A 72,089-nucleotide genomic window follows, 5' to 3' on the forward strand; every position below is an offset into this window, starting at 1 on the left:
CGAAAGGAGGGTTACATACCTTGGCAAGTACCATACCATTATAATATTTGGCTTTTATCCACTTTATAATTTTAAAAATTAATGTTATAGTTGATAGAAAACGGTGTGTCAGTATATCGGTGCGTGTCTCAATTCTGTAGGATATCGAATATAAAAATTTTGTTTTGCAATTGGTTCTTTTTTTTCATTTTGTTGGAATGTTTATTTGCTATGTGTAGGGGTAATAGGGGTAGTCTTATTATGAAGTGTGGTTGAATTGTTAGAATTTTTGAAGTTAAAGAACTGTGTGTGTAGATTTGGCTGAGGTTGTTGATATCTGTTCTATTGTTTATAGTGTTTGGTTGATTTTTTAATATATATATATATATATATATATATATATATATATATATATATATATATATATATATATATATATATTTCATTTCTTTTATAGTTTTTTTATCATGGTTGTGTTCAACGCTAAAATTTTGGTGCCATTAAAATTTGGGTTATGGTTATCAGTAACAATATGCTTGTTTAGAGCAGTACTAGAATTTTTCATATGTTTGTGCCCATTTAGTCGGTTATTTAATAATTGTGACGTCATCCCAAACTTTATCGCAGTCAAAACATGGAATACTATAAATCAAGTTGGATTGTTTCATTACAGGAACTTTGCTTTTCAGTGACGTGAACAAAGTACTCACTTTTTTCACGGGGCAAAAAGTTATTTCATAAGAAATGATATTTTGTTACCTTTCCTCAGAGATAAAATGTCAAACTTTTTTCCCATCACAGAAAAAAAGAATTTCATATAAGCTAAAGGACGCGGGATGGTTGAGTATGTATATCAGACGCAAATTACACAATCTCACTTTCCACTGTTGAATACTAAAATTCCAAGATCCCGAATATTCACATAAAAATGTTATATATAGGACAGATGTGCCAGACGTCCATCTTCGGAGAAAAAATATGATCCATATTCCTGCACACAATAAAGACATTTATAAAAGGTCCTTTATCTACCAAATATCTCTTCACGGCAATCTCATGGATATTCCCGATGTTTCTTTATCAAAATACACTTTCAAAAAAATGCCAAAAAACATTTGTGTGAGAGGCAATGAAACATGATATATTTTTTTAGAATATTTCTTAATTATATTTGAGTTCTATTTATATCCTGGTGTCACTACATCCAGAAGGGTTATGTTTTTTGTTATGTTTTATGTGGAAGAATTGGTTTTTAGACCCAGCATAATCAATTTAATTACCGCATTATGTGATCTACTGAAAATATTTTATGTTATGGTTAATAATAAATCATTATTATAATCATTGTATTGCCTTCGAAAACTACTATTTTGAATAATAAAATCAAATTTAATCAAAACACTTTTCCACGAACTTTTCAGCTCTACTGTTACATATGTCAATACACACGAATATTTTTTTGTTTTAATAATTAATTTCTAATTCACTAAGAGAGTATGTATATCACGCCTACAATTTTATTTTTTTATTTTTTTCAATGAATAGAGTATCTCAAAGATTTCTGGGTGCACTTCCTCATCCTATTATACCATACATCAGTCTAGATTCTACTAATAATTTTGGTCTAGAAACTTCGAAAGACATTTAAATATTTAAATGATATTCCTCAGGGTATTACAAAGATTCCGAATGTGTGTATTCCATCTTAGGTGTTTATCAACAGTTACTTTTAAGTATTTTATTTAATATTTTTCATTAATTTGAGAGTTTGCATCAATTTTCAGGACTGTTGAGTATTTCCATAACAAGAAAAAGGTAAGTAGAATGTTTTTAAAAATAAATAGCAAAAGCTTCGTTCTGAATCCACTTTTGTATTGCCCCCGTATCATCATGTCGTCATCATGTCTCGTAGTTCTTTCTCTCTCTCATATCAGTGGACGCTGCTTCCCATTCAGGAGCTGCCACCCATTGTATGTCGATCTTTTCTATCATTAAAAAAATTGATTTTTTATCAAGTCGCCTTCTGCTCGGGAGGCCTTTCAATATTTTCAGTCCCATATACAGTCCCCTTTACGTCGTTATCCGAACCAGCCTGGCCTGGATACCGTCCTGAATAACACACAAAGACTCACGATAGCAGACTTTCTTTGTGCACAGACGTTATCAATACGTCCATCCACTAACACGCTCACCACGGAACTCCGTCTCGTAGTTTTTCCAGATGTCAGATTCGAATATTATAGTGGTTTCATCCGCGAACCTTATCATATCTCCAGGAGCATATATGATTATTTTCTATTGATATACACAGTTAACAATATTGACCCCGAGAAAGTTACTGTTCTGGACTGTTACAATTATTAACTCACATTTACTGTCTACGATCCATCTCATGAGTTTCTACTAATTGCCTTGTAATTCCTCCGAAGCCCAAATTCTCAGACGTTTAGTAATTGAGAGTGACTGCAGAATCTAAGAACACATAAATGTTTTTCTCGCCTTGGTCCAGTTTTTTTGTTATATGATACGTTAAATAAACTATGACATCCTGAGTGGACTTATTTTGCTCAACTTCGTATTGTTTTTTATTTGTAAGATCATTTTTCATAATATAAGGTTATATTCTTGTTTCAAATGCTTCTTCGAATAATTTAGCGAGGTTGAATATAATAGAAGTTGGTCTAATGAATCCAATGAGTATTTATCCACATTTTCCAAAGTTCGAAAATAAACGTGAACCAATATTTCTAATTGAAATGAAATATATGGATTTGCTGAAACACATTTTTCATCCAAATTTTCAAATAAGAAGTAGTTAAAATAATCTATTCTATTGACTGCATATGTTGAATAAATTGAGATGGATACTGGATTCAAAAAATAAACCATTTAAGGAATTGATACACATGTATCCCCAGCTATATTTGATAGTTATAGATAAAAGTAATAGATAATAGTTTAAAGTGTTTGAATAATTTATTCAGTCTTGAATATATACATTTTTTTTATGAATTATGCGGCAGAGGGCAGATGAGCACCTTGAGCCCTGAACCCATCTTTGTCGGCAATGTAGACTACTTCATAAAGGACACCGTCAGGTCCTGGGTAGCTGTATTTTCCTTGGACTACGCTGGACAGTTCATCAGTTCCTGCACCGACTAGTTCACCCCTTTCTTCTTTCACAAGACCATCACTAGTTTCCACACTACAAACATAATAACGTCAATTACAGAATACTTTTTTTAAGATATGAGACAGTGTTCATTTTTAATGTGTTTTTTTTCAGTCTTCAGGCAGCATTAGCAAGAGTGACTAAGTCAAGAAATAACGCAGGAAGTAAAATTGGGTGTAGTAGTCAGAGGCAGAAAGATTGTGAAACCCTTTTTTTCTGTTCAAGCTTTCGAGGCTTTCATTGTCTCTTCATTATTAAGTCTACAATAATTATTGAATAAACAAGGGCATGGACAACGTTCATACTTACGAAAGTGAGGTTAAGATGAACTTTGCAAAAAAGTAACAAAGGTGATCCTCATATTTGTATGTCAAGATTAAACTGGTTAAAAACATGTAACATCATGTTCCATTTTTATGATAAAATTAGATGATTGCACAGATAATATGTAATAAAGTATCAGAAAGAGAACTCAACAGCTTGTCGGACATAATTGACGAGACACATGAAATTTGACAGAAAGTTTTTGACAGAATTTCTTGTTCTCACCATCACAGTGATGCCAATGGGAACTCACCGAACTATAAAATGATACATAACAGAGAGTGAAGATAAAGTGTTTCCTTTACGGATTCTTGATTGTTATTAAATTTATTACCTCCATTTGAACAAAAGAGATGAATTAAATCATGCTTAGACTTTCAATATCTGTCCTGGAATTAAAAATATGACACAATTCTAAGAGAGTTCTTTTTTGACTATTATTTTCTGAATCTAAAATTTTAACGTTATCAAAAAAAGCCACAATGAATGGTGTATTTGGAAAGGGTGCAGAATGGTTTATTGCATCTTACGTCACTCTTGTGTGAAGTAATTCTGCCTTTCAATTTTCTATTCGTTTGTCCAATATAAATCTATTCACAACTGGAACAAGGGATGAAAAAAACCACATTAGATGGGTTAATGATGGTGAAATATGTTACTGAAGCGTATTGTTTTTTGATAACTTATTGTTGAATACAATCTCACCTAGAGAAATGAAATGAGAATATTCTTATTATTCATGATAATTCAAAGAGAAAGTTAATAATTTTGTGATTGATTCGGCCGTTACTTGATGAAGATCCATAGTAATTTCAAAAACTACACCTTACGATTTGATCCCCACTAACTTTATTTGAAAAATATATCACAACATGTTTCGCTAGCACATTAACTTTCTCAAGTGATTTGATTCAAATCACTGGCGAAATATGTTATGATGTATTTTTCAAATGAAGTTTGTGATATCTAATTGTGTGGTGTAGTTTTTGAAACAGCTGATAATGGTCGATGTTCAATACCATCCCAAAAATATATCTACACGCCATCGTTAAATTATAAAAAAAAAACAAATTTTTTCAGAACATGTGCTAGAAATCACACGCTACAAGTTAAGACCTTGGTAATTCTCAGTTTTAGAAGCTTCAACTTTTGAAAAGTTTCCGTTTGTATAGGAGCTGATTAGAGGAAACCTTTTTAATAATTCATTCGAATACTTGGAAACAACTTCCTTTTCCCAAGAGTGACTAGTTACTTACGCAAAAGCATATGGTCCGACCCCAATGTTGTCACTATCATAACGAAGGATCACAGCATCTTTTGAAGGACCACCTGCTACCCTAACAGCTTTTTGGGGAGCAGCCGCCGTAACCGTTATGACGAAGAAGAAAAGGGCGACCTGTAAAAATGGTCCTGAATTGAATCCTGATTATATTTTATGGTAAGAGTCATTGAGATTGATTATCAGTAGTACATTTCATTGGTTTCGAATTCACATTGATCAATCCGTTAAGTAATAATATTTCTATAGCAAATATTTCCAAAACTGAAGAATATTACTTGAGTTTTTTCCCAACATCAAACCGTTATTTCAACACCTCGACTCAGCAAGTGATCATCTTCAAGAGGAATATTAAACTCAATTTTCAATCTTGAATCTTGAAGATTAAGTTTCCAGTAATATTCATTACTAGACCAAAAGTTCCAAACATTGCATCACATTTCCAAAAGTGATTGCATTTTTCCAAATCATGAGTGGAATAATACCTACTACATTAAAAAGGCTTTTATTTTTCATTCATTTTTGACCGAACATTTTGATAATGACATATTATAAATAGCTTTGAAATCCAAATTGATATCTCAAGGAACTAGTTATATTCTAGAAATGTTTATTTTGCGAAAAAGTTGGAGTTTTTTCCTTTATTTTATGAATGATTGAATAGTTTGTATTATAGCTTATATTGATACTAAAAAAACATATGTTTTTATTCAATTGATTTATTACATATTCAATTCAATTTCAGAAAACTCTTGAATTCGAGTGTGACATTAATAACAAAGTCACACATAATTAAGAGATTATTAGATAGATGCAAATTTTTCAATATTGTATCTGTATTACTAAACCTACTCACCACTTTCATTTTGTTATTGATGCTTCTTAGCTAACGATGTGAAGAAGAATATGTTTCTTTCAATTTATACGATTCATTATATCTGCAAATCTAGGTCCCCTCTTAATTTTGACATACAAAACAGGTGGATAGATGTATTTGAAACCTCCAAACTGGTTGGTGCATGGGTTGTAAAAATTCATGGATTGTTTCAAAAGAAAATTGTACATTTCAATATTATTTTGGTACGTGGTTGATTGAATAATTTTTTCCATCTCACCATCGATTCTTTCAAATGGCAACTTTGGCGTTTCGATATTAACTTGTGAATATTATAATTTCTGAAATTCACATTATCCTTTGTTTCTTGTGAAAATAATCTCAACATACAGTATAGTAGATGAATCATTTGGTATCTAGCCTATGAAAAAATGGTAAAAACGTCAATTATAGTTTACAGGGATCACATTTCTACATAAAAATCAACCTCTTGTCATTCACACCCTCCACATTACAAACCATAATATGTCACAAAACACAAATGAGACTAATAGTTAAACGTATTTCAATTCAGTTTTCAACCCTGAAACACTTTCCACATATCATAAAAAATAAAATACTGTTTCAGTTTACATTCAATTTCGAACTATAAACTGAAACAATACAGAAAAATTTACTTTATCAACTATTGAGTTCCATTTAATGGCTTCTGTTCTTTCCTCACATTCTGGAGACTATCAAATATTAGTAATATACAGAACCTGTCAATGTTTTCTCGTAAATCATCAAACGTATTTGGCTGCATCTCCTAGACTGTTGAAATGAATCGAGGGATCTGGTCCATCGACCCGGAAAGTTATAATCGAGGAATTTTCACAGTGGTATTACGCAATGAGGAGAATCATCATCTTGTTGGGAAAAACTTGCCTATTCCGTAACACAGGATCTAACATAATGGTATTCTTTATAATAGGCATAACTTGATAATTGAGAAAATTGAACTATTCTTCACCATTAGGGTGTGCTTCCAAAATGGTTATATAGTATGATTACCCAAAATTACTACCCAGATATTTAGTTTTTGGGATATTGTTGAATTTGGCGTGTCACTTGAATGAAACCATTGGATATTTTGACGGTTCACTACATTTATATAAAAAATTACAGTCATCCGAGAAACATGTGGTGCAGACGAAAACTGGATTAGGGTTGTCACGTTTAGAGAGGTTTTCACAAAATTCAGTTCTTCTATCGAAATCATCTTCGTTCATTTTGTTAATTATTTTCAATTTGTAATAAGTGTAATTTCTGTCGATAAAGAATTCTGAAAAGGTTTGTACGACTCATTCCTAATGCTTAGTCGACATATTTTTCATGAAGGCAGCGTGACCTAAAACTGCAACATTCGTTATTGACTACCTATTCCTGAAAGATCATGTTGTCTGGTATGAATGCTACAAGTTTTCATTAATTTATGTAACAATTTCAGTACATATTTTTGTTCAACGAGTACCTTTCCGTCATGATTCTCATTGAAAACACGAACAGGTGCCCATGCAGATTTTCGATATTCGTACAAACTCACTATTTCAATTGGCTCTTGAACTGTAAACACCATTTTCATAAACAAACGTAATAAACGGAATAATTACCATCGTAAGTAAATATTTATGTCTTTTGTATATTTCTAATAGTGAAATTATGTGTTTGGAAATGAATAAAAAATCAGAAGAGTATTTTGCTTTTTTCAGACATTGCTTTCCGTTGTAATGTGAAAATGTTACATAATTAGATACGAAATTGAATGACCCTCCAATTACATATTTTTGACATGAGAATTGTTGTGGAAAGGGGATGGCTAACGAAGGGATTGATTTTTTAGTAGAAATGTGTCCCCCTAGCACCACCTACCAAGGTTGACAGGAGCTTCGTTGGGGATCGTAGCTGTCTTGCTCGAAGCAAGTCGCCTTCTGCTCGGGAGGCCTTTCAATTTTTTCAGTCCCACATATAGTCCCCTTTACGTCGTTATCCGAACCAGCCTGGCCTGGATACCGGCGTGAATAACACAACACAAAGACTCACGATAGCACATGGCATCCGCAGACCTTTTTTGTGCACAGACGTTATCAGTACGTCCATTATAGTCATCTTCATTTTCATTAGGTTGGATTTTTTTTCCTTACCCTTTCAACTGAGATTTGTCAGGAGGACGAATGGTTCATGACGTGAGGTGTTTTGGTGGAGACATAAAGGTCAATGACCTCTATTCCGCTCTGGCCTTGTGTACCCCTTCCTGACTAGGGAATTTGATGAACAAACTGTTCATTTTAACAGACGTCGTGGGGCCTTCACTCAACCGAGCGACGGGACCTTCTGAATCGAGTGGGGTCGTCTATAGTGTGCTTCCCTAACTAATGGGTTATCATGAGTTTCCACTGACTCGAAAACTCTGATTCCTCGACTGAATGGACTGCCGTATACTTAACAGTTTCAAATCTTTGCGGATGGCTTCATTCCGCACGAACCATGGAGCATTCACCAGCATCCTGAGAAGTTTTTTTTTGGCAACCTTTCCTAAATGGAGAGGTTTGACGGGGTGGTTTGTCCCCAAGCACCTGAAGCATACATGATGACAGGCTTGAACATCGTGTTTTTTTTCAAGTTTATTCAAGTATTGCATGTAGAAAAAAAATATTACAATTTTTTTCACAAAATGGGTTAGATTTGCTCTCTGAGTAAAGGGCAAAGATTTACAAGATGAAAAAATAAGAAAGGTAATTGACTCTTATGTAAAGCATAACTTCAAAACACCTGTATATTTAACGTGTGCACGTATTTTTACCAAAATTCTGAAAGATATTCGACGATTTGTAGAGGACAGGGATAGCAGCAAATGGTGGGTGTATTCACTATCGTTGTATTTTATAGAATATTTCCTTGTTTTTCAAGATATTGTTCTTTATTTCAGTTTTAAAATTTTTTAGTTTGTCAATTTTTTTTAATGTACTGGTATTTCATTGTAAAATTTTAGACCGAAAAATAGAAATGTTCTCTGGGTTATAGCTTTTCTAAATGTATGTATAGTATAGTGTGTTGTATAGTATAGTGTGTTGTATAGTATAGTGTGTTGTATAGTAAAATCTTAATTTTAAGATTGAGTTTTGAATTTCTATTGACCAGAAGATAGAGTTTAGCTATCCTCATCTGCACTTTACTCTTGATATAATCAATGTGATTTGCCCAGGTGAGTCGGCGGTCTACCCAAAGACCTAGGTACTTGACTCACGTTTGCCATCCGATCTTCCCGCCTGAAATCGTGACCCTTGTGTCTGGAGAAACTTTACGTCTCCCCAAGTCTATCGCCTGAGTTTTTTCTGGATTGAGAATAACATAGATGTGGCTCTAGTCCTAGAGACACATCTAAGGAACGAATCTATAGTCATTCCAAACTACAGATTCTTTCACAGAGAACGTGTTGGACGTGCTGGAGGGGGAGTTGGCATTTTTGTCAAGCGATCCCTGCAGTTTGTCCAATACGGTATTGACAGTGCTCGATTGCACGGTACTGAGACCATGGGGGTCGAAATTCAACTGAGAAGGGGTTGTCACAGAATAATCTCGGTCTACAACCCTCCGAACATTCGTCTACTCCCAGAATCTCTGGATGAACTGCTGATGGGAAGCAACATTCCGACAATTGCTGTTGGCGACTTCAATGCCAAGCACAGACCTTGGAGCAGAGCCACAAATCGAAACGGCCAAGCGCTCCATGCGCATGTTGACAGATATGAATATCTTGTGCTGGGACCAGATGAGCCTACGTACTATCGCGGGCAGTCTAGGTCTGATGTACTAGACATCGCGCTTCTCAGAAACGTCTCTCTGACTAGCGAAATTTACGTTCTGTCGGAACTGGATTCCGATCATAATCCAGTAATCCTGGTATTGGGCGATGATCTTCCTCCCCCTGATTATCGCATGAGATCCAAGACAGACTGGGATGTCTTCACAGCCCAGCTCGAAGAGATGCGCGCCCCTCCTGAGGTACTCGTTTCTCCCGACGAACTCGACGCGGCAGTTGAGCGTTTCGAGCTTTCTGTGAATGATGCGTTTCGAGCGACCACCTCCAGGGAGGAGTGTCCGCTGAAGAGCTACAACGAGTTTCCCCCTTGTATCAAAGCCTTGATACGATAGAGAAATCACCTGAGAAGGCTCTATCAGCGAGCCCTTTTCCCAGGGGACAAAACAGCGGCGAACAGGATGGCCAATCAAGTCAAACAGGCCATCATTGAGCATCGAAACGAAAGGTGGGAAGAGCTCTTGGAATCCTTCGAACCTGCTCTCTCACCCATTCACGGAGAGCGCGGAGTGTGCTACTCCCCCGTCGACAAGGCGTTAGCCTTTGCAGACACGATGGAACGTCAGTTTCAACTTAACGTTGACGACAATGACGACATCGATCGCGATATGCTGCTGGAAGACCGGGTTCACCGACTCCTCAGGGAGGATGACGACGACGACATCTGTCCGGCTTCTATGGAAGAGCTGAAGGGTCATATCAAGGCTGCAAAAGCCAAGAAAGCTCCGGGGGCCGACTCAATAACCAACAAGTTGTTGAAGAGACTCCCGGAAAACTGCGTCGAATTTCTTCTAAATCTAATTAACAGTTCGTTGGCCCTCAGACACTTCCCTAGAAGGTGAAAGCATGCGATCGTCGTCATGCTCCCAAAACAGGGTCAGAACCAGCTGTTCCCGCAGAACTATCGCCCGATCAGTCTACTCTCGTCGGCGGCTAAGCTGGCTGAGAGAGTTGTTCTGCAAAGACTCAACGAAGAAGTTGAGGACCGAAATGTTCTGCCTAACAAACAATTCGGCTTCAGGAGAGATCACTCCACTGAGTTACAGGCTCTAAGGTTGGTCGAAAACACCATCAGCGAGCTAAACACTAACAAAAAAGTGCATATTGTGCTGTTAGACATTTCGAAGGCCTCCGACCGAGTATGGCACGAAGGTGTTCTGCACAAGCTAAACGCGTTCGACCTACCTCGGGGCCTGATCCGGTGGATCGGGTCTTTCCTGAAAGACAGAACTTTTCAGGTCAGAGTAGAGGGCTCTCTGTCTGACAGCAGAGAGATCCTCGCTGGAGTGCCACAGGGGGCCGTGCTCTCTCCGACGCTGTATTCACTCTATACCAGCGACCTGCCTAGGTCCGAACGAGTGAAGATATCCCTGTACGCCGATGACACGGCTCTTCTCTCATCTTCCATGGGTCGAGAGCTCGGCGTCGTCTACATGCAACGTGCATTGGACGACCTCGAGCGCTGGTACCTCGATTGGAAGATCCGAGTAAACCCGGAAAAGACTCAAGCGATAACCATGGGAAGATTACTATCTTCTCCGGCCAGAAAAGTGAGAATCTCTAGAAGGGAGATTGACTGGCAAGCGCGGGTAAAGAACCTCGGCCTTTTGATAGACCGTAGGCTCACTTGGAACCCGCACATTATGTACGTCAAATCTAAGATTGAGGGTTGGATATCCAGTCTGTACCCTCTGATCAATAGAAAATCAAAGATGAGTTTGAAAAACAGAATCACGATCTATAACACGATGTTCAAGCCTGTCATCATGTACGCTTCAGGCGTCTGGGGACAACGGCTCCGTCCAACATTTCCATTTTGGAAAGGTTGCAAAATAAGATAATTAGGATGATTGTGAATGCTCCTTGGTTCGTGCGGAATGAATCCATCCGCAGAGATTTGCAGCTGCCTTCCATTCGGCAGTCCATTCAGTCGAGGAATGAGAGAGTTTTCGTTTAGTTTCGTTTAGTTAGGAAAGTCACAGATTATGCTGTAGACGACCCCTCCCGATATAGAAGGCCCCGACACTCTGTCGAATGAGGCCCTCATGTCCCCCTTTAACGGATCAATAACTTTTTCATCCATCCCACCCCAGCCAGGTAGGGGTATCCCGTGAAGGGCGACACTGATGTCTAAGGACTTCATGCCGTCACCAATTCAGTCATGAACCCGTTGGTCCCTCTCAAGACCAACAATCAGCCAAAAGGGTAGGGGAGCTGGTCTCCAAACTTGGATGAAATGACGATGACATTCTGTTTCTGGATTCACTCGAATCTTCCAGTCAAGGTACCAGCGTTCGAAGTCGTCCAATGCGCGTTGCATGCAGACGACCGCCAACGCCCGACCCATGGCAGAAGCGAGGAGAGCCATATCATCGGCATAAAGGGAAACCTTCACGTGATCGAACCTCGGAATGTTGCTCACGTATAGGCTGTACAGAATTGGAGACAGCACATCTCCCTGAGACATTCCAGCTTCGATTTCCCTGACGGGAGACAGAGTTCCTTCAACTCGGACCTGAAATGATGTGCCTTTCAGAAAAGACCTAATCCACCGTACCAGACCCCAGAACGAAATCGAGCATTTTGTGTAGCAGGCCTTCGTGCCAGACTCAGTCAAAGGCTTTCGAAATATCCAGGAGGACAAGATGGACTGTCTTCATGCAGCTCGGTGGAGTGTGCCCTCCTGAAGCCGAATTGTTCGTCAGGCAGAACATTTCGTCTTTAACTTCTTCTGTTAGCCTTTGCAGCACAACAAGTTCAACCAACTTAGCAGTTGAGCAGAGCAGACTAATCGAACGATGATTCTGGAATCATGACAACTATGGCATGCTTCCATCTTCAAGGGAAGTATCTAAGAGTGAATTAGCTGTTGATAATGTCCAGCAAGTATCTGACGAAATTCTCCGGAAGCTGCTTCAACAACCTGTTGTTTATTGAATCAATTCCCGGAGCCTTCTTGGGTTTGGAGGCCCTAATGTACCCCCTCAATTCTTTCTCCGAAGTTGGACGGATCACGTCGTCATCATTTTCCCTAAGGATGCGCCGAACTCAGTTTCCAGCCGGATATCATGGTCAATATCATCATCCGGATCCTCGTTAAGTCGAAACTGACGCTCCATTGTGTCTGCTAAAGCCAACGCCTTCTTGGCGGGGGAGTAGCAGATGCCGTGCTGTCCGTAAAGAGGGGAGGGAGCGGTTTTTCTCTTCTCAAGCCTGCGGATGACTCGCCAGAGCTCGTCATCCCCAGGTTCGAGCGATTCCAAACAATCGCTCCACCTCTCGTTTCTATAGTCAGTGATGGCCTGTTCAACATGGTTGGCCATCCTGCTAGTCACAGCTTTGTCTCCAGGGTAGAAAGTCCGCTGATAAACACGTCTGAGTCGATTTCTCTCCCGGATAAGTTTCTTTATCCTGGGAGGAAACTCATTGTAGCTCCGCAGAGGATACTCTGTCCTAGTTGTGGCGCGCGGATAGCGTTGTTCATAGACAATTCAAAATCTGCCACTGCCCCGTCGAGACCGTTGCGAGTTTGAAGCGCCTCACGGTCTGTACGTGTCTCCACTAGGTGAGCCTGGAAGGCTTCCCAATCCGTGGATGATCTCATGCGATAATCCTGGGGAAGGGGATCAGCATCAGGATGACTGGATTATGATCTGAGTCAAGTTCCGACAAAGTGTACACTTCGTAGGACTTGGAGACGTTCCTGAGCAGTGCGATATCAAGCACGTCAGGCCTTAAATCTCCACGGTAGAACGTGGGCTCATCGATACTCATACCTATCAGCATGCAGATGGAGCGCTCGACCGTTCGCATTGGTAAGTCTGCTCCACAGATTGTGCTTGGCATTGAAGTCACCAGCAGCAATTATGGGGGTATTTGTCGACATCAGCAGTTCATCCAGTGATTCTGGGAGTAGACGATTCCACGGAGGGTTGTAATCTAAGATTAGTTTATGACGACCTCTTCTCAGTTGGAGCTCAACGCCCACGGCTTCCGTGCCATGTAACTGATCCGAGTCAATGCCGAATTGTACGTGAGGAAGATAACGTTTGAGAAAAATGCCAACTCTTCCTCCAGCACGTCCAACGCGTTCTCTGTGGTAAAAACGGTAGTTTGGAATACCAAAAGGTTCATTGTGCAGGTGGGTTTCCTGCACCAGTGCAACATCGATGTTTTGTTGTATTAGAAAATTCTCAAAATCTAATTTCTTGTTTGAAATACTGTTGGCATTCCAAAATACAACCTTAAGAGAATTAGGCAATGTTGGTTATCTAGCCATCAACAGGTTCCAGTTAGCACTTTGGTGTTCACCGTAAACATCTTTTCGAGTACGGGGAACTGAATGAAGAGTTTCTTCATCTGGTCCAGAGCGGAACAGATGTCACTAACCTTCGACGGGCGAGGACTACTGGGCGCCTCGGTCGGCCTGGCTGCTTCTGCGTAGCTCATTCCCGGGCGTGTGCCAGATGCTCCGGCAGGATGCTTTCCAGGTGTGGGTGCATTTCGGGGGGCATTTGCAGCTACTTCGGTTCTCCTACAAACCCTGAGGAACTCAGGACCACCACAGTAGTTTGCAGAATGCACACCCTTGCAATTATTGCACTTGGGCGGATCTGCTCGTGGGTTCTTGCACTCACCTGAAAGGTGTCTGCCGGCGCATTTGGAATAGCTAGGCAGTTCCATTGGCTATGCCCGAACCGCTGACATCGGTGACACTGCCCTACCAGCGTTGTTTGGTGTTGGGGCTCAACCTTAACTTTAACGTTAAGGAGATCCCGGATGTCATAAAGATGTTGGTTCATTTGAACCAAAACCAGGGATAGCGGTCGATTTCCTCGCATCATCCTGGTGACGGATGATGGTTGGAAACCTTTTCCAACCAAAGCGTCTTCGATGTCAGCGGTCCCTAGATGTTCCGGAACTCCTCTGACGACGGTTCTGATTTGCCTGTCTTCAGGTAAGGTATACGTGCGGTAAGGATTTTTTTCCTCACCAATAATTTGGACATACTACTGTAGTCCTCGACCGAAGAAGGCTGAACCTTGATGCCGTCAGCCATGTTTACTGCCTTGGTAAAGTTCACCTTATGGAAGGCAGCCAGCTTTGTGAATTGAACCCACTTGTCCTTCTGGCGAACGACAATTGGAGGAACGCGTGTTTTTCTGGTACTTTAGGGCACCTCAAGACGCGGTGGAAGAAGAGAGCCAGTTCCCTGATCTTTGGGGTTTTCAACCTGATTTAGATTTTGGGATGGCAGTTTTGGGCCACCCTGTATAGTCAAAATCATTTTTCAGACCGATTGTCGTCAACCAACATTTTATGTTCACCTTCGGGAAGACTCTGTTGTTGAGAGTTCTGACTCTGAAGTGTTGTTCTTGGCTTCGTCCCAGAGCTTTGGCATCTTTTTAGCCACTTTTTTGAACTTGTTGCCGGTATTTTTGTTTACTGGAGAGACTGGTTTAGATGGAAGAGAAGGAAACTCTTCTTGAAGGCGACGCTTTTCGTTGGCCGGTTCTTGAGGCTTGATCGTATTGTCGTCGTTGTTTGTCTCAGACTGAGCAGAGAGGGTGGTGCCGACAGGAGTATCTCTGTCGAAAAACTCACACCCTTTGATATTCCAAGAGTAGGCGATGAACAGTTCCGTGAAAGTGATAGTTTGAACGCACTCACCATAAGTCTGGAGGGTCCTTGCGCACTACAACCAACGCACTCACTAATAGGAGATATGTAACTACTGGTGAATGGCTTGATCATCCACCAGAAATAGTCGTATTCGTGGAAATATCGAAATTATCGCAGTGAAAAATATTCTGTATGTCAGTTGGACAGCTAACGTCAGAAATCATTACGTCCGTCCACTACCACGCTCACCACGGAACTCCGTCTCGTAGTTTTTTCCAGCTGTCATATTCGAATATGATAGTTGTTTCATCCGCGAACCTTATCATATCTCCAGGAGCATCTATGATTAATTTGCCATTGATATACATAGTGAACAATATTGACCCCGAGACAGTTCCCTGAGGGACTCCGAAAGGTACTGTTCTGGAATGTTACAATTATTAACTCACAGTTGCTGTCTACGATCCATCACATGAGTTTCTACTAATTGCCTTGTAATTCCTCTAAAGCCCAAATTCTAAGACGTTTAGTAATTGAGAGTAACTGCAGAAATTAAGAACACTTAAATGTTTTTCAGCCTTGGTCCAGTTTTTTCGTTATATGATACGTTAAATAAACTATGACATCCTGAATGGACTTATTTTGTTCAATCCCGTATTGTTTTTTATTTGTAAGATTATTTTTCATAATATAAGGTAATATTCTTGTTTCAAATGCTTCTTCGAATAATTTAGCGAGGTTGACTATAATGGAAGTTGGTCTAATGAATCCGCAATGAATAGGTATTTATTCACATTTTCCAAAGTTCAAAAATAAACGTGAACCAATAATTCTAATTGAAATGAAACATATGAATTTACTGAAACACATTATTCTTCCAAGTTTTCAAATAAGAAGTAGTTAAAATAATAATCTATTCTATTGACTGCATATGTTGAGTGAATTGAGATGGATACAGAATTCAAAAACCGAACCATTGAAGGAATTGATACAGTCGTATCCCCAGCTAGATTTGATAGTAATAGATAAAAGTAATAGATGATAATTAAAAGTGTTTGAATAATTTATTCAGTCTTGAGTATATACAGTTTTTTTATGAATTATGCAGCAGAGGGCAGATGAGCACCTTGAGCCCTGAACCCATCTTTGTCGGCAATGTAGACTACTTCATAAAGGACACCGTCAGGCCCTGGGTAGCTGTATTTTCCTTGGACTACGCTGGATGGTTCATTAGTTCCTGCATCGACTAGTTCACCCCTTTCTTCTTTCACTAGACCATCACTAGTTTCCACACTACAAACATAATAAAATTGATTGCAGAATACTTTTTGAGATATAAGACAATGTTCAGTTTTAATGTGTTTTTTTTTCAGTTTTCAGGCAGGATTAGCAAGAGTGGCTAAGTCAAGGAATAACGCAGGAAGTAAATAAACAAGGGCATGGACAACGTTCCTACTTACGAAAGTGAGTTAAGATGAAGTTTGCAAAAAAGTAACAAAGAGGATTCTCATATTTGTATCTCAAGATCAAAATTGGTTGAAAAAATATAACTTAATGTACTATTTTTATGATAAAATGTAATGATTGCACAGATACTATGTAATTGAGTTTCAGAAAGGGAACTCAACAGTTTGTCGGATATAATTGACGAGAAACATTAAATTTGACAGAAAGTTTTTGATAGAATTTCTTGTTCTGGCCATCACAGTGATGCCAACGAGATCTCACAGAACTATAAAATGATACATAAGAGAAAGTGAAGGTAAAGTATTTCTTTTACGGATTCTTGATTGTTGTCAAATTAATTACCTTCATTTAAACAAAGGAGATAAGTATAAATCAGGCTTCGACTTTCAATATATGTCCTGAAATTGATACCATTCAAATTTTTGAAAATATGACACATTTCTAAGCAATTTCTTTCTTTACTGTTATTTTCTGATCCTAGAATTTGAATATTATCAGAAGAAAAGTTACAATCAATGGTGTGTTTACAAAGGTTGCAGGATGGTTTATTGCATAATATGTCACTCTTGTGTAAAGTAATTCTGTCTTTCAATTTTCTATTCGTTTGTCCAATTTAAATCTTCTCACAACTGACAAAAGAGATAGGAAATACCACATTAGATAAGTTGATAATGATGAAATATGTTACTGAAGCGTATTGTTTTTTGATAGCTAATAATTATCGATATTCAATACCATCCCAAAAATATATCTACAGACCAACGTTGAATTATAAAAAAAAACACAGTTTTTTAGCGTAGTTTCAGAACATATGCTAGAAATTACACGTAATAAGTTAAGACCTTGGTAATTCTCAGTTTTAGAAGTTTCAATTTTTGAAGGTTTCCGTTTTCATAGAATCTGATTGGAGAAAACCTTTTTTATTAATTCATTCGAACAGTTGGAAACAACCTTCTTTTCTCAAGAGTAACTTGTTACTTACGCAAAAGCATATGGTCCGACTCCAATGTTGTCACTATCATAACGAAGGATCACAGCATCTTTTGAAGGACCACCTGCTACCCTAACAGCTTTTTGGGGAGCAGCCGCCGCAACCGTGATGACGAAGAAGAAAAGAGCGACCTGTAAAAATGATCCTGAATTGAATCCTGATTATATTTTATGGTAAGAGTCATTGAGATTGATTATCTGTAGTACATTTCATTGTTTTCGAATTCACATTGATCAATCCGTTAAGAAATAATATTTCTGGAGCAAATATTTCCAAAGCTGAAGAATATTACTGGAGTTTTTTCACAACACCAAACTGTTATTTTAACAGTTCGACACGTGTTTCGATCACCAAGTGATCATCTTCAAGAGGAAGATTAAACTCAATATTCAATCTTCAATCTTGAAGATTAAGTTTCCAGTAATATTCACTACTACACCAAAAGTTCCAAACAGTGCATCACATATCCAAAAGTAATTGGAATCCCGTGTTAGGAATCACACGTTAAAAGGTAAGACCTCGTTAATCATTAGGTCACACAAGTTTCGACTTCTAAGGGTTGTCGTTCGTAGGGGTGCGACAGCTGGTTAACGGAAAAACAGATTTTAAACAGATTTTTTTTTAAACAGATTTTTCCACATCATGAGTGGAATAATACTATATTGAAAAAGCTTCTATTTTTCAAAAGTAAGCTGATATAAAGATTCATCGATATTCGTTTTTGGCCTCACATTTTGATAATGACATATTATAAATAACTTTGAAATCCGAATTGATATCTCAAGAACTGGTTATTTTCTAGAAATGTTTATTTTGCAGAAATATTGGAGTTTTTTCTTTTATTTCGTGAATGATTGAATACTTTGTGTTATAGCTCATACTGATACTAAAAAAACAGATTATTTTTATTCAATTGATCTATTACATATTCAATTCAATTTCAGAAAACTCTTGAATTCGAGTGTGGCGTTGCATAACAAAGTCACACATTTTCAAGAGACTATTAGATGCAAATTTTTTTAATTTGTATCTGTATTACCAAACTTACTCACCACTTTCATTTTGTTATTGATGCTTGTTAGCTAACGATGTGAAGAAGAATATGTTTCTTTCAATTTATACGATTCATTATATCTGCAAATCTAGGTCCCCTCTTAATTTTAACAGGTGGATAGATGTATTTGAAACCTCCAAACTGGTTGGTGCATGGGTTGTAAAAATGTATGGATTGTTTCATAAGAAAATTGTACATTTCAATAATATTATGACACGTCGTTGATTTGATAATTTTTTCCAGCTCACCATCGATTCTTTCAAATGGCAACTTTGGCGTTTCGATATTAACTTGTGAATTCCAAATTCTAGTGGAAAACTTGATGAGTTGAGTTGGAAGAACTCTAGCATTTCAAAATAATCAGTTATTTATGTCTCAACTTTGAAATCCACCTAACATACATTGCTATTGATACTCCCAAAGGCTAGGTAGCTGTTACAGAAATTCACTTCAGACAACAGACCTGTTAAACCGATTTAGATGAATATAAATGAGGTGCTTATGACACCGCTGTCTGTATCAATATTTTTATCAGGTAATTATAATTTCTGAAATTCACATTATCGTTTGTTTCTTGAAGAAATAATCTCAACATACAGTATAGTAGATGAATCATTTGGTATAAAGCCTATAAAAAAAATGTGAAAACGTCGATTATAGTTTTCAGGGATCACATTTCTACCTGAAAACAAACCTCTTGTCATTCACTTCCTCCCCACTACAAACCATATGTCAAAAATCTCAAATGAGGCAATTAGTTGAGTGACACCTTATCTGAAAAGTATTTCACTTTCCACATATCATAAAAAATAAAATACTATTTGAGTTTACATTTAATTTCGAACTATAAAGTAAAACAATACAAAAAAAATTACTTCATCAACTATTGACTTCCATTTAATGGCTCCTGTTTCTTTCCTCACATTCTGGAGAAAATCAAATGTTAGTAATACACAGAACCTGTCAATGTTTTCTTGTAAATCATCAACAGTAGTTGGCTGCATCTCCTAGACTGTTGAAATCAATTGAGGGATGTGGTCTATCGACCCGGAAAGTTATAATCGAGGAATTTTCACACTGTAATTACGCAATGAGGAGAAGCATCATCTTGTTGGAAAAAACTAGCCCATTCCGTAACACAGAATCTAATTGTATGGTATTCTTGATAATTGGCATAACTTGATGATTTAGAAAATTGAACTATTTTTCACCATTGAGGTTGGCTTCCAAACAGAATGGATATATAAAATGATTACCCAAAATTACTACACAGATATTTAGTTTTTGGAGATATTGGTGAATTTGGCGTGTCACTTGAATGAAACCATCGGAGATTTTGACAGTTCACTTCATTTATATAAAAAAAATTACATTTATCCGAGAAACATTTGGTGCTGACGAAAACTGGAACACGGTTATCACGTTTCACAAAATTCAGTTCTTTTGTCGAAATCATCTTCGTTCAATTCGTAAATTATTTTCAATTTGTAAAAGTGTATTTATGTTGTCTGGTAATGATACTATAAGTTTTCATGAATTTATGTAACAATTTCAGTACATGTTTTTGTTCCACGAGTATATGCCTGTCATGTACACGAACGGCCCATGCAGATTTTCAATATTCGTACAAAATCACCATTTCGATTCGCTTTTGAAGTGTTAAAACCATTCTTATGAACAAACGTAATAAACGGGTTAATTACCACCGTAAGTTCTTATTTATATCATTTGTCTATTTCTTATAGTGGATAGTTTGGAGAAGAATAAAGAGTCAGAAGAGTATTTTGTATTTTTTTTCAGATATTGTTTATCGTTGTAATGTGAAAATGTTATATTATAGTATTGTATGACCATCAAAATGAGTTACATATTTTTGACATGAGAATTGTTGTGGAAAGAGGGTGGCTAACAAAGGGATTGCTTTTTGAGTAAAAATATGTCCCCCAGAAAACAAAATTTTGTGTTCCACATTTTTTTCGCAATCTCCATATCAACTATATCAACCGAAATAGAAACTGGAAAATGTATGTGATCCCATAATTCCAAAAATGTTGCTTTAAATAAACTTCATAATAATTCAAGATAAAATCTCCCAATATACTAACTCGAGATTTCATCTACAATATCTATCATATATAAGGCTATAGATGGAAAACAAGCTTCCCCAGGTGTACTACTTGATTTGGCAAAGGCCTTTGACACCGTGAGCAATGCACTTTTGCTTAGCAAGCTGGAAAATGTAGGTGTAAGGGGTAATTTTAACAACCTGTTCCGTAGTTTCCTTAAAGATAGTACATGAAGAGTCCAGATGAATGGCGAACTGAGTGAAAAAAGAATTGTATCTTGTGGTGTGCCTCAGGGAACCATCTTAGGTCTTATCTTAGGTCCTACCTGAATTCATTAGTTTCTCAACAATCTTGTGGAAAGATGATTCCATTTGCTGATGACACTGTTATACTATATACCGCAAATGGATGGGAAGACGTTGGCAATATTGCTGACGGCCATCTGGAATCAACAACCAAGTGAATTAGAGCAAATTTACTCACAATCAACTTTCATTCACGAGTCATATTTAGCAGAATATATAAAAATAAACATCGACTCCAAAAATGTCAATTTAGTTAAATCAGCAAAATACTCAAGTATATACATAGATATCTTAGATGGAATATTTAAGTACATAACTTGAAAAATAAATTGAGAGGACTTCTATACAGGTTTCGCCAGCTCCGAAATATGCTAATCCTCAACAAATTGAAAATATTATACTACGCATTTGTAGAATATCTTCTAAAATACGGTATAATTGCTTGGGGTGGTATAAATGCAACTGCACTCGATCCACTAGAAAAAATACAAAAATGTATTCTGAAAATTATATATAACAAAAGCTCTTGTTATCAAACAGAACAGCTTTATGGAGAATTACAAAAACTTACCCCACAATCGGATAACACGAGCTCAAAACACTGCAGCAGTGCACATACCAAGAGCAAATGAAACAATTGGTCAAAAATGATTCACCTATATTGGAGGCAAACTTCTAAATCATGTTCCTGTCTCAGTTAAAACACTTGATGATATTGATCTGACTAAGAAACGCATCAAATATGGATTCTTGAATAAAGTAGACAATTTGTCAAAAACATTGTAGACTCAGCAAATTGATTCATTTCTTTTTATTTTCTTTTCTTTTCTTTTCTTTTCTTGATTAGTTTTAATTTTCTCTTATAAGCTCATTAGAGAATTCAAAAATCAATTATTTCCGCAACAGGCTGTAAACTGATAAACTGAAGAGATAAAAAAATCATGATTATCATAAGACGAAATGAAGAAAAACCATTTGTTTCCTCAGTCAGGTTCCATGTGAAATTAAATGGCTAAGGTTTTTATTTGTTCACTAAATATAAATGTACTTAGAATACATTCGTGCTTTCTAATAATCGATGTAATAATTCTAAGAAGATTTGGCTTTGCAAATAATTTTTTTTTCACCGTAGTATGCGCTGGTCAGGCCCTATCCCCCGAAGACCTGATACATTCGGGAGGGCGCGCCAGCATTATCAACCAATAACCACTCCCCACACTGTGGGGTCCGAGAATCATGTGCCCTGAGCAAATGCAATGAGCCAAGAATGACATCTGCATCTGCGCGGCTAAGATTTCTGCCTTAGTGCGGCAAGCCGGTATGATTTTAAGATTAGAGAGTAAAGAGGGAATAATTCCACCAAGGACTCCAATAATCAGAACAATCATCTTGACAGAATGATCTGGATAGAGTCTGCATAGTTCGAAGAGACAATCTTGATATTTCATCCGTTATTTCTCCTCTTTTCTGACGATATTCGTCTCGCCAGGAGCTGAAAACTCCACGACAAATATCGTTTTGCTCTGGTTATCGAGAAGGACTACATCAGGCTTATTAGCTCGTATGAGCCTGAGGGTGGGGAACGAATAGTTCCAATAAATTCGGCACTTCTCGTTCCCCACAACGGATTCAATATCCCCGGAGCGTAGGGCAACACCGGTATCTCGTCAATAACGTAAGAGTGCCGTAGATGGTAATATAGCACTCTTAAAGCCGCGTTATGTCGATGGATACAGGCCGAGACCGCATATGCAGGACATACTGATAGCAAGTGCATTAGAGTCTCAGAGGCCTCGCGGCAGGCCCTGCACCTTGTGTCAGGAACCTCTATACCCATCACGCGACTGCGGTAGACCAAAGTGTTGAAGACACCATCCTGGCAAGCCATGATGAACCCCTGAGTTTCCGTCTTCAGCCCACTCGACCTGAGAAAAGCAAACGTCAGGCGCTTTGATAAGCCAAGGTTTTCAATGGTATTGAAGAAGACCCCATGCAGTGGCTTATCCTTGTGTCTCTGCAGAAGTAAGGTGATCTCTGCGGTTTTTATCTGAGCTTTTTGCTGAACGGGTTCCAACTCGGTGACAGAGTTGTGATCACCTCGTTCATAGTCGAAAACTATTCCTACTTCATCAGCTGCTCGGGCAGCTGCCCAAAAAAATGCTCCAATTCCTGCTCTCTCATGGTCACAGACCATGCAGAGAAGGGGATCCGAACTCCTAACGATTTTACAAGCTGTATCCAGTACCATTGTCATGTAGACACTCCAAACTCAAAAGTCCACGGCCTCCCTGTTGTCGGGGGAAGTACAACCGTGGAATGGATGATTTGGGATGCAAACTCCTATATAGATGCATTATTTTTTGGGTTTTCACGTCGAGTTGATACAGCTCCTCCCGAGTCCACTTCACAACTCCAAATGAGTAGAGTAAGATTGGAACGGCAAGCATATTTGTTGCAGCAACGTTGTTCTTTCCCGACAGTTCCGATGACCAGATCTATCGAAGTTTGTGCTGATACTTGCCGCGGAGAGGGTTTTTCACTGCTGTTACCTCTTGTGAGTGGCGTTGTTCCACCCCGGGGTAAGTATACGTCTCTCCGGCATCCAGATGGTGTGATAGTCCCCTCCGTAGGTCGATTATGGCGACCGTAAAATGGGCAAAGCGCGCGCTACGTTGCCCGAACAGAATACCCATTTGGAAAATCTAATTTTATTATTTGCACGTGCTGTTGAATGTTATATCCATCAATGGCGATTTGGCAAAATAGACTGAGTGAATGACAACTGATTTGACAGATGTAATTTCAACGAAATAGCCATTATCAATTGTCCTGTTGGAAGACCCTTTGTAAAATCTGAAAGGAGAAATGTCATAAAAATTCGTATGATGAAATAAATAAGACTGAAATTTTCATGGTAAAATCTAACGGATTGAAAAGTAAACTGAAATCAACAGTCTGTGAAATGGTATCAATTGGGTTGACTTCATAGACAAAAAGGAGGTTCCAATCTGTTGACGTTGCAAGATACTCGATAGCTTCTGTTTCACAAACCATTTTTTTCAAATTTAAATGTAGTGTATACGTTTAATTCCTAATGAAACTTTTCTTTGCGATTGAAGAACTATACTAATTACATGAGAGTACTGTAATTTCAAATTCAGATGTTCCCACGCACAACAATTCAGAATTTTTTTGTTCTTTTAGAATCCCAACCGTTTATTGCTTCACACATTTCGTTTCCTCAAGTTCTTCCAAATTATAAAAATGTATCAGTCTCTCAATAAACCTGATCTTCTTCAAGGTAAATAAATAACTTCTCAGGTATTCGTACCTATTGAAAACTTTGGAAGCTACAGATCTTCTAAGGTATTCGTACCTATTGAAAACTTTGGAAGCTACAGATAAGTATCGTTAATTCACACAAGAACATATATTTGATTTCATTATGGAACTATGAAAGTTTTTTAACAGGTTTTTTATCTAAAACTTGAAAATATACGTGTGAAACATTTGTCATATCTAACATCAGTTATATCTAACACCACTCAAGTTAATTCATCAGTATAAAACAAAAGTAAAATTTTGATTTTGAACTGGAGTGTTGCAAATTATTCATAATGTTATTACCAAAATACCATAATATTATATTTTTCTAATTCGCCATAATAAATTGATGCAAGAAAACGTAAAAAGAATATTTTTTTGTCTCATTTATTCTACCAATACTCACATCAATGTTATCAACCAATATTTTACAGGGATCGTTCTCCCTTACAAACAAAAATTACTCTTTTGACATATGTGATGGAACCTATTCAGTTTCGCTGAACATTTTAAGAAACCGTGATACGTGTTTCCCAATAGCTTTGGTATTGAACATACCTGAAGTGAATTGAGTAGATATGAATCTGACAATCAATGTTCATTTATATACAAATTGATTTTTGAAATGAGTATTACAAATTTAAAGAAATTCAAAGAAATAAGCCTCGTATAGAAATAACATCATGAGTATTTTATGAATCTACCAATGTGGAACTACATGGACAATTCGCAAGGAATAGTTACGAAACTATGCGAGAAGAACAAACACTTGTCAGGAATATGTTTGAATAGACTTAACGCATGTATCCCAATATATTGTGAACAGTGATGATGCCTTCAATTATGAAGTCTTAAATGATCAGTTCCATTACTTGAAAAAAGGTTAACCCGCAAGACGATAGTTAAAAGATGTATCAGACAACCATTGGATTGTAAGAAGAGCAGTTACCAAGTTTCCTGCAAAGTCCTTAAAATTCAACCCCTCCATAATTATTGTTGATTTAGTTCAGAAGACAAAATTTCAGTATTATTTGCATGTCTCGAATGTTCAGCTTACTTGAATTTTTCTATATCTTGATGGTTCATGCTAATTTTTAGTTCAGATTTTCTCATCCTTAATGGTCTGGAAGTTAGAGATTAACATATGTTTTGATCTTTGTTTTTCATTAGCCTATTTCATTCGCTAATCTCATATTATTGAAATCAAAACTATTCAAACGGTGAAATATGATAACACTTGCCCAAACTATTATTCAAAAGTATTTTTGAATAGCTTCAATACAAGAATATTATAAAATGATGTTTGTAGTAGCCAACAATCCATATACGAGCCTCGAACCATATAGGGACCGTTTGCTACGAAAAACAGCTCTGAGGGCATCTGTTCAGAGGGCATCTGAATGAAAAAGGGCTGACAACCTCAACTAAGTAGTGAACGGCGAAAACGCCGTCTATGGGATCTAGCACCACGAATGTGTCGAAACTACAGTGTCTGGTATCGTTTTTGGGCTCTGGTTTCATCAATCTCAACTAGGTCTGAACAAATATGATCAACATCCAGAAAAAAATGTACTAACCAATATATGAAACAGGCTTGTTGTAGTTGTTGGACTAGCTTTCTATGAAGTTACCTATGAAAATATTGCATCTATGAAGATGCACAGAATTTAGAAGGTCTAGTATCTCGTATTATATTTTCAAGAATTCTAATGTCCTATACCTATAATTAACTCATACAAGGTGTTTCCCCAATGTGGTGAAATACTGTGAGTGCATGATCAGGAGCTAATTTCTATTAAAGAAATAGCTTCGATTAGATGTAAATAATTAGGTCCAGTAGCAGCTCAAGATACAATTTAGACAACAAACTTAAAACGAGAAAAACTAAAATTTTTTCATTTCTTCCATTAATAACTAGTTAATGATTTGACTTCATCAGTTCAGGGAGGCAATTTGGGTAGCAACTGAGTTATAATCTGTAACGCCACTGGGTTCAAAATGTTCACTTTCAAAAATGGACATTCACTCGTTTTTCATAACGAATTATTGCCAAGGACTCTTGAGTACTCATCAACCCGCTTTCGAGATCAGCTGAGAATAATATTTCTAGTGTTAATTCACCAGCAAGGTAAACAGGTGTACCCGCACTTATTAGAGTCAGCACGACGGGGTTTCAATTTAACGTTTTTGCTAATCAGCATCTCGACATCAACTATCCTAATCGCTGGATTGGGCGTGCAGGACTTCAAAATTGGCCAGCTCACATTCATGATACGAATCCTCTAGATTCCCATTCATTGAGTCACTTAGAGTCTCTTGATTATAAAACTTGAGTACTAGCTGTGAATGGATTGAGGAATTGAATAATCGACAATTGCAATGGTATAAGGAATACTCCAGGTATTTTTGAATGCATCAGAAAATGAATGACAAATCGATTGTTTGTATTTTACTTTCGGTTTTCATTTCATGTTGTCCATGGATAGCTTTTAGGAAGAGTTAAATTGACTTTTTCCTCGAAACGAAGCTAGAAATGAAGAAAACAAAAAATCGAAAGGTTTTATTTTCAATAACTTGATCTGAAAAAAATGAAAAACTACAAGAAACAAGGCAGTGATGTACTATTTTTCTCAATTACTGGCTGTGGTGCGCACTGAGATTCCATTCGGTCTACTGATTTCAATATAATTTAGCTGTTCCAAATCATTTCATTAGTTTGGAGTTCCAAATGAAATGAAATACAAGCAACAATTGAGAATTGAACAATTAACAAGAAATAACAATTGAAATTACCTACATTGAGAAAATACAAACATAATTTGCAATCTTTTTTTCAATCAATCGATGTATTTCTAAATCATCTTTGAACAAACCAGTTTCTAAGGTCAATCATGTTTCAGAAGTGAATTCAAATATACATTCTTCTACCTGATTGTAATGTCAAACTTTGGTGGGGACCTACATTCGAAATTCTAAGGAAACGTATAAATTAGAAAAGTCAGATTTATCCTCACATCTTTTGCTACTAGCATCATCAAAATGAAAGTGGTGAGTAGCATTGTAAATATATTTTCTTACAATCAATTACGTATTATTTTTCATTTAGTAAGGGTCGATTTCGAACAACATAAAAGTGATGATTGTCAAACACTTGAATGTTTCTCAAATGGACTCATTTTATCCACTAGAATATAAGAAAAAATATAGTAAAGACGAAAATTTGGAATATTGCATCTATCATCATTGATAATCCCTATTGATTTTTACTTTATTCATTTTCAGATCGCCCTTTTCTTTGTCGTCATCGCAGTAGCTGCAGCTGCCCCACCAGCCGTTAAGGTAGCCAGCGGAGCTTCAAAAGATGCTATAATCGTCCGTTATGACAGTGACAACATTGGTGTTGGTCCATATGCTTATGCGTAAGTTACTTTAATAAAAAAAATTCAATTAGATAATATAAGGTAAGATGATTTATTTCATCACGTTACATAATAAAATGTTTGTAGCAAGTCAAAAAATAGCATGAAAGTAATTTTTTAACAATCATAATATTATAAAAACAAACGAGAAACACAAATACAAAATTATAAGAACAAAATTGAGTATGTATGTTGACATTATAAACATTTAAAATGATTCACGTATTCTTCGACAGAATAAAAGCAAAAACTCAAAAGATAATTTTTTATTGTTTTTTTGAATTTTGACATACTAAAAATTCTGAAACTATCGGGAAGATAGTTGTAGAGGTTGAAATTCAGTAGCGGTTTGTCTAAAATTTGTTACAATGTCTGGTATCATAGTCATGAAGGTCTGATTGCTTCATTAATGACGTTGTTTTGTTATGAATTTCTATGAGAACATTGTACAAAAATAATGCATTATTCTCAATTTCAAAAACAGAGGTAGACAATGATCCCCATAACCAGAATTAGTAATTATTTTGGGAGCTCTTTTCTGCAATTTAAAAAATTTCACAACCCCAGTTGAGTTGCCCCAGAGTATAACACCAAAGCAAATGTGAGAATGGAAGAGGGAGAAATATGTTATTTTCAGTGTATCGAAACTAGTTATATTTCTCAACTAACGCAATAAAAACATAGTTCTACATAATTTTTTACTCAATTGAGAGTACTATCGACAACTAACCCGAGTAATTCAACACTGTTTGTACGTGATGTAGCGGCAGAGCTTACTGAAAACTGTAACTGTTGCGTTTTGTCTGTATTCAGTTTGAGTCGATTTGTCACGAACCAACTTTCCGCCTTCTCATCGACTTTCTTTGATATTCTAGATAGTTCAATAGAATTTTTGTCAGAGTAAATAAATGTAGTGTCATCGGGAAACAAAACAGATTCATAGGATTCATGAAGTCACTAATGTCATACACGTAAATTATGAATAAAAGTGGTCTATAGTGGACTATAGTAGGACTATAGTGATCCGCGTAGCATTCACGAAAGTGATACTTTTCCAAATGAGATGGCAGTTGCATAAGTATGTGTAAGGTACATTTTTCCTATGGAATGAAAATATAGTGGGGAACAATCCTCCACGTTCTCAACCCAAACGAGTGAGGAATTATATACAAAATAAATGTCCAATTTGTGGCATTATGGAGATTTCACGCTGAGCGAGTCTTCTCAAATATGTCAATGAGCATGTAAAATAAATTTTATAATAGCTGAATTCTAGAAAGGGGACTCAAGAATAAACATTTTTACATTTGTTTATATTTGAGTTACTTTCAACCATGCTTCAATAAATCATCTCTCTCCTTTATAAAAATCAAAGTGAAGGCGATGACCAGGTGCCATCAGTGCTGTTATGCTGAACCACTGAATTGTCCCCAAAAGAACAAGCCTGAAAGAAAAATCATCCCCACGAGGATGTCATCTATGGGATCAACAGAATACTCAATTCTCGAATTTCAAAGATGAACGAGGCTCCTGAAGGCGATCAGTTGCAAAGCTAAGCTTCAACAGTGCTGTTTCGACTCAACAGGTATATCAGTGGTGCTAGGCTGATCCTTTGAATTGTCTTGAAAAAAAATCTTGAGTGAAGGCAATAACATTTTTTCCCACGAAAAGACCGAATCCTTGAATTTCAAAGATAAACGAGGCTATAAAGATTCCATTAATGAGCCTGACCTCAAGACACATGTGGAAAAGATTGTATTCAGTTTTAATAAGTCAAATATCGCAGCAATCCTTTATGCTTGAAATATTTCTCCTCCTGCTTGTCCCACTCCATCAATATTGAAACAACATCTATATTTTAGGAACGAATTGATCTCTAATTGGTTATTACCTAACACTCATGAAATAATACTAGAAAATTACTAGAAATTTCACTAAATTTTCAGAAGTTACACTAAATAATGAAACAAAGGGTATTGGTATAAAATTGGAAAGATATTCAATATTTTCAATAATTTCAATTATTCATAATTTGTAATACTTCCCTAATAAATATAGATTTTTTAATAATTTATTCATTCAAATGATTGCATGCCTTAATAACATACTATTGGCTTCTTTACAGTGATAGATCAAAAATAATGTTTTCAGCATAAACTTTTGAAGATGCAGAAACTTGATTTCTCCATGAAATTTTTTTTATCAATACTCATTATGAACCAAACTGATTTTATATATGACTTTGATTTTCCCAGTGTCGAAACCAGTGACGGACAGGTAAAAGAAGAAAGGGGTGAAGTTGTCGACGCAGGAACCAAAGAGGAACACATCGCAGTCCAAGGACGATTCAGCTACCCAGGTCTTGACGGTGTTCTCTATGAAGTAGTCTACGTTGCTGACAAAGACGGATTCAGAGCCCAAGGAGCCCATCTTCCAGTTGCCCCATCTGCATAATAGTTGAAAGAAATACTATTTATATTTTAGGTTAAATAAAACATGAAAACCCAAGCTATACTTAGTAATTTTTCCCATAAGAATGAATCTAATGTACATAAAGCAAAATATTTTTGTGTAAATTATATGTGGGAGAATTTGAATAATAACATTCAGTGATAATTGGAATCCGCAAAGTAAAGTGAAAATAAAAAAAATTCATATACAAAATGACAAAAATATTCTATGTCTATGAAATTGAGAAAATCGTCTGAGGAAAATAGATTCAACACTCAGTAAAAATATCAAACGTTCAACCAGCAAGTTAAATATGATTGCTCAGCAAAAAACTATTCAAGCATTAATTCAAGTGCCTATATACTGGCGTTAGGACTATTAGAGTTTCAATAAAATACTTCGTGCAGGTGTAGAAAAGGTTCACCCAGTCTTAAAAACGTATAATTAATTGTCTTCCTTCATGAGCTAAAACGATTTGCAATACCTCCAGCTAAAAATTTTAAAAAAATTATCACTGATGACCCCTGTGCTGAAAGAGAACGAATACTCAGATTTGTTTGTGGATTCAACAATAAATCCAATTGAAAACGAACAGTTGACTAAAAACCAATTGACTACAAACAACATCACCAATTCAACAATTTGCTACTCAACAATCACCGACACCCTCCATAACAGACGTAACTTATATTCCTGGAGATAGTAAAAACGAATTGGAAATAGAAAAAACATTGCATTCATAAAATACCTCGTTCTTATCATGAAAGTTATATTGGCGAACTTTCAAGACCATTGAAAGTGCGTAAGAATAAACATTGAAATTATATCAGAAGCAGGCAAGTAAGAGGCTCAAAATTGTCGGAGCACATTTTGAAATCAGACGGCGAACATCGAGTTGAATGATACTGGATGAGGATGTTTGCAAATGAACCCCACTCTAAGAGACGTAAGTTCAAAGAATCAGCATATATCTTCATATCTGGAGAGAAGTGTATTTCAGATATCTCTTCAGAAATAGATCGTTTTTGACTACCCGTTTCGAAGAAAGATGTGGATAGTGGCGAATTTGAACATCGATACTCATATTTTATTTGCTATATTTCATATATACTCTGATATCCTACATGATATTTTTTTTCATCTCATTTGATAAACTTCAATGTGTTACCTCAGATCCTAGTCTATTTTTATCTAATATGATTTATATATACATATTAGTAGTTACTCTTAACTCACAATACACAAATTCAACTCGCAATTGTAACTTTCAACTCTATTTTTATTAATTTTTCATATCATTTCATAACCCCAATAACATTTTATAGTTACATAGATCGTTGTCTAATTTTATTTGATATTATTTATACTTATATATTCTCTTATAATACTCTCGTTATTTGTTTATAAATATCGAAAGATCACTTATCGATTACTACTTTATTCATTGTAATTCCATTACTATTCATTATATTTATATGTGTACTGAATGTACTGAATAAAGTTCTATATATCGAATATTTCAACAATCAACAACATTGATATATTTATAATTTCAAAACTTCCTTGAGATCTATCGAATACATTTTGAAAATAAAAAGAGGTAAAGAGAAAACTTCAAGATTCATTCGATTTTCAATTCTGAAGAACAAGGCAGATTTTAGCCCCCGAAACGTTAAGATAAGTATCTGCATTATTTCTTATGCAGTAACTTATTGAGATGGAAACGCTTCTCTTTCATATACCTTTATGGAGTTCTTGATTTTGTCAAAAGATGGAAGGTGAAAAAACCCAACGAAGAAGACGATGAAAAATTACAATTTTGTTTCAGAAAGTCTCAACTAGACGAAATTGTTCAGAAGTTTCAGAGACATAAAGCCCTCAGTCAATATATCCCTTTATTTTTGTTACCAACTGAGGTACATTCCTTTACTGATAGTTTTTCATTGAATCAAATAAGTGACGTAACTGCAAAATACTTCGGGTAGACTTGAATATATTGTTACGCCACATTATACTATAAAATAAACTGCAAAAGGAACAATATTTGACATTGTTTTGGAATAGCTAACTGAAATCGAGTAGGTCATATTGGTCGTCTGATTTACAAGAAGATTCTACACGTAACAGTTGCTGTATAAATGTACATCTTCTTACACTTAGCATAGAAAACATCATATAGTAAATCATAAGTACAATTGATTGAAAATAAACATTCTGTAATGACTTTGAATCTGACAAAATATACGACGAAATAACGACAAGTTATTCAATTTTAGATATATTTGAATTTAACTGTTAATTAATTAATTGATGGATGTAGCCATTACTACGTGCTAGGAAATCATAATGAAGAGAAGAGAATTGAAACTTTCTATGTTTTTTACCACTTTTAATTGTAATTACCGTTACTGCAGTTTCGTCCAATAATGACATTTTCAACCTTATACATCAGTTGTCAATTGTTCCAGAGACCATTCAGCCAACGCACGTCGTTGTCTATGGTCGTTCACCTTCAGTTCCTGGGTCAGTTGAATGTTGTACAAGTCACAACGCAAAATTGTGGTCTGCGAAAGGCTGAGTTCTTGTGAGCGGCACGAAATCGACTGCCTCGGATTCTCCTGCACACTCTCACAGATAGCGACAAAGTTTTCAGCATATCTTGCGTTTCATCAATATACGGGTGTTGGTCGATCTTCACTGAACCAGTGGGCCCAAATTTATTCACCACATTGCGAATAGTGTCCTCGGTAGGTCGATTATGGCGATCGTAAAATGGGCATAGCGCGCGCTACGTTGCCCGAACAGAATACCCATTAGGAAAATCTGAAAGTAGAAATGTCATAAAAATTCATATGATAAAATAAATAACACTGAAATTTTCATGGTAAAATCTAACAGATTAAAAAGTAAACTGAAATAAACGGTCTGTGAAATGGTATCAATTGGGTTGACTTCATAGACAAAAAAGAAGTTCAAATCTATTGACGTTGCAAGATACTCTGCTTCTGTTTCACAAACCATTTTTTTTAAATTCAAATGTAGTGTATACGTTCAATTCCTAATGAATATTTTCTTTACGATTGAAGAACTATACTAATTACATGAGAGTACTGTAATTTCAACTTCAGATGTTTCCATGCAAGACTATTCAGGATTTTTTTGTTCTTTTAGAATCCCAACCGTTCATTGCTTTACACATTTTGTTTCTTCAAGTTCTTCCAGATTATAAAAATGTATCAGTCTCAATAAACCTGATCTTCTTCAAGGTAAATATATAACTTCTCAGGTATTCGTACCTATTGAGAACTTTAGAAGCTACAGATAAGTATCGTTAATTCACACAAGAACATATCTTTGATTTCATGGAACTATGAAGGTTTATCTAAAACTTGAAAATATACGTGTAAAACATTTGTCATATCTAACACCACTCAAGTTAATTCATCAGTATAAAACAAAATGAAAATTTTGATTTTGAACTGGAGTGTTGCAAATTATTCATAATGTTATTACCAATATACCATAATATTATATTTTTCTAATTCGCCATAATAAATTGATGCAAGAAAACGTAAAAAGAATATTTTTTTGTCTCATTTATTCTACCAATACTCACATCAATGTTATCAACCAATATTTTACAGAGATCGTTCTCCCTTACAAACAAATATCGCTCTTTTGACATATGTGATGGAACCTATTCAGTTTCACTAAACATTTTAAGAAACCGTGATAGGTGTTTCCCAATAGCTTTGGTATTGAACATACCTGAAGTGAGTTGAGTAGATATGAATCTGACAATCAATGTTCATTTAAATACATTAGTTTACATCGCAAGGGAATACATGGCAGATTGATTTTTGAAATGAGTATAACAAATTTAAAGAAATTCAATAAAATGAGCCTCGTAAAGACATAACATCATGAGTATTTTATGAATCTACCAATGTGGAACTACATGGACAATTCGCAACGAATACTTATGAAATTATGCGAGAAGAACAAATACTTGTCATGAATATGTTTGAATAGACTTGACGCATGTATCTCAATATATTGAAAACAGTAATGATGTCTTTAATCATGAAGTCTTAAATGATCAGTTCCATTACTTAAAAGACGGTTAACCCGCAAGACGATAGTTAAAAGATGAATCAAACAACCATTGGATTGTAAGAAGAGCAGTTACGAAGTTTTCCGCGAAGTCCTTAAAATTCAACCCCTCCATAATTATTGTTGTTTTAGTTCAGAAGACCAAATTTCAGTATTATTTGCATCTCTCGAATGTTCAGCTAACTTGAATTTTTCTATATCTTGATGGTTCATGCTAATTTTCAGTTCAGATTTTCTCATCCTCAATGGTCTGGAAGTTAGAGATGAACATATGTTTTGATCTTTGTTTTTTATTAGCCTATTTCGTCTGCTAATATCATATTATTGAAATCAAAACTATTCAAACGATGAAATATGATAACACTTGCCCAAACTATTATTCAAAAGTATCTTTGAAAAGCTTCTATACAAGAATATTATAAAATGATGTATGTGCCCGACAATCCATATACGAGCCCTGAACCATATAGAGACCGTTTGCTCCGAAAAACAGCTCTGAGGGCATCTGTTCAGAGGGCATCTGAATGAAAAAGGGCTGACAACCTCAACTAAGTAGTGAACGGCGAAAACGCCGTCTATGGGATCTAGCACCACTAATGTGTCGAAACTACAGTGTCTGGTATCGTTTTTGGGCTCTGGTTTCATCAATCTCAACTAGGTCTGAACAAATATGATCAACACCCCGAAAAAACTGTACAAACCTTTCTATGAAGTTATCTATGAAAATACTGCATCTATGAAGATGCACAGAATTTAGAAGGTCTAGTATCTCGTATTATATTTTCAAAAATTCATATGTCCTATACCTATAATTAACTCATACAGGGTGTTTCCCCAATGTAGTGAAATACTGTGAGGGCATGATCAGGAGCTAATTTCTATTACAGAAATAGCTTTGATTAGATACAAATAATTAGGTCCAGTGGCAGCTCAAGATACAATTTAGACAACAAACTTAAAACAAGAAAACCTGAAATTTTTCACTTCTTTTATCAATAACTAGTTAATGATTTGACTTCAATCAGTTCAGGGATGCAATTTGGGTAGCAACTGAGTTATAATCTGTAACGCCACTGGATTCAAAATGTTCACTTTCAAAAATGGACATTCACTCGTTTTTTATAACGAATTATTGCTAAGTCCTCTTGAGTACTCATCAACCCGCTTTCGAGATCAGCTGAGAATAATATTTCTAGTGTTAATTTACCAGCAAGGTAAACAGGTGAATTCTATGCCGAATTTTTGCGAGATCATCCACCCATTTTGTTAGAAGAAGTACCCGCACTTATCAGAGTCAGCACGACGGGATTCCAATTTAATGTTTTTGCTAATCAGCATCTCGACATCAACTATCCTAATCGCTGGATTGGACATGCAGGACTTCAAAATTGGCCAGCTCACAGTCCTGATACAAATTCTCTAGATTTTTATTCATTGAGTCACTCAAAGGCTCTTGATTATAAAACTTGTGTACTAGCTATGAATGGATTGAGGAATTGAATCATCGACAATTGCAATGGTATAAGGAATACTCCAGGTATTTTTGAAGGCATCAGAAAATCAATGACAAATCGATTGTTTGTATTTTACTCTCGGTTTTCATTTCATGTTGTCATGGATAGCTTTTAGAAAGAGTTAAATTGATTTTATTCTTGAAACGAAGCTAGAAATGAAGAAAACAAAAAATCGAAAGGTTTTATTTTCAATAACTTGATCTGAAAAACATGAATAACTACAAGAAACAAGGCAGTGACGTACTATTTTTCTCAATATTACTGGCTGTGGTGCGCACTGAGATTCCATTCGATCTAATGATTTCAATATGGCTTATTCCTTCTGATAGCTGTTCCAAATCATTTCATTAGTTTGGAGTTCCATTGTATAATATGATATAAAAAGATTTGAAATCCCTCAAAGAATATATAAAATTGAAAATATTAGCTAAAAAAATAACAATTATATTAGGTAAAAAAACTGAATTCACAATGAAATTAAATACAAGCAACAATTGAAAATTGAACAATCAACAAGAAATGAAAATTAAAATTGAAAAATTTCTAGCCAAGTAACGTTTCGATTGTTAGTATCCATAATCGAAACGTTGTGAAGTAACTTGCCTTCAAATCTTTTGATTTTAATTTTCATTTCTTGTTATTGGCTCAATTTTCAATCGTTGCTTGTATTTTGTTTCATTGTAAATTTTTTTCAGCTGATATTTTTAATTTCATTGATTCTTTCAGGGATTCTAAATCATTTTATATCATACTAGTTGTTGCCCAAGTAGAATTTGGTAGTTGTAGTACTAAGTAGTACTATGTTGTTGTATCGCTGCTGTTTCAATGTTTTGACAGAATCAGAATCAGCGTTATAAAACAGAGCTTTCAAAAAAATGTTTTACAGCTTCATCTAGTGGCCAGTTACAGAAAAACTGATAGCCTGAAAACCTATTCTATGAAAAGTTACCTATACATGTCATCACGATCGGTTGAGCGATTTAGAAGTTTATCATTTACCAACCAACCAACCAAACAACCAACCAACAAAAATCCATTTTTATTTATTAGATTAGACAATGGAAGTCCGAACTGAGGAAATGCACCATGAAACATTGTCAACCGCCTTCAAACAAATGTAAACGGCATTTTTTGTACTTCAACAAAGCTACTTCGGACATATGTTCGTAAGAACTTTTTTTTTCTTAAAAACGCTTTACCGACTCGCTCTATGAAGCAACATATTAGTCAGGGAAGCTATGGATTATACTGTAGACGACCCCTCCGATAAAGAAGACACTCTGTCGAATGACGTCCGTTAAAGAGATGAACAAATGTTTCATTCAACCCACCCCAGCCAGGTAGGGGTACACCGTGAAGGGCGGCACTGATGTCTGAGGACATTCATGCCGCCATACCATCAACACTCCCCATCAGTTATGACCCGTTTGTCCTTCTGGCAAACATCAGTCCAAAGGGTAAGGGAGCTAGGCTCCAGCCTGTTTGAAATGAAAGACGACATGCAGGGATGAAGCATCATACCGTACTTGTATACGAAATATATAACATCGATTACATATATCTAAAAATGATGAAATCAAATAGGTACCAATCCGAAAGTTAAACAAGAGTTATATTTTGTCTAATGCAACTGTTTCAAAAATATATGAAACAATAGAAATACCGACAAAAATTAGGTGTATTCGAACATCAAAGTGAAGTTATCATTTAATGTGCATTCCATCACTTCCATTAAACAATCATCTGAAATTATTTCTGCAATTTTCTATTTCGGCAATTTCTTGAAATGAATTTGGAACTATAATATCTCTTCATTAGTACCTACACTGAGAAAATACAAACATAATATGCAATCATTTTTTCAATCAATCGATGTATTTCTAACTCATGTTTGAACAAACCAGTTTCTAAGGTCAATCATGTTTCAGAAGTGAATCCAAATATACATTCTTCTACCTGATTCTAATGTCAAAATTAGGTGGGGACCAACATTCCAAATTCTAAGGAAACATATAAATTAGAAAAGTCAGATTCATCCTCACATCTTTTGCTAATAGTATCATCAAAATGAAAGTGGTGAGTAGCATTGTGAATATATTTTCTTACAATCAATTACGTATTATTTTTCATTTAGTAAGTGTCGATTCTGAACAACATAAAAGTGATGATTGTCAAACCCTTGAATGTTTGTCAAATGGACTCATTTCATCCACTAGAATATAAGAAAAAATATAGTAAAGACGGAAATTTGAAATATAGCATCTATCATCATTGAAAATCCCTATTAAAATTCACTAATTAGATTCACTTTGGATTTTACGAAACCGCGACACGTGTTTCGCTATACAATAACTTACCCAAGCAAGCTTTGATTGAAAATGGACACGCGCATGTTCGTATGAACAGGCCTATGAAAATCTCTTACGGATTTTCATCAAGTATTGGCCGATTCTATCACATAATTAATTTTTACTTCATTCATTTTCAGATCGCCCTTTTCTTTGTCGTCATCGCAGTAGCTGCAGCTGCCCCACCAGCCATTAAGGTAGCCAGCGGAGCTTCAAAAGATGCTATAATCGTCCGTTATGACAGTGACAACATTGGTGTTGGTCCATATGCTTATGCGTAAGTTACTTTAATAACAATTTTTTTCAATAAGATAAGATGAGTTAAGATAATTTATTTCACCACGTTACATAATAAAATGTTTGTAGCAAGTCAAAAATTAGCATGAAAGTAATTTTTTCACAATCATAATATTATAAAAACAAACGAGAAACACAAATACAAAAATATAAGAATTAAATTGAGTATGTATGTTGACATTGTAAACATTTAAAATGATTCACGTATTCTTCGACAGAATAGAAGCAAAAACACAAAATATAATTTTTTATTGTTCTTTTTGAATTTTGACATACTAAGAATTTTGAAACTATCGAGAAGTTAGTTGTTAAGGGTTGAAATTCAGTGTGTTCGTTTGTGATTTACTTAAACGATAGCGGTTTGTCTGAAATTTGTTACAATGTCTGGTATCATAGTCATGGAGGTCTGATTGCTTGATTAATGACGTTGTTTTGTTATGAATTTCTATGAGAACATTGTACAAAAATAATGCATTATTCTCAATTTGAAAAACAGAGGTAGACAAAGATCCCTATAACCAGAATTATTAATTATTCTGTGAGCTTTTTTCTGCAATTTAAAAATTTTTACAGCCCCAGTTGAGTTGCCCCAAAGAATAACACCAAAGCAAATGTGAGAATGGAAAGAGGGAGAAATATGTTATTTTCAGTGTATCGAAACTAGTTATATTTCTCAACTGACGCAAAAAAAATGTTCTAGATAATTTTTTACTCAATTGGTCAATATGATAGGTCCAAGTGAGAGGTACTATCGACAACTAACCCGAGTGGTTTAACACTGTTTGCACTTGATGTAGCGGCAGAGCTTGCTGAAAACTGTAATTGTTGCGTTTTGTCTGTATTCAGTTTGAGTCGATTTGTCACGAACCAACTCTCCGCCTTCTCATTGACTTTCTTTGATATTCTAGATAGTTTAATAGAATTTTTGTCAGAGTAAATAAATGTAGTGTCATCGGGAAGCAAAACAGATTTATATGGATGCATGAAGTTACTAATGTCATACACGTAAATTATGAATAGAAGTGGTCTATAGTGGACTATAGTGGCACTATAGTGATACGCATAGCATTCACGAAAGTGATACTTTTCCACATGAGATGACAGTTGCATAAGTATGTGTAAGGTACATTTTTCCTATGGAATGAAAATATATTGGGGAACAATCCTCCTCTTTCTCAACCCAAACGAGTGAGGATTTATATTCAGAATAAATGTCCAATTTGTGGCATTATGGAGATTTCACGCCGAGCGAGTCTTCTCAAATATGTCAATAAGCTTGTAAAATAAATTTTATAATAGCTGAATTGTAGAAAGAGGACTCAAGAATAAACATTTTCATATTTGTTTATATTTGAGTTGCCTTCAACCATGCTTCAATAAATCATCTCTCTCATTTATAAATATCAAAGTGAAGGCGATGACCAGGTGCCAGCAGTGCTGTTATGCTGAACGACTGAATTGTCCGCAAAAGAACAAGCCTGAAAGAAAAATCAATTACATCTTTCCATACGAGTATGTCATCTATGGGATCAACAGAATACTCAGTTCTCGAATATTAAAGATAAACGAGGCTCCTGAAGGCGATCAGTTGCAAAGCTAAGCTTCAACAGCGCTGTTTCGGCTCAACAGGTATATCAGTGGTGCTAGGCTGATCCACTGAATTGTCTTGAAAAAAAAATCCTGAGAGTGAATGCAATGACATTTTTCCCCACGAAAAGACTGAATCCTTGAATTTCAAAGATAAACGAGGCCATAAAGATGCCATTAATAAGCCTGACCTCAAGACACATGTGGAAAAGATTGTATTCAGTTTTAAGAAGTCAAATATCGCAGCAATCCTTCATGCTTGAAATATTTCTTCTCCTGCTTGTCCCAGTCCATCAATATTGAAACAACATCTATATTTTAGGAACGAATTGATCTCTTATTGGTTATTACCTAACACTCATGAAATAATATTTGAAAATTACTTGAAATTTCACTAGATTTCCAGAAGCTACACTAACTAATGAAAGAAATGATATTGGTATAAAATTGGAAAGATATTCAATATTTTGAATGATTTCAATTATTCATAATTTGTAATACTTCCCTAATAAATGAAGATTTTTTTAATAATTGACTCATTCAAATGATTGCATGCCTTAATAACAGACTATTGGCTTCTTTACAGTGATAGTTCAAAAATAATCTTTTCATCATATACTTTTGAAGATGCAGAAACCTGATTTCTCCATGAATTGTTTTTTATCAATACTTATTATGAACCAAACTGATTCTATATCTGACTTTGATTTTCCTAGTGTCGAAACCAGTGACGGACAGGTGAAAGAAGAAAGGGGTGAAGTTGTCGACGCAGGAACCAAAGAGGAACACATCGCAGTCCAAGGACGATTCAGTTACCCAGGTCTTGACGGTGTTCTCTATGAAGTAGTCTACGTTGCTGACAAAGACGGATTCAGAGCCCAAGGAGCCCATCTTCCAGTTGCCCCATCTGCATAATAGTTGAAAGAAATACTATAATTTTAGGTTAAATAAAACATGAAAACCCAAGCTATACTTAATAATTTTTCTCATAAGAATGAATCTAATGTACATAAAGCAAAATATTTTTGTGTGAATTATATGCGGGAGAATTTGAATAATAATATTCAGTGATAATTGGAATCCGCAAAGTGAATTGACAATAAAAAAAAATCGGAAAATCGGAAAATATTATATGACTATGAAATGAAGAGAATCTTCTGAGGCAAATAGATACAACACACAGTCAAAATATCAAACATTCAACCAGCAAGTTGAATATGATTGCTCAGCAAAAAACTATTAAAGCATTAATTCAAGCACTTGAAGTGCTTATATACCGGCGTTGGGACTATTAGAGTTTCAATAAAGAACTTCGTGCAGTTGTAGGAAAGGTTCACCCAATCTAAAAAAAGTATAATGAATTGTCTTCATGAGCTAAAACGATTTGCAATACCTACAGCTACAAATTTTGAAAAAAGTATCACTGATGAACCCTGTGCTGGAAGAGAACGAATACTCAGATTTGTTTGTGGATTCAACAATAAATCCAATTGAAAATGAACAATTAACTAAAAACCAATTGACTACAAACAACATCACCAATTCAACAATTTGCGACTCAACAATCACCGACACCTTCCACAACATACCTAACTTATATTCCTGGAGAAAGTAAAGACGAATTGGAAATAAAAAAAACATTGCATTCATAAAATGCCTCGTTCTTGTCATGGAAGTTATATTGGCGGACTTTCAAGACCATTGAAAGTGCGTGAGAATGAACATTGAGATTATATAAGAAGCAGGCAAGTAAGAGGCTCAAAATTGTCGAAGCGCATTTTGAAATCAGACGGCGAACATCGAGTTGAATGATACTGTATGAGGATGTTTGCAAATGAACCCCACTCTAAGAGACGTAAGTTCAAAGAATCAGCATATATCTTCATATCTGGAAAGAAGTGTATTTCAGATATCTCTTCAGAAATAGATCGTTTTTGACTACCCGTTTCGAAGAAAGATGTGGATAGTGACAAAATTGAACATCGATACCTATAAGTTCGTTTGAAGTAATACAAAAAAGGTTACCCAAATCAATTATGATGGAAGATCCAAGATATTCCTCAGACTTGTTATATAAACAATACAAAGTCATGGATATGAGGCAATTATTTTATTATTGTATGATTGTGAAATTGCACTCAACCTGAATTGTTATACGACCCACACACGATTATATCACACGCCGAATTAACTTAGCAACACTACCACAAGTGAAAAAATCGTTATCCCAAAGGTTATATTCATATATCGCAAAAAACATATATGATATTATTCCTGATACAATCAAAATTGACAGAAACAAATTTAAATTCGAAAGAGAATTGAAACAAATATATTCTGGGAAGCGATAGAAAATTTATAAGCGATCTTATAGAAATTAAATCATGAAGCAGCTAAATAAAATAGATAGACGCACAATTACAAACATCAATATCTCACTATACCTAGTCAAATTCATTCAATTGCATCTATATTTGGCCTAGTACTCATATTTTATTTGCTATATTTCATATATACACTGATATTCTACATGATATTTTTCTTTCATCTCATTTCATAAACTTCAATGTGTTACCGCAGATCCTAGTCTATTTTTATCTAATATGATTCATACATACATATTAGTAGTTACTCTTAACTCTCAATACACTAATTCAACTCGCAATTGTAACTTTTAACTCTACTTTTATTAATTTTTCATATCATTTCATAACCCAATAACATTGTATAGGTACATAGATCGTTGCCTAATTTTAATTCGTATTATTTATACATATATATTATCTTATGATACTCTTGTTATTTGTTTATAAATATCGAAAGATCACTTATTGATTAGTACTTTATTCATTGTAATTCCATTACTATTCATTATATTTATATGTATACTGAATATACTGAATAAATATTGAATATTTCAAGCTGAATACACTTATTTGAATTAATGAATCGAAGAGGTTTTGTATTAAAGTGTATAATATTTTAAAATTCTTGCAAAGCGCTTTCGACAAAAGTCGAAAGTCGAAAGCGCTTTGCAAGAATTTTAAAATATTATACACTTCAATACAAAACCTCTTCGATTCATTAATTGTTCCAGAGTCCATTCAGCGTCTATGGTCGTTCACCTTCAGTTCCTGGGTCAGTTGAATGTTGTACAAGTCACAACGCAAAATTCGCCAAGTTGTGGTCTGGGAAAGGCTGAGTTCTTGTGAGCAGCACGAAATCGACTGCCTCGGATTCTCCTGCACACTCTCACGGACAGCGACAAAGTTTTCGGCATATCTTGCGTTTCGTCAATATATGGGTGTTGGTCGATCTTCACTGAACCAGTGGGCCCAAATTTATTCACCACATTGCGAATAGTCCCCTCGGTAGGTCGATTATGGCGATCGTAAAATGGGCAAAGCGCGCGATACGTTGCCCGAACAGAATACTCATTTGGAAAATATAATTTTATTATTTGCACGTGTTGTTGAATGGTATATCCATCAATGGTGATTTTGCAAAACAGACTGAGTGAATGACAACTGATTTGACAGATGTTATTTCAACAAGATAGCCATTATCAATTGTCCTGTTGGAAGACCCGTTATAAAATCTGGAAGTAAAAATGTCACAAAAATTCGTATGATAAAATAAATAACACTGGAATTTTCATGGTAAAATCTAACGGAATAAAAAGTAAACTGAAATGAACGGTCTGTGAAATGGTATCAATTGGGTTGTCTTCATAGACAAAAAGGAGGTTCAAATCTGTTGACGTTGCAAGATACTCGATAGCTTCTGTTTCCCAAACCATTTTTTTAAAATGTAGTGTATACGTTCAATTCCTAATGAAGCTTTTCTTTACGATTGAAGAACTATACTAATTACATGAGTCTACTGTAATTTCAACTTCAGATGTTCCCATGCAAAACCATTCAGGATTTTTTTGTTCTTTTAGAATCCCAACCGTTCATTGCTTTACACATTTCGTTTCTTCAAGTTCTTCCAGATTATAAAAATGAATTAGTCTCTCAATAAACATGATCTTCTCCAAGGTAAATATATAACTTCTCAGGTATTCGTACCTATTGAAAACTTTGAAAGCTACAGATAAGTATCGTTAATTCACACAAGAACATATCTTTGATTTCATTATGAAACTATGAAGGTTTTTTAATTGGTTGTTTATCTGAAACTTGAAAATATACGTGTAAAACATTAGTCATATCTAACATCAGTCATATCTAACACCACTCAAGTTAATTCATCAGTATAAAACAAAATGAAAATTTTGATTTTGAACTGGAGTGTTGCAAATTATTCATAATGTTATTACCAATATACCATAATATTATATTTTTCTAATTCGCCATAATAAATTGATGCAAGAAAACGTAAAAAAAATATTTTTTTGTCCCATTTATTCTACCAATACTCACATCAATGTTATCAACCAATATTTTACAGAGATCGTTCTCCCTTACAAACAAAAATCACTCTTTTGACATATGTGATGGAATCTATACAGTTTCACTAAACATTTTAAGAAACCGTGATACGTGTTTCCCAATAGCTTTGGTATTGAACATACCTGAAGTGAGTTGAGTAGATATGAATCTGACCATCAATGTTCATTCAAATACATTAGTTTACATCGCAAGGAATACATGGCAAATTGATTTTTGAAATGAGCATAAAAATTCAAAGAAATTCAATAAAATGAACCTCGTAAAGAAATAACATGATGAGTATTTTATGAATCTACCAATGAGGAACTACATGGACAATTCGCAAGGAATACTTACGAAATTATGCGAGAAGAACAAATACTTATCATGAATATGTTTGAATAGACTTGACGCATGTATCTCAATACATTGAAAACAGTAATGATGTCTTCAATTATGAAGTCCTAAATGATCAGTTCCATTACTTGAATGACGGTTAATCTGCAAGACGATAGTTAAAAGATGATTCAAACAACCATTGGATTGTAAGAAGAGCAGTTACCAAGTTTTCTGCAAAGTCCTTAAAATTTAACCCCTCCATAATTAATGTTGATTTATTTCAGAAGACCAAATTTCAGTATTATTTGCATCTCTCGAATGTTCAGCTAACTTGAATTTTTCTATATCTTGATGGTTTATGCTAATTTTCAGTTCAGATTTTCTCATCCCTAATGGTCTGGAAGTTAGAGATAAATATATGTTTTGATCTTTGTTTTTTATTAGCCTATTCCATTTGCTAGTCTCATATTATTGAAATCAAAACTATTCAAACGATGAAATATGATATAACACTTGTCCAAACTATTATTCAAAAGCATTTTTGAAAAGCTTCTATACAAGAATATTATAAAATGATGTTCGTGCCCAACAATCCATATACGAGCCCTGAACCATATAGAGACCGTTTGCTCCAAAAAACAGCTCTGAGGGCATCTGTTCAGAGGGCATCTGAATGAAAAAGGGCTGACAACCTCAATTAAGTAGTGAACGGCGAAAACGCCGTCTATGGGATCTAGTACCACTAATGTGTCGAAACTACAGTGTCTGGTATCGTTTTTGGGCTCTGGTTTCATCAATCTCAACTAGGTCTGAACAAATATGATCAACACCCAGAAAAAAATGTACAAACCAATTATTGAAACAGGCTTGTTGTAGTTGTTTGACTAGCTTTCTATGAAGTTATCTATGAAAATACTGCATCTATGAAGATGTACATAATTTAGAAGGTCTAGTATCTCATATTATATTTCGAAAATTCATATGTCCTATACTTATAATTAACTCATACAAGGTGTTTCCCCAATGTGGTGAAATACTGTGAGGGCATGATCAGGAGCTAATTTCTATTAAAGAAATAGCTTCGATTAGATGCAAATAATCAGGTCCAGTGGCAGCTCAAGATATAATTTAGAGAACAAACTTAGAACACTTCTTTCATCAATAACTAGTTAATGATTTGACTTCAATCAGTTCAGGGAGGCAATTTGGGTAGCAACTGAGTTATAATCTGTAACGCCACTAGGTTCAAAATGTTCACTTTCAAAAATGGACATTCACTCGTTTTTCATAACGAATTATTGCCAAGGACTCTTGAGTACTCATCAACCCGCTTTCGAAATCACCTGAGAATAATATTTCTAGTGTTAATTCACCAGCAAGGTAATCATGTGAATTCTATGCCGAATTTTTGAGAGATCATTCACCCATTTTGTTAGAAGAAGTACCCGCACTTATTATAGTCAGCATGACGGGGTTTTAATTTAATGTTTTTGTTAATCAGCATCTCGACATCAACTATCCTAATCGCTGGATTGGACGTGCAGGACTTCAAAATTGGCCAGCTCACAGTCCTGATACGAATCCTCTAGATTTCCATTAATTGAATCACTTTAAGGCCCTTGATTATAAAACTTGTGTACTAGCTGTGAATGGCTTGAGGAATTGAATAATCGACAATTACAATGGTATAAGGAATACTCCAGCTAGTTTTGAAGGCATCAGATAATGAATGACAAATCGATTGTTTGTATTTTACTTTCGGTTTTCATTTCATGTTGTCCATGGATAGCTTTTACCTCGAAACGAAGCTAGAAATGAAGAAAACAAAAAAATCGAAAGGTTTTATTTTCAATAACTTGATCTGAAAAAATGGAAAACTACAAGAAACAAGGCAGTGACGTACTATTTTTCTCAATATTACTGGCTGTGGTGCGCACTGAGATTCCATTCGATCTAATGATTTCAATATAGCTTATTATTTATTATTATATTATTTCATTTGTTTGGAGTTTCATTGTATAATGTGATATAAAATGATTTGAAATCCCTGAAAGAATCAATAAAATTAAAAAGGTTAGCTAAAAAATAACTATTATATTAGGTAAAAAACTGAATTCTCAATGAAATGAAATACAAGCAACAATTGAAAATTGAACAATTAACAAGAAATAAAAATAAAAAATTAAAAAATTTCAAGCCAAGTAACTTCACGACGTTTCGATTGTTATTATCCACAATAGAAACGTTGTGAAGTAACTTGCCTTCAAATCTTTTGATTTTAATTTTCATTTCTTGTTATTGGTTCAATTTTCAATCATTACTTGTATTTTATTTTATTGTAAATTTTTAAATTTTTTTTTTTAGCTGATCTTCTTATTTTTATTGATTCTTTCTGGAATTCTAAATCATTTCATATCATATTAGACAATGGAAGTCCGAACTAAGGAAGTGCACCATGAAAAATTGTCAACTGCTTCCAAACAAATGTAACCGGCATTTTTTTGTACTTCAACGAAGCTATTTCTGACATATGTTCATAAGAACTTTTTTTCTTAAAACGCTTTACTGACCCGTTCTATGAAGCATCATACCGTACGAAATATAACATCGATTACGTATATCTAAAAATTATAAAATCAAATAGGTACCAACCCAAAAGTTAAACGAAAATTATATTTTGTCAAATGCAACTGTTTCAAAAATATATGAAACATTTTCAATAGAAAAGCCGACAAAAAGTAGGTGTCCTCGAACATCAAAGTAAAGTTATCATTTAATGTGCATTCCATCACTTCCATTACACAATCATCTGAAATTATTTCTGGTGAATACGACAATCACTTAAAATGAATTTGGAACTATTATATCTTTTCATTAGTACCTACATTGAGAAAATACAAACATAATTTGCAATCCTTTTTTCAATCAATCGATGTATTTCTAACTCATGTTTGAACAAACCAGTTTCTAAGGTCAATCATGTTTCAGAAGTGAATCCAAATATACATTCTGATTCTAATGTCAAAATTAGGTGGGGACCTACATTCCAAATTATAAGGAAACATATAAATTAGAAAAGTCAGATTCATCCTCACATCTTTTGCTAATAGCATCATCAAAATGAAAGTGGTGAGTAGCTTGTCAATATATTTTCTTACAATCAATTACGTATTATTTTTCATTTAGTAAGGGTCGATTTCGAACAACATAAAAGTGATGATTGTCAAACACTTGAATGTTTCTCAAATGGACTCATTTTATCCACTAGAATATAATAAAAAATATAGTAAAGACGAAAATTTGGAATATTGCATCTATCATCATTGAAAATCCCTATTAAAATTTACAAATGAGATTTACTTTGGATTTTACGAAACCGCGACACGCGTTTCGCTATACAATAGCTTTCCCAAGCAAGCTTTGATTGAAAATGGACACGCGCATGTTCGTATGAACAGGCCTATGGAAATCTCTTACGGATTTTCATCAAGTATTGGCCGATTCTATCACATAATTGATTTTTACTTCATTCATTTTCAGATCGCCCTTTTCTTTGTCGTCATCGCAGTAGCTGCAGCTGCCCCACCAGCCGTTAAGGTAGCCAGCGGAGCTTCAAAAGATGCTATAATCGTCCGTTATGACAGTGACAACATTGGTGTTGGTCCATATGCTTATGCGTAAGTTACTTTAATAACATTTTTTTTTCAATAAGATAAGATAAGGTAAGATAATTTATTTCACCATGTTACATAATAAAATGTTTGTAGCAAGTCAAAAAATAGCATGAAAGTAATTTTTCAACAATTAAAATATAAAAACCAACGAGAAACACAAATACAAAAATATAAGACCAATATTGAGTATGTATGTTGACATTATAAACATTTAAAATGATTCACGTATTCTTCGACAGAATAGAAGCAAAAACTCAAAAGATAATTTTTTAATGTTTTTTTGAATTTTGAGGTTGAAATTCAGTGTGTTCGTTTGTGATTAACTTGAACGATAGCGGTTTGTCTGAAATTTGTTACAATGTCTGGTATCATAGTCATGGAGGTCTGATTGCTTGATTAATGACGTTGATTTGTTATGAATTTCTATGAGAACATTGTACAAAAATAATGCATTATTCTCAATTTCAAAAACAGAGGTAGACAATGATCCATATAACCAGAATTAGTAATTATTCTGGAAGCTTTTTTCTGCAATTTAAAAATTTTTACAGCCCCAGTTGAGTTGCCCCAGAGTATAACACCAAAGCAAATGTGAGAATGGAAAAGGTGTATCAAAACTAGTTATATTTCTCAACTGACGCAATAAAAAAATTGTTCTAGATAATTTTTTACTCAATTGGTCAATATGACAGGTCCAAGTGAGAGTACTATCGACAACTAACCCGAGTAATTTAACACTGTTTGCACTTGATGTAGCGGCAGAGCTTGCTGAAAACTATTACTGTTGCAGTTGCATAAGTATGTTGCAGTTGCATAAGTATGTGTAAGGTACATTTTTCCTATGGAATGAAAATATATTGGGGAACAATCCTCCACGTTCTCAATCCAAAGGAGTGAGGAATTATAATCAGAATAAATGTCCAATTTGTGGCATTCTGGAGATTTCACGCTGAGCGAGTCTTCTCAAATATGTCAATAAGCTTGTAAAATAAATTTTATAATAGCTGAATTCTAGAAAGGGGACTCAAGAATAAACATTTTCATATTTGTTTATATTTGAGTTGCCTTCAACCATGCTTCAATAAATCATCTCTCTAATTTATAAATATCAAATTGAAGGCGATGACCAGGTGCCATCAGTGCTGTTATGCTGAACCACTGAATTGTCCCCAAAAGAACAAGTCTGAAAGAAAAATCAATTACATCTTTGCCCACGAGGATGTCATCTATGGGATCAACAGAATACTCAATTCTCGAATATTAATGATGAACGAGGCTCCTGAAGGCGATCAGTTGCAAAGCTAAGCTTCAACAGCGCTGTTTCGACTCAACAGGTATATCAGTGGAGCTAGGCTGATCCTCTGAATTGTCTTGAAAAAATGTCTGAGGGTAAAGGCAATGACATTTTCCCCACGAAAAGACTACATCCTTGAATTTCAAAGAATAACGAGGCTATAAAGATGACATTAATAAGCCTGACCTCAAGACACATGTGGAAAAGATTGTATTCAGTTTTAAGAAGTCAAATATCGCAGCAATCCTTTATGCTTGAAATATTTCTTCTCCAGCTTGTTCCAGTCCATCAATATTGAAACAACTTCTATATTTTTGGACGAATTCATCCCTTATTGGTTATTACCTAGCACTCATGAGCTACACTAAATAATGAACGAAATGGTATAGGTATAAAATTGGAAAGATATTCAATATATCCTAATAAATATAGATTTTTTAATAATTTATTCATTCAAATGATTGCATGCCTTACTAACATACTATTTGCTTCTTTACAGTGATAGTTCAAAAATAATGTTTTCATCATATACTTTTGAAGATGCAGAAACTTGATTTCTCCATGAAATGTTTTTTATCAATACTCATTTTGAACCAAACTGATTCTATATCTGACTTTCCTAGTGTCGAAACCAGTGACGGACAGGTGAAAGAAGAAAGGGGTGAGGTTGTCGACGCAGGAACCAAAGAGGAACACATCGCCGTCCAAGGACGATTCAGCTACCCAGGTCTTGACGGTGTTCTCTATGAAGTAGTCTACGTTGCTGACAAAGACGGATTCAGAGCCCAAGGAGCCCATCTTCCAGTTGCCCCATCTGCATAATAGTTGAAAGAAATACTATTTATATTTTAGGTTAAATAAAACATGAAAACCCAAGCTATACTTAGTAATTTTTCTCATAAAAATGCAAAATATTTTTGTGTAAATTATATGCGGGAGAATTTGAATAATAACATTCAGTGATAATTGGAATCCGCAAAGTAAAGTGACAATAAAAAAAATTCAGATACAAAATGGCAAAAATATTCTATGACTATGAAATAAAGAAAATCTTCTGAGGAAAATAGATACAACACACAGTCAAAATATCAAACATTCAACCAGAAAGTTGAATATGATTGCTCAGCAAAAAACTATCAAAGCATTAATTCAAGTGCCTATATACCGGCGTTGGGACTATTAGAGTTTCAATAAAGAACTTCGTGCAGGTGTAGAAAAGGTTCACCCAGTATAAAAAAGTATAATAAATTGTCTTCATGAGCTAAAATGATTTGCAATACCTACAGCTAAAAATTTTGAAAAAAGTATCACTGATGAACCCTGTGCTGAAAGAGAACGAATACTCATATTTGTTTTTGGATTCAACAATAAATCCAATTGAGAATAAACAGTTGAATGAAAACCAATTGACTACAAACAACATCACCAATTCAACAATTTGCGACTCAACAATCACCGACACCTTCCACAACAGACGTAACTTATATTCCTGGAAAAAGTAAAAACGAATTGGAAATAGAAAAAACATTGCATTCATAAAATACCTCGTTCTTGTCATGAAAGTTATATTGGAGAACTTTCAAGACCATTGAAAGTGCGTGAGAATAAAAATTGAGATTATATCAGAAGCAGGCAAGTAGGAGGCTCAAAATTGTCGGAGCACATTTTGAAATCAGACGGCGAACATCGAGTTGAATGATACTGGATGAGGATGTTTGCAAATGAACCCCACTCTAAGAGACGTAAGTTCAAAGAATCAGCATATATCTTCATATCTGGAGAGAAGTGTATTTTAGATATTTCTTCAGAAATAGATCGTTTTTGACTACCCGTTTCGAAGAAAGATGTGGATAGTGGCGAATTTGAACATCGATACCAATAAGTTCGTTTGAAGTAATACAAAAAAGGTTACCCAAATCAATTATGATGGAAAATGCAAGATATCCCTCAGACTTGTTATATAAACAATACAAAGTCATGGATATGAGGCAATTATTTTATTATTGTATGAATGTGAAATTGCACTCACTCAACCTGAGTTGTTATACGACCCACACACGATTATATCACACACCGAATTAACTTAGCAACACTACCACAAGTGAAAAAATCGTTATCCCAAAGGTTATATTCATATATTGCAAAAAAAATATATAATATTATTCCTGATACAATCAAAATTGACAGAAACAAATTTAAATTCGAAAGAGAATTGAAAAAAATATATTCTGGGAAGCGATAGAAAAATTATAAGCGATCTTATAGAAATAAAATCATGAAGTAGCTAAATAAAATAGATAGACGCACAATTACAAACATCAATATCTTACTATACCTAGTCAAATTCATTCAATTGCATCTACATGTGGCCTGTACTCATATTTTATTTGCTATATTTCATATATATACACTGATATTCTACATGATATTTTTCTTTCATCTCATTTCATAAACTTCAATGTGTTACCTCAGATACTAGTCTATTTTTATCTAATATGATGTATACATACATATTAGTATTTACTTTCAACTCTCAATGAACTAATTCAACTCGCAATTGTAACTTTCAACTCTACTTTTATTAATTTTTCATATCATTTCATAACCCCAAAAACATTTTATAGTTACATAGATCGTTGTCTGATTTTATTTGATATTATTTATACATATATATTCTCTTACAATACTCTCGTTATTTGTTTATAAATATCGAAAGATCACTTATCGATTACTACTTTGTTCATTGTAATTCCATTACTATTCATTATATTTATATGTATACTGAATATACTGAATGAAGTTCTATATATCGAACATTTCAACAATCAACAACATTGATATATTTATAATTTCAAAACTTCCTTGAGATCTATCGAATACATTTTGAAAATAAAACGAGGCAAAGAGAAAACTTCAAGATTCATTCGATTTCTATCCAATTCTGAAGAACAAGGCAGATTTTAGCCCCCGAAACGTTAAGATAAGTATCTGCATTATTTCTTATGCAGTAACTTATTGAGGTGGAAACCAAAGAAGAAGTCGATGAAAAATTACAGTTTTGTTTCAGAAAGTCTCAACTTGACGTAATTGTTCAGAAGTTTCAAAGATATGATGCCCTCAGTCAATATTTCTCTTAATTTTTTTTACCAACTGAGGTACATTTCTTTACTGATAGTTTTTCATTGAATCAAATAAGTGACGTAACTGCAAAATACTTCGGGTAGACTTGAATATATTGTTACGCCACATTATACTTTAAAATAAACTGCAGAAGGAACAATATTTGACATTGTTTTGGAATAGCTAACTGAAATCGAGTAGATCATATTGGTCGTCTGATTTACAAGAAAATTTAACTGTTAATTAATTAATTGATGGATGTAGCCGTTACTACGTGCTAGGAAATCATAATGAAGAAAAGAGAATTGAAACTTTCTATGTTTTTTACCACTTTTATTCATAATTACCGTTATTGCAGTTTTGTCCTATAAGGACATCAAATTTATATATTAAACTATTTTTTCCTAAAAGGACATTTTCTGATGTTTGAAAATGAAAAACTGATTTATACATTAAACTACTTTAATATATAAGTTCAAACATTAAACTAGTTTAATATATAAGTTCATACATTGACCTAGTTTAATATATAAGTATATAAGTTCATACATTAAACTAGTTTAAAATATAAGTTTGAAATAAAAGTAGTAAAAAACATAAAAAGTTTCAATTCTCTTTTCTTCATTGTTGAATAATTTTTTTCTATGCATACAGATTTACTACACGAGGTTTTCAAGATTATACGATACAAATTATTGTGTCGCACTGAGGTAACATTATTATCCAATCTCACTCAAGTTATTGGTGTTCTTTCATTTGGCTTGTACTTTATTGGTCCACCATTCTTCAACAATTATTTTCAACATATTTTCTTTTCAACAGGTGATACTTTTTAAAACTGAGGCATAAAGCAAAAATATTCCTCCAATTATAATATCTATTTATAGCCAAGGAATTCATATCAAATTGAAAATTAGTGATAGCATCTTCTATCACCATTCAAAACACAAATTCAAATAAAACGTATTTGATTTTTAGATAAAATATTTAATATATAATTAATTTTCATTCGTATATTTGCTAACGAATGCTGAAAGTGAACAATGAGATAAGGGTAATAGTTCAGAATACTAATAATATTCATTTATACATAATGTACCTATTACTTGATATAGTATTGTTTCATTGAAGAATAATTGCATACTCTTGGAAATGAATGCTGAGATTATGGACGATTTCATGAATACATTTGTTTTATAAATGAATTCAGTACAAGATGAGACGTTATATTTATACTTATGATGCGCTGTTTGGAACCTTTGGTGTAGTAATGAATAATATTCATTACTACACTAAAGTTTTAACTGTTTTAACTACACCAACTGTTTTAATCTTCTTTAATGTTTTAATCTTCCTCTCTGAAGATGATCACCTGGTGATCGAAACACGTGTCGATGTGTTGAAAATAACGATTTGGTGTTGGGAAAAAAATCCAGTAATATTCGTTATATTTATATCGAAAAAAACATGGAATCCAAAAACCATATTCAACAAGTAGAGAACTGGGCATGTCGAAAAAGGAACATATACTGAAAGGTATCATTAGACCCCTTATATTTTGATCAGAAATGATTTAAATTTGTATGGCATGAATGTTTGCTGCCCAAACGTTGATGCTATGGATTGTCGGATTATTTTTATATATAGCTCTCCAGCTTCCTAAAAGAACGTTTCCTGCAAGTGGCTGTCGATGGATACCATCAACGCTGGTGTTTCCCAGAGATCCATATTGTCTCCACCCCTCTTTTGATATATATCAACTAGTCATTGGAATCCAATACATTGCTTTGCTGACGACAGCACACTTGTCTTGTCATTCCAATTGGATTTCAGGATATCGGCTTCTGCAGATGACATCTTCATCGGCAGCAGGAGAATGCATATCTTATTGAGGATCTAGAAGTGATTTCGAATTGGAGTGAAACTAACCAGGTTCAATTCAATGCCACGAAAACTCAGGCATCGGTTTTCTTCAAAAAGATAAATGTCTCCGAATCGGATATAATAATGTGGGAACAGACAATTTCGCTTTCTGCTTCGATAAGGCACAATCATGTCGCTGGAATTGCAAAGGCTGGAACATTTTTCTGAACCTGAAAACTGTACAAACCTCAGCAACTTCCGATGCTTTATAGAGCTTAGATCAGAACTTTTTTGGAGTAGTGATCACAAGTATTGGGCTCTGCCCCTAAGCATACCCTGAAGCTGCTGGATTATATCAAAAAAAGAGCCATCCGCCTAATTGGAGACACGAACATCACTCGCAACTTCGACAGTCTGGAACAGTGACGAAAGGTTGGAGATTTGTATCTCTTCTATAGATACTTTCACGTGAGGTGTTCAAGTTCAAAATATGTTTTTTCCGTTAACCAACTATCGCACCTCTATGAACGATAACCCTCAGAAGTCAAAACTTGTGCGAGCTAAGGCCTTATGAGGTCTTACCTTTTAACGTGTGATTCCTAACATGGGTGACTTGGCACATTTGATTCCAGCAGCGGTAAATATCAGAAATACGCGACTGACTAGACTCATCGTTTTGAGGTTCAACTCAGTACATATCAAACTTCAATGTTTTAAAATTATTTCATTAGTAGAAATGCCATCCTGATAATATTTCTTCAAATGAATGTAATGTCCAACGATTCAAATCCAACGTGAATCACTACTTTCGCACAGGCACCGCTCTCAGAGCACCTAAGGTGTTTTTCCTTCCCATAAGAGGGCATCTGTAAGTCAGCTATACCTGAAAATTCATTAGATCCAATCTTTCAGGCCTTTCTTGTAGTTGGATTTGGTAAATTATTCGATCGTAAGCGTTTGCTGCTCAGATCGAATTTTCGTTACTCTACCATGGATTATTAATATTATGTATGAACACGCCTGAAGAAGCTATTGTATAGCGAAACCCGTGTTGCGGTTACATGAACTGTTCAGTGATAATTCTTACTTGAAAACGTTATGGAAGTATCGAACAATTCCATTATATAACTCTAGCATTAATTTTAATGAGGAACTAGTTTTGGTCATCTCCTATACTGTTCGTTACAAATTATTCGTACAAATTATTCGTACAATTCATATTATCATTCTCTAATAATAGACTCAATACAAGTTCAAATCAGTTTATCATCAATTTTTGAAAGGAATTACCATTAATTCAGATGAATCTTTCAATTTACATAATATCGTTCAGTGGTATTGATTACTATGAAAAGGTGTTCAGACAAGTTTGTAAGGTCAACCGTATATTGGTGGATCCAAATTCATAATCGTCAACTTTTTGCGACATCAAAAATGAGTGGGGGCTAAACAGAATACCAGTAAAATATATAAATTATTCAGAAAAGATTATTCTTCAGATAGTTTACTAACTCTCAAACAGCATCAATATGAAAGTGGTGAGTTTGAAATGCACAAATTATTTGTCTAATGAGTTCACACATTGTTTGTAATCGCTTAAAAGTAGATTATGTGTTATTTCGAATACATGTTCAGCAATGTATTATTTTTTGAATAGTAAAGTAGGTTATAGATGATTGCCTTCAATTGAGAATTGAATTGTTGAATTTCATAAATGCCAAATTCTCAACAGTGAATAATAGAAACATTTTATTTGAATAGGATGAAATTAATGGAATGATTGTTATTCAAATAGTACACTGGTCACCTTTCAAATTTTCAAAAAGTATAAAAAATATTTCTGAAACGAATTATTTAATTATTTTTCATTTCGCCATGTGTAATAACGGATTTTTGAAACTGTTTTTCTACTTTCCAAGAGATTTCTGCAACACTGATTTCAGAAAGCTTCAACATCTTGAAATGTGATAATTGCTGTTCACAAATAAAAAATTGTTGAATGATCAGAGAATACTGGCAATGAGACATCAACACCATGTTTTACTTCGATTAAAATCAACTGTTTGATGTAACATTCGAGAGCTGCGTTTCAGGTTGTATTTTTCAATTTCGTTATTTTAAAGACTTTTGGCAAATTATTTGTTGTACGCTATTCAGCGTTAACTATTCTTCGATCATCAGAACCAGTAGTATCAATTCGTCAAATGAAGCAGAAAAACAAGCAATCATTTTCACATATTTTTTTGGACGTCGGTCTAATTATTTTCATACAGAATAATAAAGTGTTTCGCAGTCTGTGATTCAGAAAGGAACTGTTTATTCTCACATTATATCTTATGCCGGTATACTCCAACCATTTCACTCACGCCTTCAAAAAATTTTGGCCTCCCAAGCAATTTCGGTTGCCCATAAAAAAACATCGTTGACGGATGCACGACCCTAACGTAAATCTATTGTAAGCAATCTTCTTATTATGGTCCAGTCAGGCCAATCCTTGCATCGTGATCCATAAAAAGTTATTCTCATACACTTGATTTTTTCAAACACTCAGTGTCAACTTTCATCTGTTGGTAGTTTATGGAAACATAAAGAGCAAACCTGGTAAAATAAAATGTTAAACACTATTTTTGTTTTTTCAACTGAATCAACTGAATTCTCAATTAGTAATGAATGAGTATTTTTTGAAAAGTTATAATTCATGTCAGGTCATAATAGAATAACTCTTTTTCCAGATCGCCCTTTTCTTTGTCGTTATTTCCGTCGCCGTAGCTGCTCCCCCAAGAGTATCAGGTGATGACTCAAAGCACGCTGTTATCCTCCGTTATGATAGTGACAACATTGGTGTTGGATCTTACAGCTACGGGTAAGTAGGAGTATTCATCAGTCAGCGCATAGACGTCATTTTTAATCTAAATAGCAGTCATCATTGCTAATTAGTCATTTACTGAGTAACATTTTAGCAAATAAACGGCTTAGGATGACGGAAGTCTAACAAATTGCTTTTCTTCTAGTGTTGAAACCAGTGACGGACAACAGAAGGAAGAAAGGGGAGAACTAGTTAATGCGGGATCCAAAGACGAACATATTGCAGTCCAAGGAAAATTCAGCTACCCAGGTCTTGACGGTGTTCTCTACGAAGTAGTCTACATTGCTGACAAAGACGGATTCAGAGCTCAAGGTGCCCATCTTCCAGTTGCCCCACAATAACTGACAATGCCATGATCACTTTTCATATTGGTTGATATTCAACATATTAAGTTAAATAAAAATTCCAAAAAAACTTTAATTGACTCATAATTATTTCTACTAATTAATTTCAAATACCAATACAATACCAATAGAATACATGTATATATATATATATATATATATATATATATATATATATATATATAAATCAAAAATGAAACAATTAGTGGACACAACACTCCAAAAGTGGGGCAAACCGCGGACACGTGTTTCTGGCTATTGGCCTCATCACAAATTGTTTCATTTTTGATTTTTATATCATACCCACTCGATAAAATCTCTCTTTGTATATATATATATATATATATATATACTCCTGGCACTCCTCAAACTCTGAGGAGTGCCAGAAGATGACAGTACTACCAACTGTCGAAAGCGCTCGCAGATAATTAATAGAAGATATAAAGCTTCAAATCCTTTTTGTAGAATTTAATATTGAAATACTCAAAATAAAGGAAAATTAGTGGCATCAATCAAATATATATATATATATATATATATATATATATATATATATATATATATATATATATATATATATATATATATATATATTATATATATATATATATATACATATATATATATATATATATATATATATATGTATTGATACCAATACATATATAGGCATATTGGTTACGGAATATTACCTCAAAAAATTCCACAGAAGGTCTCAAAACAACCTTGTTATTTTTCTTACAAGAACCGATATGAGTTGCTTGATTTTCGAATGGAAACATAATTTTTTGCAATATTCTATGAAGCATGTAGAGGAGAAGGTTCCGAACTACATGTATGTTACAACGTCATTTGTGGATTGAAGAGTGACAAAATTATGCCAAATAATGAATATAATTATAGTTTCACCTTCTGGGAAAGAAAGTTTTTGGCTTTCCACTACTCCATCTTTCCCAAAAATCAATCACTCCTAAAAATATATTCCTATCAATATAGTTTCACCTTCGTTTCCCACAGATATTTATCTGAATCATATTGTGAGATTCTGAATAAGATAATCGAAAGGAATAAATTATATAGTATGTCATAGGTCGCAAAAAAGAAAACCTGGTATCAATAAGATAATTTTGGAAAATGTTTCTTCATTGGTCAACCAGGGCCTTCAGCCACCTCGTTCACCAGACTAAATGCCTCAGGATATTTTTTGAAATACTTCATTAAGACGATGTCTATATACATTCACCGATAGTGACATGAAACAATGGTTCAGAGTGATTTTCCTGACTTCTCATCAGATACAGAGAACAATTTAAGTTCTCTTTCTGAAGAAGGCCCATCAGAAATATTCGAAGTATTCCTTAGAACAACAAAAAGAGATTATTTTCGATGTGAAAATTTTCAAATTTTCCTCGTCAAGAACATTTTTCTCAGCTCTTAATTATTATTTGAATGAAAAATCATAAATATTAGAGCTACTTCTTAAAACTTTCGTGAAAAATCCTTTGACTATATTAATATCATACTTGCTTTACACACAATATAATTCAAAATAATATCTTAAAAGTTATCACAACATTAAAACTGAAACCGATGCGACACGAGTGATGAAGAAACGTGCTAGTTGCCTTGGTTTTGTTGTATATAGTGAATCAATCTGAAAGTTGAAGTTATATATTTTTGTTTTGTATTTCATTCAAGTTCAGGCCTCGATCAGATAGTTGACATAAGTATGGGTTCCCCCAACCCATAAAAGTTCCACAATGTTCCAGAACAGTCTACACCGAGACTGTTCTAGAATGTTCCTTGATGACTTGATATGTTATAGGATGTTCCCAAACGCTCTATACTATTCTAGAACATTGAAATATTGGTAGTCTAAACTCAAAATAAGCATTTATATTATTCACACATAATGAAATATTTAATTATATAAGTTCCAAATAAAACTTTATTCGCTCTATCAAAGTGTCACCTATTTTAAAACACAAACGGGAGATTGAGAAATGGAAGATATATACTCAGGTAATAAAACTAGTGAATGTTGAATCACCTTGTGAGAGATGACATTATTAGTCTATAATTTATTCCCAATTGAGATATCATATAAATTATAGAGTAGTAAATTACAGATTATTTATAGAATCAGTTGGATAATTTGGTTATATGACACCAATATGATTATTAAATTCCTGAAAGAATTTTTTGTGGTGTATATTACCATCCTAATTTGTGGTACCAACTGGTACTTGGATTTCAAACTATATTTTTTAACACGATTTGAACAATTTGAAAACTTACAATGGCTATACCTGAGCATGTTTTGTTTCAATTTTTCACATTATGTGTAATCATATTCGATCGACGAAAATTTGAATTTCAGTTTGGTTCTTCGAGACTGGATATTTCCAATAATACCTCATTTAGAGATAAAGTCAAATCATTTGGTTCTTCGAGACTGGATATTTCCAATAACACCACATTTATAGGTAAAGTCAAATAGTATGGTCCTTCGTTGCTAATAAAGAGTAGCAATTTGGTAATACAAAGCCAGAACTATGTCTGAATTGAGAACGATTCGCCGAAAAAAGAAACCAAAAAAATGCAGAAAATAATGCTGAAGCCGTTGAGAAAACAAACAGACCAGAAAAGGAGCATGTGCAAATTTATTCAATAGATCGACGGTAGATCCAAATGACCATGACAAATCTACCCGAGAATCAATGAATGCAGACTGCAAGAATAATTATTCTGTACATGGTAAATCTTACGAAAGCAAAAAAGTCAGCACAAGAAGTACTATCATCAAATCTTAGATTTGGAACTTGCAATGAAACTAGCCCAAATTGGAGAAAATGAGTCAGTCTCTCCTCCGCAGGATAAAATTGGGTCAGATGGATACAAGGAGTCAGTGATAAGCGTTGTTTCTAACGTACAAAAGTGGATGACAGGAAGTACTCCGTGGGATGGTGACGACAAGGCAGGTATTCCCACACCAAAATATTGACTCAATCCCTATTAATATTGCTACAAAATGTTGACAGAGTAATTTACCTTTCACTCATCTAACTTTTACTAAAATAGCGTCCTATTCAAATCGAAATTCGAATTTCTATGTGCGTTACGTTCTAACAATCAAAGGTTCAGCTTTACCAAGCCAAACGGTGAATGTTAGTGAGATTTCTAAACGTTATCCTATATAGACAACAGATTCAAGTCATTACTTGACGCTCAACCTCGACATTCTACATGATCTTATCAAGGATCACTGGAAAATCGAAACTCATTCAGAAGAAGGAAAGTCTATGTTCAAAGAAGATCTACGTGCTCAATAAATTTTAGATACAACAATGAAAAGAGTTGGAAATGAGTATGAAACAGGACCTCTTTGGAAACAGATGATCTGATTATGCCCAATAGTAGAGACAATGCCCTGAAGAGACTTCATGGCACCGCAAGAAGCCGAATCGTTTGCAAAAGAACTATATCGAGAAAATACAGACATGAAAAGTTATATTTCTAAAGTTTATTCTGAAGAAATCAAATGTTTTGTGGACAGAATTTCATTCCTACCCCATTTTGGAATAACTAACCCAAACAAACCTAACAAATTACGAATCGTTTTTGATGCTTCTGCGAGGTCAGTGAGTTTAAATGATTTTCTGTTAACTAGACTTGACTGACCCTTATAATTCATTGCAAAACATTCTCGGTAATTTCCGTATAAAAAGTTTCCTTTCACTTCTGGCAATGTTTCTTAAGGCCGAAGTGAGAAAAAAAGATCGAATCCCTCCACGGATTTATACAGAGGAATGGAGTGAGAAAAACAATCAAATATATATTTACGAAGTTACGAAGCAAAAACCTCGGATAGTTCATGAATTAGAGAATCAGACAGACAGGTAATTCATTTTCAGAAGTGAATTTATTACATTTTCAACAGGATGGGGCAACCCCCCATTATGTATTTCCAGTTAGACAATGGTTTGATAATGATTGTGCTAATCGGTGGATTGAAAGAAGATGTCCTATTGAATGGCCTCCTAGATCCCATAAAATATCGCCTCTTGATTCCTTTTTCTGGGCCACCTCGAATCTGTTGTTAAATCTGTTTGAAAAAATATGTTTTTCGGTTAACCAGCTGTCATACCCCTATGAATGACAACCCTCAGAAGTCGAAACTTGTGCGAGCTAAGGATTAACGAGGTCTTACCTTTTAACATGTGATTCCTAACACGGGTTGGACGATAGCAAGAGAAAATTGAGACTGGGGCTTGAACCATCGACCAACACGGCAGTCAAGTCGAGTAAGTGAACAAAGCACCCACGTCGAACAGCCAGGCTACCGACTCATTAGAGCATCTGAAGGAAAGAATAATCCAAGAATACCGAACTATTTCCAGAGAAACATTTGCCAATGTACGACAAGAGTTTGGAAATAGACTCTATTATTGTCTTGAAGAGGATGGAAATCATTTTAAACATTTTTTAAATTATTAATAGGAAATAAAATTTTAATTTAAATTACAAAAACTAATACATCAAATGTAGCTCTGTAGGGTACCATTGAAGAGCATCCTTAAGAGCTTTAAGATAAGGTATCACAACTAGGGGATTGTCATTTAAGACATTTAAGTTGGGGTGGCTAAGGGCGAGGGGGTAAGTGAAAACAAGTTAGCTATTACATCTGTTTGCTCCCCTTTCTCTATTATGGAAGTTGTTTTTAGCGTTGGTCACCATGTTATACTGAAAATTACTTTCATGTTTCCATTTTGAAGATATCATTACAAAATTGAACAAATTAGAATGAACACTCATCGATGCCATAATTTCTTTCTTCTATGAGAAACGTTCATTGAGTTTGGAGTTATACATTCTATAGTCCGTTCATAATTTGTCGATAGCACAAAATGAGGGCCCAAGTCATAAAACGGTCGTAAAACTCGTAAAATCGTAGGCGGAGGTTCCTGAGGTGTTTATTCATTAAATATAAAGCTTCAGTTTATATTCGAAACTTGCCTTGAAAGGGTGAAGTTGTTACGAACGAAAATAATTTTTGGTTTAGTACATTTTTTAATCGCATTTAATTTACGGCTCGTTGGTGTTTCGGCGTCTACGGCAGTAATTAACGTCTCTAATATTTATTTTGCGAATTTTGTGCAGTGCGTGAGTAACTTTTTTTCATATTCCTACAAACATATACGTACCTTTCGTTCCTGCTTGTTTTGTTTGATTGCTTGCGATGGCTTCGTCATCATCATCAACATCATCAAGTTTTACACCGGTACTGTTGCGTACAGTCAGTAAGTCTGTCTATTCACCAAGAGAGAAGACTATTGTTTTGAACGTTCACGATGCTCTGGTTTCTCAGAATCCCACAAACACTGTTCAGAACATAATCAAGAGTTGTGCCAACATGACGGGCGTAGGGAGTCAACAATATATAGGTTCCTATCAGAAAGAAAAAAAAAGGTATAGCTAACCCAAATACAAACGAATACTTAAAGAGGGGGAGAAAACCTATTGAAATTGATAAATTTGCCAAAAATGGTATTCGATGGAAAATTCACGAATTTTTTTACAAAAAAGAAATACCCAACTTAAACAAAATTTTACAAGAAGTTAGAGACGACCCGGATTTGCCTCATGTCGGACGAACCAAATTGTGGCAAGTTTTAAAAGAATTAAATTTCAGGTGGGAGAAATCAGACCGAAAATCACTTTTGATTGACCGGGAAGAGATAATATGTTGGAGAAGAAAGTATCTAAGATCTATACGAAAATTTCGGGCTGAAGGAAGGCCAATTTACTATCAGGACGAAACGTGGGTAAACGCAGGTCATACTCTCACAAAAATTTGGACAGATAAAAATATATCAAGCTCCAGGCAAGCCTTTATGGAAGGTTGGTCTACTGGTATTTCCCCACCCTCTGGTAAAGGCAGTAGATTAATAGTTTCTCACATTGGCAGTGAAAAAGGATTTGCTAAGCATGGTTTGTTGGAATTTGAATCCAAAAACACAAAAGACTATCACGAGGAGATGACAGCTGATGTTTTCGAAGAGTATTTTGAGCAGATGATTGAACATATACCACCAAACTCAATTATAGTATTAGATAATGCACCTTATCATTCACGACTAGTTGAAAGACTTCCAACGACTGCGTGGAAGAAACAGGATATCATTGACTGGCTGCGGAATAAGTCCCTGCCTTACGAAGATGGAATGGTTAAAGCAGAACTTTTAAAAATTGCCCGGCAACACAAATCTAAGTTCAAGAAATACGTAGTTGACAAAATGGCGGAAAGACGAAACATCACAGTCCTTAGACTTCCACCCTACCACTGCGAATTAAATCCAATTGAACTCATTTGGGCACAAATGAAAAGCTATGTGGCTAGAAAAAATACGTCATATAAAATACAAGCTGTACGTGAATTGTTATATGAGTCTTTACAACATATTACAGAACAAAATTGGCGAGATGCAGTAAGACATGCAATAGAAGAAGAACAAAAAATGTGGGATCTTGACAATATAATTGATGCGACTGTTGAGACACAACCGCTAATTATTAACCTGCAAGACGACTCGGATTCCGAAGATGATCCTGTTTATTTTGAATTTGAATAGTTTTGTAAGTAATCGTAGTTTATATCATTTAAAAATAGGTATTAATTAAGTAAATGTATCTTTTACAAATTGCAAGTAACTTATTATTTTTGAATAAAATAAAGAAATTTTTTTAAAATAAAAATACCGTTTACAGTACCTACAGTTTAAGAATATTAATATATTTATTTATTTAAAGTAACTAATGTTTTAATCATATACTCTACGACACTGGTCACTCATTTCCACTCAAAATACCTACATAATCGGATTAAAAGTTTTATAGCTGTATTGTATTTCTTCAGATACAAGGTGGGTTAGTCGAAAACATCTTAAACTGCCAGTTTTAGTTTGGTTTTTGTTATTATATCATATTAGCTGTCCTCTCTGTATTTCAGTTCTCTAATGAGGGTCAAACTTGCAGTGAGCTATCAACAAATTATGAAAGGACTATAGAGGAGTAACCAGTTTTCAGAATAGAAAGAAGTCTCCTCAACCCACAATACAATAATTCAGTCATGTTCCTAAGAGATCAAGCACATGCCGCTTCATATTTCTTCCAAAATATTCAACTTTTCCACAAGATTCAATTATCGAATCATGTTTCCCAATTGAGGATTCGTTTTGCTATTCGACTGAAAAATTCATATTGTTATTTAGGCCATCGGCCACATTAGTCGATGCCTTGCTGAAAAAAATATTAATGACAAATATGATGCAAGAACCCCAATTCAATAGAACTCAAAACAATTTTTGAAATTTCAAACATTATAAATAGTACCTTATTCATCTTGTCATACACCAGTGGTCGCCAACCTGTCGATCGAGAGCTACCGGTAGCTCGGGGAGGCAATTCTGGTAGCTCTCACAACGATTTTAATTTAAAAAGTACAAACTGCAAAAATCAGAAAAGCTTCCGAAAATTTCACAAAAAAATCTAATTGTCATAATATTAAACATAAACAGCGGCAACTTTGCGGTGAGCGATCTGCCGCTGACGCCATCAAGCTAGAATCGGCTAGAACCGACCAGCCGGACCAGCGCGTTACGCTAGTTGCACACACACCGATTTTGGACGGCCAGTATAAAATCGGCCGATATTTTATTGGTAGCGGGTGCTTGCACACTCACCGGATTTTTATCGGTAAAACAATCAGTTGCTTTGTTGTCGTAATTAGCACGCACTACCAAAACGAAGTTAATGCGTAGTAACTACAATTTCACCGAGCATTCGAGACTGGAATGGTCGGTAAAAAACCGGTGAGCATGCAAGAGTGTATTTAGTCATGTACGTCACTACTTCCCGGTACTGCCGGTGATACAATGGCAGTGGACGGCCGCTCACCGGTATTTTACCGGCGACGATCACCGGTCGGCGTGTGTGCAAGGTTCCGTTCCCACATGTGGTTCACTATTGGAATTTGGGCGACCGGTACAAAGTCGGCCGTCCAAATTCGGTGTGTGTGCAACTAACGTTACGCTAGTTGCACACACACAGTTGTTCGTCAGAATGGTTTTTAGAGATTTTACGATTAAAGAAGATCTTTTGAAGTTCATTCAACTGGACATGAGTTGTTTTCTCATTTATAAATATTATTTATTCTGGGAAAATTCCAATATCGAAAATGGTAAGCTTGACAACCTGTGGCGCTCCAGCTATGGTGGGTTGTGATAAGGGTTTGGTGGCGTTATGTCGTAAAGATGAAAGTTTTCCGCAATTTCTCTGTTACCACTGCATTATCCATCAGCAAGAATTATGTGGAAATTTCCTGAAACTAAACAACGTTATGAAACTGGTGGTAAAAATTGTGAACAAGATTAGAGCTCAAGCGTTACAAAGAAGATTATTCAAAATCTTGGCCGATGAAGTTGACTGTCAATACGGGGACCTACTCCTTCACTCTGAAGTCCGATGGTTAAGTAGAGGACGGGTGCTGAAACGTTTTAATGATGTCCTATCTGGCATAGTTCAATTTTTCAAACAACGCGATGAACCGACTCCGGAACTAGAAAATTCAATCTGGCTTAGAGATTTTGGTTTTCTCGTGGACATTACAGAGAAATTAAACGAACTTAATTTGCAGCGTCAGGGGAGAGACAAAGAACTAGCGGAAATGGTTTCTGATATCTGTTTTAAAATCTGTTTTAAAATCTGTTTTTCCGTTAATCAGCTGTCGCCCCCATACGAACGTCAACTCTCAGAAGTTGAGAAACTTGTGCGAGCTAAGGACTAACGAGGTCTTACCTTTTAACGTGTGATTCCTAACACGTTATATATAAAAGCATTTATCAAAAAGCTGGAGTTTTGGGAACAAAACCTAATTAACAGCGATGCCAAGCATTTCCCTATTCTTTCAGAAAAAATATCTCAAAATCCATTAGAACCATATGACAACAAATATCATGTAGAAATAATTTCTACCCTGAAGAATAACTTCAAAAATCGTTTTAAGTATTTCAATGAAATGGCTTTAGTAGCGAGTTTGTTGTTTCACCCTTTATGGAAATTGATATCGAACAGTTTGCAACTTGTGTTATGCAGATCTTTGGCATCGCTGCAACAGAAATGGAAGTCATTGAGTTTCAAAATGATTTAGCCTTAAAATCGTTAGTCTCAAGTACTGAATGTATCTGGCCTATTGTAAGTAAAGACAAATATTCAGTTCTATGCCGTGTTGCCTTGAAAGTGAAAGCATTATTCAGTTCAACCTATTTGTGTGAATCTTCTTTTTCCAATATGAAGTTCATTAAAAACAAATATCGCAATCAACTTACAGATGAACATTTGGATAATTGTATTCGAATGACTGCATCAAATTATACTGCAAACATTAAAAAAATTATCGATGAGTCTGAGTGTCAGCCTTCTCATTGAACGTGCTTTTTTATTTTTCAATGTTTATGTTCATGATAGTGCGTTACTTTTTTGTTGTTATTATTAACTATTTTTAAATCATACGTGACATGCCGTTGTGGCTGGATGAAAGTTTGTGTTTATTTTTCAAACACCTTCGTTTGATAGGTAGCAATGTAGGTATGAACAAGTACGCACTAGTAATATTAATTATTTTGTTATTAGTTTATTATTAGTTACCAGTTAAATAGTAAAATAAATACATATAATGATAAATTAACTGTGGATTATTTCATTTACGTTGCGTTACGTGGCTTCCGTGTGGGTAGCTCGCTGTTTATTCCAAAATTAACAAAGTAGCTCAACACATTGAAGAGGTTGGCGACCACTGTCATACATGTTTATGATGCATTATGTCATCAATTAATTCAGTGATATTTATTCTAAATACAGTAAAACTATAAAATTGATATATATCAGTTCAGAACTTGTTTTCAGTTTTCATTAACCTTGAATGAAAAAGTAATTCCTATAGAACGTGTATAACAAAATGAACAACGTACAAATTTTAATATTTGACAATTTCAAAAATTGTTTTGAATTATCTTGAATTGAAGTTTTTGTATCATATTTGTTATTTTTTTTCGGTAAGGCATCGGGTACTGTGGTCATTGGCCTACATAACAATATGTATTTTTCAGTCGAATAGCATCACGAATCATCAATCTGGAAATATAATTCGACAATGGAATCTTGTGGAAAATTTCAATATCTCAGAAAGAATGTAGAGCGGCATGTGCTTCAGACTGTATTATTGTAATATGGTTGAATCGATTTCTAGTCTGATCACTGGTTACTTCTCTATAATGTATGACTGACTCCAAACCCAATAAACGTTTCTTGTAAACAAAAAAAAATGGTATCGATGAGAATGCATTCCAATTTGTTAAATTTTGTGACATCTTCGAGATAAAAACGTGAAACTAATTTTCATTATAACATGGTGATCAACGACTGGAAAATAACAGTTTTTTTTAATTCTGGTGATTTCAGTTCAGTGAATCTTTCAGATAAAAAAACACAATGAGCATTGTTAAACAGTGATCTGTACTATATACACTATATTATACTATATGTTCATTCAAAAAGTATACTGCTAAAACATCATTTCAGACTAGCAATTAGGAATAGAGGTTCAGAAACATGGAGTGACCCAAGAATTGCAAAAAAAATACGCATACAATTTTGAAAAAAGATTACAGTCGACAGTTCAGAAACAAATCTCATTTTATATACAGTTGTAAACTGGAAATGATAGATATACTATACTTATTACTTCTTCCTAAATATTTCATAAATCATATCATTGTTATCAGAAATAGTTCAAAAAATCACAAAGGTTGTTTTCGAAGATATTTTGTTCATTTTTAATTTATTCAATTAGAGAAAGTTCAGTTTACTCAAACCAACATGTCATCACCTCTAGCATTTCATGGATTTTGGGAACATCACTCGATGACAAAACTAAGGCTCTCACAGTTTCTTTAGTTCTTCACTCATGAAATTTGGCCAATCAGAAAAAAAAAAGATTTTTGATAATATATATTTATAATATATTTCATATATTAATTGCATGTTCATTATATATAAATTCCAAATGCATTTCAACAATATCCAGAACAATATTTCTTCTTCCAGTTCCAGCAAAAAGAATATCGTGATTGTTAACAGAAAATAACGATGTAAACTAGTGCACCCTGTATACCACAATTGGCTTCAATTGGCTCGATATATTTTCGAAATTTCATGTCATCGTTGATCCTATTACATTTGAAATTGCGGAATCCTGCTAAAAATGAATTGATTAATTGAAGTATTTCAAACATTTTTGCAAATTTTTTGAAATAAATCCACAGCTCAATTTCAAGAATAAATTACATCTCAATTCCCATCTATATAATCATCCACATTTACAAACCCGTACAATGAACCTTTGCATGTCTAGAAGATTTAACAGTTATTTGCCAATAATAGTCTCATCATCAGATATCATCAATTTTGATATCATCAATTTTGATGATATCTGATTTTCACAATGTATCTTTTTCTTGCATATTATATCAATTGAATCAGACCACAAACTATGAAGAATGTTCATGTAAATCATTCCAAGAAATGAATTGTTCAATATTGAATCCTGAAGGTTTGTTAGTTTCTGGTAATGTTCATTGGCAATAAAAATATAAAAGGAGAATTATTCTGAATAATAATAATGATTGGGTCATGTAATATGAATGCCCACTGCAGAAAAAGTATATATCCAGTCAAACCAGTTTATTCATCAATATTTATTTATCAATTATCATTTTTGAGGAATTGATAACCCAAGGATTCAACAGTTTTATATAACAATTCTTGCCTTATGCATCATTGATCAATCAGATCTTGAGATCCAAAAGTCGCATATAAGTTCAGTTAACGATCGATAATGCATGCTCTGCTGGAAACATCGCCGCTATCTGTGAGAGCGTGCAGGATAATCCAAGACAGTCGATTTTGCGGCGCTCACAAGAACTCGTTCTTTCGCCGACCACAACTTAGCGAAATTTGCGTCGTGACTTGGGCCTGTACAAAATTCAATTGACCCTGGAACTGAAAGTAAACGAACATAGACAACGACGTGTGGTCGCTGAATGGGTTCTGGAGCAGTGAGGCCCATTTTTTGATGACTGGGTACGTGAACAAACAAAATTGTCGAATTTGGAATGATATCAATCCACATGAGATCCAAGAGCGTCCAATACATCACGAAAAAGTCACTGTTTGGTGTGGATTTCAGACTGGTGGCATCATCGGTCCATATTTTTTTGAGAACGACGTTGGCCAGGCTATCACTGTCAATGACAAGCCCTTTAGGTCGTTAATTACCGACTTCTTTAGGCCTGAATTAGCCAAAGGACATGTGATGTCAACACAATGGCGCTACTTGCCACGCACCACGACGTGGTCATCTCACGTAGAGGTGATATGACCTGGCCTTCTAGATCGTGCGATTTGACCCCATTAGTCTTTTTCTTGTGGGGACCACAGCGGTCCTAATAGCCAACATAACCAATGTCATCGGTCAAATTCAGCCTCATTTATGCGCCATGGAAAATTAGACGTTTCGGATGCGCTCCAGCCAGAGAAGCCGCGGTGGACATTTGATCAATTTTATATTTCACACATAATGGCATCAATAGATCTAACAAATGAATCAAAAATTTCGATGATATCCCACAAACTTTGTTTTAGTTAAATTCAAAGATAGGAAGCGCTTAATGAAAGACCTTATAATTAAAAAATTCATAAAATCAATTATTGAAGCCTTTTATTTTTGTTATACCGAAAATCATACGTATCGTGTCAAAAAAGTAGCTGGAGAAAACACTTCAAGATGAAAAAATACACTATTAAAAAATCACCCCATTGCTTTTTCACCTCCTCTCGCCTAATTAATTATTCTCTCCAGAAGAAGTCATAGTTGTTTCCAGTATATTTTCAGAATATGAAAAGACAGACACACTTTCTGCTGATTGTCGGGAACGGGTTTGATTTGGACCTTGTGAACAACATTAAAATAAGTATTGCAAAAGAAAATTATAATAGAACATGAATAAAAAGCAAAATTATTGAATACGAAGTAACCAATGGAGTAAAGTAATTATGAATACAATATTTCTGTAAAATAACAATATCTATGAAAAAAATTGACAAGAATATTCATGAGTTTTCGAATGAAAATCTGAACAAAATAAATATTTCAAATGAAAAAATCAAAACTTTCACCTTAATCAACTTTCTCACACAATCACACAATAAAATTCAGCAAATACTGAATGAAACTTAATATTTCCTTGGCTAATATCCCGATGGACGTTGAGTAAGATTCAATAGATATAATTTCCATTGGAAATATCTATTTTATTGGCCCCACTTAGCTCTCCTCGATTCAGTTACTAGACTTATTTGGTTTCTAATAAAATGCTAGTAGTTCACGGTGAATTGAAGGAGTTGACTAGAATGAAATATCGATTTGGGAATACCAATGAAAACAAGTGTCATGTCGTTCTTTAGTACAGGTCACGCAAGAAATTTATGTTTAAAATCATCAAGGCTAACCGTAAAAAAATGATTTGTATATTACTTTGTCAGTTCGAGGATAGCATCGATTTTTTGACCAAAACTGATCATGTACCACCTGAGAATTTCAAATGCACTGTTCTATTCATAGATGAACGTTTTGAAATAACACAATCAGTATAAATATGACAAAGTACTTTTAGTAGATAAATCAAAAATGTCAATATTCACGATAAATAACAGCCACACAATAACCCATGAATAGAGCAAACATCAAGAAGGCACACGAACAAAATCATTCTAGGCCTAAGTCAGCTTTCACTGTGAGAAACATGTTTAAAACAAATAATTTAAATAAAAACCGATTGAAAGAACTGCACTGCTAGGAATCCGAAGTCGTAATATACCTACTAATTGGTAGTCATTCTCAAAGTTATAAGACGAATAAATATTTCAATTAATTATATAATTCCAGCATAAAATTTGAATCTCGAACCGATCATCTATTCAGATGACTCCATTGTCGACGGGTTTCGAAGGTCAACTTTGGTGGATTTTAATAC

The 72,089-nt window shown here is 34.7% G+C and overlaps 7 protein-coding genes across 8 annotated transcripts in view; 5 read left to right on the forward strand and 2 right to left on the reverse strand.

Moving 5' to 3' along the window:
- Positions 1-2,936: 2,936 nt before the first annotated feature.
- Positions 2,937-15,245, reverse strand: LOC111512964 (cuticle protein CP14.6). 2 transcript variants are annotated; one of them, XM_074173879.1, is made up of 3 exons: positions 15,119-15,245; positions 4,732-4,871; positions 2,937-3,184 (listed from the first exon to the last, which is right to left on the reverse strand). In XM_074173879.1, exons 1-3 carry the CDS (start codon positions 15,200-15,202, stop codon positions 2,992-2,994), a joined length of 417 nt encoding a protein of 138 aa, XP_074029980.1. In that variant the 5' UTR covers positions 15,203-15,245; the 3' UTR covers positions 2,937-2,991. The 2 variants fall into 2 exon arrangements, with proteins under 2 accessions (XP_074029980.1, XP_074029981.1); XM_074173880.1 differs by lacking the exon at positions 15,119-15,245 and adding an exon at positions 5,611-5,717.
- Positions 15,246-16,115: 870 nt separating this feature from the next.
- Positions 16,116-18,651, reverse strand: LOC141479877 (cuticle protein CP14.6-like). Its single transcript, XM_074173881.1, has 3 exons — positions 18,581-18,651; positions 17,520-17,659; positions 16,116-16,363 (listed from the first exon to the last, which is right to left on the reverse strand). The coding sequence occupies exons 1-3, from the start codon at positions 18,587-18,589 to the stop codon at positions 16,171-16,173; spliced, it is 342 nt and encodes a 113-aa protein (XP_074029982.1). The 5' UTR covers positions 18,590-18,651; the 3' UTR covers positions 16,116-16,170.
- An 8,524-nt stretch (positions 18,652-27,175) lies between these two features.
- Positions 27,176-30,210, forward strand: LOC141479882 (cuticle protein CP14.6-like). The gene is made up of 3 exons (XM_074173882.1): positions 27,176-27,325; positions 27,560-27,696; positions 29,952-30,210. Exons 1-3 carry the CDS (start codon positions 27,317-27,319, stop codon positions 30,148-30,150), a joined length of 345 nt encoding a protein of 114 aa, XP_074029983.1. The 5' UTR covers positions 27,176-27,316; the 3' UTR covers positions 30,151-30,210.
- A 7,487-nt stretch (positions 30,211-37,697) lies between these two features.
- On the forward strand, positions 37,698-40,972 carry LOC141481762 (cuticle protein CP14.6-like). The gene is made up of 3 exons (XM_074173884.1): positions 37,698-37,850; positions 38,263-38,399; positions 40,723-40,972. Exons 1-3 carry the CDS (start codon positions 37,842-37,844, stop codon positions 40,919-40,921), a joined length of 345 nt encoding a protein of 114 aa, XP_074029985.1. The 5' UTR covers positions 37,698-37,841; the 3' UTR covers positions 40,922-40,972.
- A 6,795-nt stretch (positions 40,973-47,767) lies between these two features.
- Positions 47,768-50,628, forward strand: LOC111512960 (cuticle protein CP14.6-like). The gene is made up of 3 exons (XM_023169121.2): positions 47,768-47,907; positions 48,319-48,455; positions 50,370-50,628. Exons 1-3 carry the CDS (start codon positions 47,899-47,901, stop codon positions 50,566-50,568), a joined length of 345 nt encoding a protein of 114 aa, XP_023024889.1. The 5' UTR covers positions 47,768-47,898; the 3' UTR covers positions 50,569-50,628.
- A 5,480-nt stretch (positions 50,629-56,108) lies between these two features.
- Positions 56,109-58,015, forward strand: LOC111512962 (flexible cuticle protein 12-like). The gene is made up of 3 exons (XM_023169125.2): positions 56,109-56,267; positions 57,462-57,592; positions 57,741-58,015. Exons 1-3 carry the CDS (start codon positions 56,259-56,261, stop codon positions 57,934-57,936), a joined length of 336 nt encoding a protein of 111 aa, XP_023024893.1. The 5' UTR covers positions 56,109-56,258; the 3' UTR covers positions 57,937-58,015.
- A 14,051-nt stretch (positions 58,016-72,066) lies between these two features.
- Positions 72,067-72,089, forward strand: part of LOC111512961 (cuticle protein CP14.6) — a 1,061-nt gene continuing 1,038 nt past the window's right edge. Inside the window, exon 1 of the mRNA XM_023169124.2 lies at positions 72,067-72,089. This exon is cut by the window's right edge and continues 132 nt beyond it. The gene's annotated coding sequence lies outside the window, so the exon portion shown is untranslated.

This window comes from Leptinotarsa decemlineata, unplaced genomic scaffold (genome assembly GCF_025532065.1).
Source record: "Leptinotarsa decemlineata unplaced genomic scaffold, Ldec_3_MD MMD2_tig00000505_RagTag_RagTag, whole genome shotgun sequence".
Classification (NCBI taxonomy): domain Eukaryota; kingdom Metazoa; phylum Arthropoda; class Insecta; order Coleoptera; family Chrysomelidae; genus Leptinotarsa; species Leptinotarsa decemlineata.

Excerpts from the sequence above, each read along its gene's own strand:
- LOC111512964 (XM_074173879.1), bottom strand. The coding sequence starts at position 15,202 with ATGATCAAGCCATTCACCAGTAGTTACATATCTCCTATTAGTGAGTGC. Across the intron at positions 4,872-15,118 it reads AAGGACCCTCCAGACTTATG|GTCGCCCTTTTCTTCTTCGT; the intron begins GTGAGTGCGTTC and ends CCATTTTTACAG. Across the intron at positions 3,185-4,731 it reads GTCGGACCATATGCTTTTGC|TGTGGAAACTAGTGATGGTC; the intron begins GTAAGTAACTAG and ends TTATGTTTGTAG.
- LOC141479877 (XM_074173881.1), bottom strand. Across the intron at positions 16,364-17,519 it reads GTCGGACCATATGCTTTTGC|TGTGGAAACTAGTGATGGTC; the intron begins GTAAGTAACAAG and ends TTATGTTTGTAG.
- LOC141479882 (XM_074173882.1), top strand. Across the intron at positions 27,697-29,951 it reads GTTGGTCCATATGCTTATGC|TGTCGAAACCAGTGACGGAC; the intron begins GTAAGTTACTTT and ends TGATTTTCCCAG.
- LOC141481762 (XM_074173884.1), top strand. Across the intron at positions 38,400-40,722 it reads GTTGGTCCATATGCTTATGC|TGTCGAAACCAGTGACGGAC; the intron begins GTAAGTTACTTT and ends TGATTTTCCTAG.
- LOC111512960 (XM_023169121.2), top strand. Across the intron at positions 48,456-50,369 it reads GTTGGTCCATATGCTTATGC|TGTCGAAACCAGTGACGGAC; the intron begins GTAAGTTACTTT and ends TGACTTTCCTAG.
- LOC111512962 (XM_023169125.2), top strand. Across the intron at positions 57,593-57,740 it reads GTTGGATCTTACAGCTACGG|TGTTGAAACCAGTGACGGAC; the intron begins GTAAGTAGGAGT and ends CTTTTCTTCTAG.